Source organism: Lepisosteus platostomus, chromosome 13, assembly GCF_059453375.1.
Source record: "Lepisosteus platostomus isolate fLepPlt1 chromosome 13, fLepPlt1.hap1, whole genome shotgun sequence".
Lineage (NCBI taxonomy): Eukaryota > Metazoa > Chordata > Actinopteri > Semionotiformes > Lepisosteidae > Lepisosteus > Lepisosteus platostomus.
In genome coordinates, this window is record NC_142623.1 from 38484838 (window position 1) to 38537281 (window position 52444).

Genomic DNA, 52444 nt, shown 5'->3' on the forward strand with positions numbered 1-52444 from the left:
TAATGTAATGTCCAAAATGCAGAGGTGTCAAGTCCAAGAGCATACACAAACTATAGCTAACTGGAATAAGCGCATGCAAGTCAGAATGACAGCATTTAGCTGAAAATAGCGTCTATAAGTGTGACCAAGTCCAGTCTGGAAGACTAGTTCTGCAGGTGTTCCCCAATTCACTGATAAAACAGTTGCAAAAAGCACAGGCCATTGATAACGTAATGAGTAGAGCACAATTAGGAATTATTTGCATCTCTTTCGTGTTTTTCCAAACACTCAACTGACTTTTCCCCACCCAAAAGTAAAGTCTGTTAAAAATGTTTAACTCTGATCTGGATCTCAGTTGACACACTGTTATAAGTGAAGAGGTGAGGTTAGCTGAGATCATGGGACATTAATTTCAAATGTGCAGCTGGAGAGAAAGAGGAATACTCGTATACATACGAGTTCCTTCTGAAGTGGATTGTAATTTTTTCCCCCCCCAAAGAAAATCATTTGCGACACCCATAATCACAAAGCGGATGTCACGGTTGTCATGGACTCAAATCTCAGTACACATGGTAAGCAATTGATTTGTTTTATTGTATACAGTTATACTGTGGTTTTAATTAACATTTATGGCACCGATCTGATACATAAAGATCCTGTTCATAAAGAACAGCTGAAGTTAAACGGAAGTGCGTGCAAGAACTACGTAGTAGCATCTTACAGACAGAGGAGTCTAATTGCCAACTACAGGTCTGAGGGAGCACGGCTCCCATATAAAGTACAAATGACAGAAAAATAAACGTAAAACAGGACAAGCTTAAAGTTAAACACAGACCCAAAAAATACATTCCACTAATTTATTTTTTAAATATTTTTGAAAAAATATAATGCTTTTTTTTACAATATTTTTCATTTTATTTCTTTTTTTGTGTTTTGTTTTTTTAAACTTTAACACTATTCACATTCAACACCACATGGCAGTGTCAACTACCAGGTTTTGAAAGAGGCTGGATAGGGAGGGATGGGAGAAGGAAGAGAAATAAAACCAGACCAAAAAAAAAAAAAACTTGCCGTGCTGTAGACATCCCAATGTAGTGTTTCTATAAACTGCTCAAAAAACCCAAAAGGTTTAAAGAGGATGACAAGTGTCCTTTTAATTTTTTGGGGCAGTTTATTAAATAGAAGTCAGAGGCACCATTCAAGGTACTGTAACAGAAAAATTGATCACCATACCCCCTTCCTCTCAGTTTCACTCTGCTGGGGGGGGGGAGGGGGAGACTTAGAGGTCATGCCATTTGAACAATCAATTAATAGAAACAAATCTGGCTATTTATTCCAAAGGGGGAGGGGGAACAGAAAATGAGGTAACAACTCGGGCAAACTAGAAATGTTTAGTTTTCCCAATACAAAAATAGGGTATTGCATTGAAACATGAACAAAAAAAAAAACTCAAGCATGTTATTGCTTCAAAAACTTAAAAGTGCATAAAATATAAAACAAAAACAGTGAGCAGTCAACATCTTAATGTGAAGAACTTTGAAACCATGGATGTATTTAATGGAGGCAATTTACTGCAAGCGTTCTTGAATACTCCAAATATCACTCAAGGCAGGACTGAACGTGTTCGAGGCATCAGCAAATATAAAGCATTAAAAAAAAACTAAAGACAACAGAAATATCAAAATCCCAATTTTCTGTAGAGCAGGAATGTTTTCTCAGTTTAAATGTCCCTTTTAAAGCATCTCAACTTCATAAAAATACTCTGCACTAAAAATAAGTCATTCTATTGCAGCCTTAAAACAAAATAGAAAGATGCTTTCATTATTAACAGAAATTTGAATGCTTCGGAAATAAAAAAAAATTCACACCAAAATCCTTTTAAAGACTAACATATGATTTTCGAATGTTTACATTAAGGCAACAACGACAAAAGAAAACTCCCAAAAACTTGCAGACATACCACCATCTTTGACTGGTGCCTCTTCCTCTGGGCTTGCAAAACCTTCCCCCCCCCTGCCAAAATCAGGACTTTCAGCTAAGAAAAGCTTTTGCTTCATATAACAGTCTCAGCACTTTAATTAAGCATGCAAGACTAACTGAAAACTTTGGCAATGCATTAAGTGTAACACAGTGACAAAGAGAAGCTTCCACAATTAATCTAATACTGGCTTCACAGTGTGGAGGTTGTGCTACATCCACCAAGAGGCCCAGATTCAGTACTTAACGCCAGGTACAAATTCTTTTGCATTTGGGTTTAAATTACTGTTGACCTGTAAAGAGAAAAATAAACATAGGATTAGACTCTTGTGAAAGTTTTCTTCATATAGAATTAATGATTTCTAGTACAGGTTTTAAGAGATGCATCTAAAAGTGAAACCCATAGAAGATGTTAAAATTTTACTTCGCTGCAATTGACATGATCTTCAAGAACCAGTGAGATGTTAACATGTGTACTGACCACAAGGTCTTCCAAAACAGTCCCATCACCAATGACCAATCCATTCAGCTGGTCCTGAAGTTGATTGATAGTCTGGGGCAGGTCTCTGGCTGGAATGAACCACTCATGCTCCTCTTCTTCTTCCAGCATCTCTTGGAAGCAACGCTCAATAAACTCCTCCTCCCAGAGTTCCTCTTCAATCTGGAAAAAAGGCACCGCATGAGAAGCTGAACAGCTCCAGTCCCTGAGGAATTTCTCAGCTTAGAATAAAGAGAGGTTCCACATTCTACTATAACACGAGAAGATACAGATGAGAAAAGGCCCCACTAACTCATATGGTAGTTAGTATTTAATTGATCCAAGGATCCCATCAAGTTATTTTTTTGATGAAGAATCCATGGCTTCAACATGGCTATCATCTAGTTTCAGGCATGTAAATGAGGAACTCCAAGGATATTTTAAGCAAGGGCTTCCTCACACGCGTCGCTCACGCATTGATTGATGCTGCACAGTCCTGGCTGCCAGAAAACAGACTTTGGAAAAACACGTGATTGGGAAACCATCCGCCGAGAACCCCAGAGGTGGGATACCCTTCTCAGGCTGCACTGCACAAATCACTTATCACACCTGTCAGTGCACGTTTGCGGGTTCAGGGTGCAAAGAACACCAACAATGGAGAAATGCAATATGGTCAGATGTGTAGCAACAACCTAAAGAACTCTACAGCCTTGACGGGCTATTTACAACAGTGAAGGGCTCTGGTAGTTATGCAACACTCTTAGGCACATTTTCTTTTAGGGTGACAAACCCTAATGCCCCCATCACATCATGACGACACATTTCTGGGATATTTTGAAACACCCAAGACAGCATTTTCCGCTTCTATTGCAGTTGTGAGTTGAACGATTGCCTACTGTTAGACCATGCCACAGAGCATACAGACAATACCAGCCCCACACAGCAACCCAATGCCCATGATTTTGCCTTGGCATTTCCATCTTTTTGTTCACTTCCTACTGTATAAACCTTGATGTATAATAATGAAAGTACCCAAAATAAAGTCAAGATAACGGGTAATGCAAGAAAAAACATTTTAACCAATTACAACAGAACCATAATTTTCATATCATAATATCCCTAATTACCCATTACTTCCAAACATCTTTTAAGTGCTGTTCACTTAACAGCTTGAAGAAATTTTGTAATCACCGCAAACCTACTTTTTACCAGGTGGTCATAAAATGAAATGCATGCACCTTTTTTCTTTTTAAGGAATCACTTAATTCACTTTATATAGCAATAATCAAACAAAAATGATCCAGGAATCATTGGTCATTCAGCTAGGGGTGCTGAAACAAGCCCGATTCAACTGTACCTGTCTATTAAACTCCTCTTCATTCTCCATCCACATATACTCAGCAAAGGGGTTGTCATCTTCGTGGGACTGTCCATTGATGATTACATCATCATTGACGATGCTTGGCATGTTGCTGCTGCGGCTGGGGTCTTTCATTGTTGCCCTTTAAAACAAGAAACACACATTATTATAATACAAGATCACTGTTCATCCACGGCCTCAATTACTAAAATGTTATGCTTTGTAGGTTTTGGTCATTAAAACCACATCAGCGCAGATTTTAGCCTATATCAAATAATCATTCTATAGTGAGAAGCAAAGACAGTATATATATATAAAAACTGAACTGGGTATCCCATATTAGGAAAGGATAGTTGAAACTAATCCTGGAGTACCCACCAATCTCCTCTGGTTTTCATTCCAACTGATTCATCACTTACATTTTTAATCCATTTGTGCTGCCAGAACAAATCTCCTTCAGAGGCATCATTTCACAGAAATATACTGACCACAATGGTGTTTTAACTGGGTTTAAAACTGTTACTCACCTATAGTCTTCTAAACATCTCTTAATCAATTAATAATATACAGATAAGTGGGAATGGCTGTCAAATGCTCCCAAGAAGTGCTCTTTGTGCCCACTGGTTAAATTCAAACATGTCATGGAAACAAATCAACTTCCCACACACACTTTAACCCCAGGAGGGGGGCAACTATAAGTGAACAGTTTAATATTTTAGACAGTTTTACCAATAGACCCCTTAATGCTTCCCTTATAATATAGCACACAATACTGATAAACTTTAAACCACTAACAGCACATCCTCAAGTGTATAGTGGCAGTCAATTCAACTTGGAATACAACAGATTTACAAAGTACAAAAGGAATACTTAGAGAGTTAAATGTACCAAATGAGACTGAATAATCATTGAAACCGTTGCATTTTATGGGCTACTGCAGCAGTATTTTTCAGTAAATGGCAACGTAGGGGACAACCCCCACCCGATTCATCACAAATAAGCAATGACTAACAGACCAGAGGACATGATTTTCCCCATATTTAAGTGCCCCACTAGCCTGCTGGAATCTATAGCAGATACAGTCCCACAACATAATCAGAAACTAAGGGGAAGTGCATTCAGAACCAAGGACAAGGGGCAATTCTTGAGTTGTGGAAGTTGTGGGGGGAAAAAAAAACTACTCTGAAGTCAACATCTTTTTTCATAAAAAGTGCTGGTAGAGGTCCTCACATCAATTAAGTCTAGCTGGTAACAATTAACCCTCTAGACTGATGTATCATTTCTTCCCTGGAATGGATTTGCACATTCCTAAAATGAACTGCAACGATACATTTATGTAGTATTGAGAGGTGTAGGTAATTTAAATTTTCATCTGCTTCGCAATGCACACACCCTCATTCCACCACTAGTCCAGTCACTTAATTTTTATGATGTATGTGATAATGTCCTAGACAGCTCCAAATGATTCATAACAAGTCTTCAAGAAAAGAAACTTTGGGAGACAAAAAAGAGTCAGTTTTACACCACCTCAAATAGGATAGCAGCAATTTACATTCATTATGAAGCCAGCAAACCATCTTCATTCTAGTTTTTTTTTTTTGCCGAGAGCATAAGGGACATATTTTAGTAATAAAACTTCGAGAAGTATAGATGCTTATAGCAAAATGAAATGTTACGCCATTCACAAATGTCTGAAAAGCTGTTGGTCTACAGACCGTTTCAAACCTCAAAACACTTTTTACAATATTGCACTGTCGTCCACTTCAAACGAATAAACCTTTAGCGCACTGATAGACGTACATCTGATGTATAGTTTAAATTATGTGTACTAAATGTACAAGTTTGACAGCTGTACTGTCAGCCGGTATAAATTAACCAGGTTGAATGAATCTTACGATAACTGTAGTAAGGCCTATACAATCAATGCAATTAAAACAGCACTCGTAGATGTTTGTACGCAGTGCTGAAGACAAATATCCGGTGCAAGTGATTGTAGAAAACTTACAACTAGACAATAATGATAGCAATTAGGAACACTTATTTCAATCAAGAAGAAATGGGGAACATTGCTTTATCAGGAAAAAAAACGCGTAAAACCTGCTTGGTCTTAAGTTTTAAGGTACGAGAGTCTTCTAAACTCAAACCATCGCGCACAGGTGCCTGACTTTGGAGAAAGAACATCGTATCATGTTAACAGAACATTTACGTGGGATATATGAATGACAGGAAACCCTTTGCAATACGAAACAACGCAAATTAACATTTCAAATCGACGTTATTCGTTTGGAATCTTTCTATAATACTTCAGGAATTAAGAAAGCATTTTTATACTACAAATGTTTTTCTTAAATAATCAGGAGGGCGGAGACTTGACTCCCGGATGTTTACCACAGACCAACACAAAACCTGTCTCTCGAAAAGTCAAAAGCGTGGTCAAAAGCACCAAAACGGACCGAGTATACAAGCCAGTACAGGATAACAGGACAACTGCAAACGCAGAAGCCACGCAAAAGCCAAATGCGACGATTTAGAAAGTGCTGCATGCCGCGGACAAACACGACAGCCCGAACCTCTTGTCTCTTGTGCAGCACCACCAGTTCTGCCATCTTGACTAAGTTGTCAAGCGCAAACGCACAGTTCCACCGAGTTTTGTTTTTTTATAAATCCGGAGGAAGAACGAGACGCACAAAAAGGGGGAAAACGTTTCCTACCGACAACGCTTAAGTGATGAGGGGAACAATTAAATGCTGCAGTCTGACAAGGTGCAAGACGCCCGGAGCTCCTTGGACAGTCAGCTTGTATTGATTTCAGGTCTAATGGCCGCTCTGCTTCTTTGTTTTGGTAACACTGCTGCACACCGCGCAACGTCAAGAGAGGGTAGACGCCGCCCCCCTTTTATGAGCTCACCAGAAAAAACAGGATCTGCCGGGATGTTGCATTTATTTAATTTAACCTTAAATTAATTGGCAGTGAATCTAGATCTGTTTTATGTATTGAGCAGAAAAGGCTATTTAGTTTATTGGGACTAACGTGGAATATTGTTAACTACAAAACATGTTTAAAGTAAGGATGCTTGCAATTGTCTTTGAAGTAGTTGTGAATTAATTATTACTCAGCGCTCATGGGACGATTGTTAATTTCCCATTAAGAATTCCCCAAACCCTTCTCGGATACCATACTGATTCTTTAACTTACATTAGTGTTACACTAGTATTAGTTTTAAAAATAAATTGTGTCCCTAAAGAAGCAACCCCAAATCGATATAAGTAAGGCTAATGAGAAGCGTTGATGACTGTTGGCATCAACAATACTTTACATTATACATTAGACTTTATACAAACATGTCCGCGCAGATCTGCCCTAATTGTGATGCTGATTGTTGTAACAGCACTATTAGATTTACATGACGCCAAGTATTTGTAACATGAAATAAATATGAAATGTAATGAAATAAAAGGGTGTTGTATCACAGCCTCCAACATTTCTCATCTCAGTGTTTGGATCATTAACCCTAACAAGGTTTTTCTTTTCTAGTGTCTACATTATATGACTTAAAGTAAAGGGATATTTCTTCATATGCCATGAAGCTGCCATGTCAACAAATTTATAATAACATAGTTATTATAACTATGTCTCCTAAAAGTCTCCTAAAAGAAAATATATTCAAGGTAAAGGTTTCATACCCCAAACATACTATAGTAACACCCATCCAGTTCTTTGCTATGATGAAGTGTTTTAAATTATACTATAGATTGCACCTGTATGGCTCCACAGCTGAAACGTAGTGTTTTCTTTCTTCTCTTTTCAGCATGGAATAAACCTATTACTCGTTCCTTTGAAATTATAGTGTTCATTCTACTTCTGTAACTTTTTATCTTTCAATAGTGACGCAACAGTATTCATTCCAGAAAAAAAAAAATCTGGAACACAATACATGAGACCAACAGGAAAACAGTAATGGGTGTGAAGATTCCTGAGGTGTTTTAGGAGAGTATTACTGGAGCTCTGAAAACCCGCACAACTAGTAATCCAGTTGAGTTGTTTCCAAGGGGTATAAATAGGACTTACACAGCTTTAAGATCAAAGATCCGGACATAACATTGTTAGGCTTCATAAAGAAAGCATAAACACAGCTGAAAAGGATTTGTGACAATAGCATTTTGAAACTGAAAGGTGATTGTGAAATATCTGGATTTAGAATGCTAAAGACATTTCATGGAAAGAATAAGCACTAAATTAGCTTGTTGTTGTTAAAAGACACTGCCTCTAGTAGGCGTGGTGAGATTAGTTCCAGCCCCTCCAGCTTGGGTGCTTATCATGCTTCTATGCTTTGTGTTTGTTCCTGTTCAGATTGTGGCTGCTGTTGAGCTGTAGCATGGAATCCAAGTGTCTTGAAGAGGAGCTAACCTGTGTGATATGTCTGGGCCTTTACAAAGAGCCTGCAGTTTTGCCCTGCCAGCACAGCTTCTGTCTCAGGTGTATCCAAGATTACTGGGTCAACAAGGATAATAAGGACGTGTACGACTGCCCTCAGTGCCGCTGTGCCTTTCCCAGTCCACCCAGCCTGGAGAAGAACTTCACCCTCTGCAACATTGTGGAGAAACTGTGGGTGCGCAGGTCTCAGCCTGACGTCTTGGTTCCTGGTGTCCTTTGTGATTTCTGCATGGACGTGTCCTCCCGCGCCTTCAAGACCTGTCTGAAGTGCGAAACGTCCTTCTGTTCCTTCCACCTACAGACACACATCACTAAGCTTGACCCGAAAGAGCACAAGCTTGTGAACCCCATTGGCTCCTTCTTGGAAAGGAAGTGTTCTGAGCATGGGAAGACCCTGGAGTTCTACTGTAGAGAAGACCAGTGCTGTGTCTGTGTGTCCTGCACTGTCCTTGGGAACCACAGGAATCATACTGTAATCTCCCTAGAGGAGGCAGCTAATGTAAGTCATTAATTTGTGATAGCTCATTCTTGATCTATAGAATCCTAGTATTATCTGCTTTGCCTTTGTACTGCATTCCCCTCTCTATGTGACTCCCTCCGTCACAAGGCTGAGTGGTGGTTTGTTTACCTTCTTTGATATACTGTTGATACTCTAAATTGATTTAATGATATTTTGACATGAATGTTCATATGTGCTTTACTCATTTTTTTTTTTTACTTCTGTGGAATAATTTGTGCTGCCATCAGATTATTGATAACCTGAAGCACCGTGTAACATCGTGGCCTGTGGATTTTTTTTCCAGGAAGAACTGGAGGAGGAGATATCAGGGATTCACGAAAACTTGTTTAATGTCAGCAGAGTGAAGCTGTTCCTGAAAAGGGCGGAAGCTGATTTAAAGGTATTTTTCAATGAAAGCAAAGACTTTGTAGATCAAAAATCAGTTTGTAATTCCAAAAGATTTCTTTTCATCTCAAGCAAAATGAAAGAGAAAACAAAGGTCTGTTGGAGAATGGTTTTTAAAGACATTCATTTAATTACACAAATGTTTTTTACTGAGGTTATCTTTGTGCTTGGATTTGAGGGCAACTGTTGTTTGCTCATTAATGAAACCTCATGCCAAAACAGAATATTTCCCGATAGGTATCCTACAAATACTGATAATGGCATCTGGATAACTCTCATTGAATTCTTCCCTATAATTCATCAATCCTGAGCCTTTCACCATGGCAACATAACACAGCACAATCAATCATGTATTGTGTGGTAAATAAGAAAGCTGTCCTGTTTTATTTACAGAAAAATGGTTGCCGGGCAAATGCGGCACCAGTTATTACAAGTTTCTGTTAAAACAAAAATGGGGAGTCGAATTTCCACTTTTAAAATGAGAGGGAGCGCAAAACAAATACTGGTGCAGCCATTGAGAGAAGACAGAGAAGATAAGAATTAGCTTGTAAGCTGATACAGAACATGATGGCTATAAATAGGGATTTCCTTACTCTGACATATAATCACTTCCTGATGAGATACACTGCAACACATTTTCTTTAACAGAGGGCCTATAAAAAATACAGTCAAAGATCCCATTACAAGCATGGTAATAAGGACCTTTGTATTTAAACTGCACTTCAATTTATGACTTGACCCACGATCCATGTGTTGATTTAGACTTTATCTATGGATTGCAAAGAAAAAGAGAAAAAAGAATTGGTAACTTCTTTGTGTAATCCACAGTCAAATTATCGGCAGGCCCCAGGGTTAAAACCTTCAGCCTGATATTAACATTAAACTTCAAACCTAGCCACTTTGTAGCGAGCATGACTGTTAATCCAGGGTTGTTTGACTTCCCAGGTGTCCATTGAGAACTTGAAAAAGCTCACGTCCCACATGTTCACGGAGCTTCAGAAACGAATGAAGGAGGATGAGCTGTACATGCTGAGGCAGATTGATTCGGAGGGGAGTGAGGTGGTGGCCAGGATTGAACAGCACTGCCAGGAGATCGAGGGAACAGCACAGAGCATGAAGCTGCGACTGGATGACATGCAGGACATGATGAACAGGGACCCATTTTCCCTCATCCAGGTGCAAGCAACTCCCTATTTAATGAGATACAGTAGGTCAACTGAGAAGACAGTTTAAATGATTAACTGGAGAGAGCCTGTTTTGTGCAATCTGAGTAATGTATCTTGTGGAAGGCTACTACAGCAGCATCCCATCCAACGCTTGAACCCACTACCATTAACTGCACTTCTGCCCCAAGAAATTCTGTTCTTTTTTTAAGAAAGGAAGTCACAAATTTAGTCTGGGATATTCATCAAAATTAACTATTTCTTTTGTACATATAGTATAACTCTTACACACAAACATGAAGACCCCTGAGCATTCAGGTCTTTCACCAAATATACCAAATAATATAAAACAAAACATTTAAAGATGGCTCCTCCTCAACTCTTATTTCATGTAGTTTTAAATTCTATACAAATATATCATCATTTTTCTAGACATGATCAAAAATGGCAGCAAAATGGCATGCATAGGGCAATCTATATGTATATTCAAATATCACTAAGGATCATTAAAAAATTCAACCTATATCTGTTTCAATTAGTATATTCCTTATTTAATAGTGGCAGTTTATCCTTTTGGTATGGTTGTAGATATCAAAGACAAAAATAATCACGCTCAATGAAGTTTGGGATGACTTCTTCATTTAAACAATTGTTAAAAAAATTAATTGTAAACAATTAAACAAGATACTTTTTTCCCCCATTGTAGGCTACTCATCAATCAATGTCTAGGTAAGCCAAGTCTTATTGTCTTTTAAAAGTGAATGGATACGTAATCTAAAGATATCGTAACTTACTAAGCAAAACAGGATAAATGCAAAACTGTTGTAGTTCTGGGCTGAAATATTTTAAGGTGTTTGGTCACACTTTAAACGCAATTAGAAAGGATTTTCTACAGTATATAATCACAAATGGGTTTTCTCACTTGAGTTCATAACATTAAATAAAGCATGGGGTTGGAGGTAGTGGCTAGCCAGAACATATACTCAGGAAATGGTTATCTGTCACATGAGGTTAGTTATCTACTGTTAGGACTTGGTGAGGACTAGATGAGAGTTTGATATATTTTAATATGTAAAACCACAGAATCCTCGGGGGGTTAACTGTCTTTTTCACATCACTGTATTTATGTATTTCATTCATGAGCATGCGTTAAAAACTAACAACAAAAAAGGGGGCAAACTACAATTCTGATTTCATCTTTGTCTGGTCTTAAACCTGAAACCAAGACTACCAAATGCCAACATGGAAACTTATGGAAAGGGTATAGAGGAAATACTTTCATTTTTTTCTGTGGTAGAGATAAAAAGAAAATGGATATTCTGGAGCCCCAACCCACTGATGTTACTTTGGACGAAGATAAAGTACTAAAAATCCTGAAGGAGAGGTTACACGAGACCCAGATGTACCAAACTGCAACATGGAACATACTGAGTAAAAAAAAACGTATTTTCATGTCTTTATCATTAATATTTCTATGTGTAATATACCTTAAACAGCCAATAATTATTTCCTGACACGTCAGAAGCAAAGAGTTTATATCAGCGGTTCTTAACCTTTACTGCAGCTGCACCCACTTGGTTCACAGAATGTTTTCACACCCTTGATAAAAAATCATTGAACTTAAGATATACCATAACTATAGAATGAAATAGATAGAATTATATATTTATTTAAATTTTGCAGTAAAATTAATTATACTGTACATGGAAAATCACAAACTTTTAAAAACATTTACCTTAAAATACACAGGTAAGGTGAAACAAAGTAGTTGTACTTATTTGCCTAGGCTTAATTTGTTTTAATTGATTTACCATCCCCAAAAATTGGGCATGTCTCACACTCCCATGTGGTAATTCTTTTTACTTCTGTATAGCTCTCATAAGTTCATTTAAAGCGTCACTGGCCACAGCTAGTTCATGGCCAACCTCAGGGGTGACAATTGTACTATCTGACCCTTTTTAAATTTGGCTTCAATTACATCTCTGCTTATGCTACTTCAGACTGCTGCTTCTTCATCAGCTTTGTAGATCCTATATTTTCTCAAGTCATGTAGTACTTAGTACTCCAATCTTATTTCAATTTATTTTAGTCATTTTAGTTTAGTAAAATAAAATGCTTCATCTGCTAGACATTCAGCTTTCTTCACGTTTTTGAGCTGAAATTGTTAGACATTAATAACAATTGAGCAACGTGCTGAATCCATCACTATGCCTTTGACTAATGCCAAATATGCTTTATTAGTGCAGTAGTGTTTTAAGTTCACAATCCTTAAAAAAAAAAGTAAGGTCAGCAATTACCTGTTCTGAAACTCATGTGAGGAAACAGTCATATCCTCATCATTCCTCTGTACTGATAGGATGAATTGACTTATTAATATTTTATCATCAAAAATAGTAGTAATAACCTTTATTAAGAAAACCTGTACAAAATCTACTTTTTATGGACATTTTCTATGATATGCTATAACACCAACATGTTTTTACTATTTTTTTAGTTCGTCAGAGCTTGACCTTTGATGTGAACACCACCCATCCTAACTTAATTGTATCAGAGGATCAGAAGACTGTGAGCTGGTCAGACTCCAGACAGGCTTATCCTCCGCATCAGGAAAGATTCAGCTTCGATCCGCAGGTCCTTTGCACCAATTTCTTTCACTCTGGAACCCACACGTGGGATGTGTGTGTGAGCGGCGACTCATTCAAGATTGGAATTGCTTACCGGAGCCTGGACAGGAAAAAACTTCTGCCTTCCTTTTTAGGGCACAACAGCATGTCCTGGTGCATCAGTTACATCAAGGGAGACATTAAAGCTTGGCACCACAACATCTGCACCAATGTGGCCCAGATCGATAGCCCTCCTTGTATCAGGGTTCATTTGGATTATGAGGCTGGGACACTTGCTTTCTACCACACAGCCAATACCTTGCTACACTTATATACATTCAAAACAACTTTCAGTGAACCAGTATATCCAGCTTTCAAGTGTGGGGAAAACACATCTATTACACTTTGCTAAATTGGAGGCCCTTTTCTATAAGAGTAGTAGAGCAGAAAACAATTCATCAACCGTTTCCCCGACCTAATTTTGGTATTACTGTTAATTTATTTCCATTTTGCCCTATGTGAGTGTAATTATTTCCCAATGAAAATGCTGTAAAATTAAAAATAAATGTTCATTTACAACAGCACAGGAGGAATTTCTCTAGGTAGGTGATTTTTTCCATCACATTGCATCACTATAACACTAAGATCTGGTTTCACATCTGGATCTTTAGAATAACTAGAACTGGATTTGCTTCTGTTAACATTTAATTGTTAAACAGAGTGAACAAGCCAAAGTATAATTTAGGTTGGACACTAGGGTTAAAAAACATCTATTCTATGATCTTTAATAAGCTAGTACTCAGGATCTGTTTGATTTCTTATTAGGTATCCTGGACTTGAGTTTTGAAGTCGTGCACTAAGGATGCGTTGTCAACAGCACAGCATGAGATTAATGTACAAAAGATGAGTTATCTTCCTAACACAAAGGCCACAAATTGGAGGGGACAATTCCTTACAAATAATGAATATATTTCATTATTAATTAGTTTCACATAATAGTTTTTATTCTCAAGGATCCCACTGTACATTACATTTAGTTTTGGATCAAATCCACCACTTCAGGGCAACATCTGCTTAAGTAATGTGCAGCAGTCCCGCTACACAGCAGATCAGACGGAGAAGATAAGTGAAGCTTTTGGTACTAAAAGGAAGGCAATATTATGGAAGTGTAGAATAGAACTTTTCCAGGACACTCCTGCTCTTATAAATAAGCCATGCTATTGGGTCTTTAATGACCAAATCGCTTGAATCTGAAGTGTCTAACATCTAAATAAACTTAAAGGAATCCTGTCAGTTTGTAAAACATATGGATCAGGTTTAGGCTAGAAATTGCAAGTAACCATGAACAATAACTACTTATAAACTATGTTAAAATTAAATTATTGCATTTCAGACAGACACCTGCTGTAGGTGATATTTTATATCTTAATAAAAATTGACATCACTCAACCTCTGGTAACTGTTAAATTAAAGCTTATTTTCCCTTTTGTAGTGTGCAGATAATACAAAGCATTTTTTACAATATGTACACATGGTTTCTGCAAGTGGGCCTTTCAAAACCGTTTTTTTCGCAAAATCCATAGAGTGCCTCTTCAGTGTTGTGCAGCCTGCTTGGCTCTTCGGAAACTCCAGTAACTCTTTACAATCATGGAAAATTAAACTATTTCCCTTTTTAGAACAACTCAACGTTTGATCCATGAGCTAGGCAGGTATCTTTGTGTCCATGAGGCCATTATCAGTTTTGTAAGATCCTCCATATTTGTCAAGTCCAAGGGCTGTTAAAGGTCCACCCATTCGACAAAACTTCAGTGCCTGGAATTTTTAAAAACCCAGAGCACTAATCCAGTACCTGAAGAAGCTTTTGTACATGAAAAATAATGGGAAGATAAATTGGAGGTTTCACAAACAGTCCTCAATTTCACAGGATAAGACTGAAGCTCAAACCTATGGAGGGAATCAAGTACTATTTTAATGTGTTTCTTGGACTTCGGACATAGCTTGCCGTCAAGGAACACAATGTGGAAGAAACAATGGTTTCATTGAATACTGAATTGCAACTTCTCTCCAATTCATCAGAAATGATATAGACATAAATAGGTGTTTCTCTTTAAAATGTTTATTTTCACCCAAGTGACTATTTTGATTTGCTTTTACAAATCAGTTTAACATTGCTAACAGTTTTTCTTAACTGAGCTTTATTGTACTTTAAACTATGCCAAGAATAATAAAGGTAGTCCTCGATTTATGATGTAAGCGACTTACGACCCCTCAAACTTATGATAGCCATCCCCTTAATCGTATTACTGTACAGTACGTGTTTTGTGTCCCGGCGTTTGCTCGTAATGTCCAACATTGATGACGTCATCAGCCTGCGCGACACCATGCTGCCACATGTTATTGATTGGGTGGTTAGCAAGCAAAAAAAAAAAAAAAAAAGTGTTCGGGCCCAGTGTGCATTCAGCTGACTACATTAATGGCAAGTGCAAGGCAGCACTTTTTTCATTATTGATAATTTTTCGTTATTGATTACTTTTAGTGTATTTCATTTTATAATATCTACATTGTATTTTATCATGAGTAAAGAGCAAAACTGGCAAAAAAATATAACAAAAGCGTATTGCACAATGTAGCATTTATGCATGTCACTTCTTTACGCATCCATATGGCTCGTGTAGTATCGCGATACACGCGATCGTCGACTGCGACGAAATCGACTTATGATGGGGTCTTCGGAACCTAACCCCGTCTTAAATCGAGGACTACCTGTGGTTGACTCCAAAACAGTCCTTATACAGTAGAATTTTTCAGACTACAGACCATAAATGTATTGCTTAGATTTAAGACACAATAAATCAGTTTAAAATTGTAGAAAATTGTTTACCTACTGAAGACTTAAGTCTTCTTTTTGCATTATCACCAATTTCATCTTACATGGTCTAATGATACATAGGTAATTTGTATGGCTAAGAAGTAATACCTTGTAGCAGTCCATTTAACTTCTTGACCATATCTGACAGAACAACATTTTTAGCATATATTTAAATCAGAAACAAAACCTCAATCAATTCTTAGTTTCACTGTAGTTTATTTTTTAAAATCACTGCTCAATGGTGTTGAGAAAAATTAATGACCCTTCTGACACAACGTGTGGTTTGTAATACATTAGAAATCAACTACTTATGCACACTGAGAAGCACAGACAAAACTTCACTGTGCAACTGAAGCATTTATTATGATGCTTACAGAAATGGATCAAATCTATGGAAAAAGAAAATAACGAGAGAAAACATTATAAAAATCTAACCTGAAAAAAGAAACATTTAAAGATGCCATACTTTTCCCACTTGTATACTGAGAATCCAAAGAGAAGTTTACAGTTTTTCTTTAAGCAAATTAGGACATTGCATCTTTTCCAATGTATCAATGCACTGGGGAATTGTCAAAAAAATAAATGAAAATAAAACTGGATCCTTTTAAGCACATGCAACATTAAAACTATTACAACCATAAGAAATCAATGTATAAAATAGGAATTTTCCTCAAGAAAGCTAATACTTTGTTCTTGCATGGATCTTTCAAACTTGAGTATGTTATAGGCTGAAAATAGGATCAATTTTTAACACTTAAATCTCATTGGGAATTATTGGCTCTCTCTTTATCCAGGTGTTTCTGAAAAAAAAACACAAAAAACAAATTGGCTCAGGAAGGTAATTATTTATCTTCATCAGAGTGTATTAATCATAATAATAAGGGCCAGAAAGATAAAATATACTTGTTCTTTACATTGGCCAAATGCTTTGACTTAGTGCACATTGAGACCTAAACACCAGAAAACATAGATGGGTTCCTGTTGGCAGCTTAATTGTTCATGTCACATAAAAGTTGCTGAAAATATTGCTTAAAACAAAAAAGGGCTAACAATCCCAGAGTTATTCCATTACAAAATTAATTAAATAAAAAAAAATTAAATTAAGATTTGCAAAACAGCACTTTCAGGCTATTCTTGTTGCAGTATTTCATAGTCTTTGTATAAAGTTAACTTTTCTGACCCATAACTGACTGCAAGTGTATTTTACACTGATTCAATTCATAATGAGTACTTAAACTGGAGGACTTTTCAGTTCTGGCAAGACTGCCTGGAAGGGTTACCAGAATTAGATAACGATTGGTGAATTAAAAAAAGCCAATTAACCTTATTAATAAGACTGGAAACTGGGACCCACAAGGCTTCATAAAGTCATGCAATCAACATACATAATTTATATTTCTACTGTGTTTTTAATTCAAAAGAGCTCAAGGCACTTTACATATGAGGGGACCCACTTAATCTACCACTTGAATGAGGTACCCTGCAGAAAGACACAGCTCTTGTATTTTAGTGATTTGCTGTTTTTCTGAGCAAATCCACTTTAAACAGGGCCAGCATAAATCACAGATCTAATCGCAACCTTGAAAAACATACCTTCAGTTTCTGATAATGAGACGGGCTGCTGCAGTGAACTTTCTTTGCAGTTTCCTCATTGGAGTAGAACAGGAAGCAGACTCTGCAATAGTACCCCATCTTCACATACTCCACACCTGAAAAATGATCAAAAACCAACTGTAAAACAAAACCTACTGTCTTATAAAACCATTTTAATCCAGGAGCTGGATCAAACAAATTGGCCAAGCTACTGGATCAACCAAAAAAAAAAAATCATCTGCAGTCGCTTACCTACAGGATTGTTGGGCTGGTATGGCCCTAGAGGGACAGGTGTCAGCTCTGGCTTACTCTCAGGCCGTGGTTTAGTCTGAGGAGTCTCCTCTTTATCACAGACCTGGGTAGTCTCTCCATTGGAAGATGCAGCTCCACCTGCATCATCACTACTGGGCTCCTGAAAGACATGAATTTATTACAGAATCCCTGTAGAGCTCAGTTGGTCTATCACAGAAAACAAGAAAAATGCTACCATTTATAGATCATAAATATTTAAGTATTGTTACAGTGGTCTGCAAAGCAAATGGAAGTTCACATTTCGAAGTTCTTAAATCTGAAACAATGGATAGAAACTGAACTGTTGCGGCTGAGCTTACAAAGCCAGTCAAGTGAGGATCAAAGGGAATTTTTTACATCCAATACTTAACTGGTTTGTAAGACTGCTTACAATCTTCATCACTTCTAGAGCAGCATAGAAAGAGGACAAGGAGGGAACTGGAGCGAGAGAGAGAGCGATCCTCAGACTCTTACACCAGTGCAGCCTGTTGCTTTGGACGGAATATCCGATCCTATCTGCTCACCTCTTCAGCACTTTTCTGGCATTCTGCAGTGTCTGGAGATTCATTGCTCTTTTCTTCCGAGTCGCTGCTCTTCACATCCGCAGCATCTCCCTGCTCACTCTTAGTGGCAGACTCCTCCTGCAGCTCTTTGCCGTCCGGCTTCTCTGGCGAGCCTCTCTCCTCTCGAGTGCAGAGCTTCTTCACTGGGGGGCCCTCTTCTGTAGCCTTGGCTTTAGACTCCGAGTTGCCGGGCGCATCCTCCTCACTCTTGGTGCTCTCCGTCCGCTCTCTCTTGGGTTTCCTTTCCTCTTCAGCGTCGGAAGGAGAGGGCTTACGTCTGGGGGGAAAAAAAAGGACACCAGTTTTAAGAGCAAACTATGATATGGTGAGTAAGAACACCTGAAACTGCACAGCTGTCACCATCTCTCATTCTTCTAGTGTCGTACATGAGAGTTGAGCTGAATAATGAAAAGCACATGGGTGAAACTAAACTCACAGTATGCATGTCATCCCCACTGTAACAAATGTAAGATTCACAAATGTGCAGAGAAGGAAACTGTATTAACCACCTTTACAATCTAACCCCTAGAATGTGAAAGGCTTCTCTGATAAAGATAACACATGCCCAATACCTCAGGTACCTCTAAGTGTGATTATAACTACAATTAATTTAAAAGCAGTTAAGAGTAGAGAACGGGAAAAACAAATACCTACCCTCGAAGTGTTTTATATTTTTTGCTCACATACACAGTCAGCCATTTGCCTCCAAATTTAGGTGGGTTGTCTTTGTAAGCCTGTGCCATTTTCTCTGCCTGTTCAGGTTCTGCCATTTCAATGAAACACTAAGAAGAAACAAAATGATTTGTAAAATCTCATATTAGTATAACTTTACAAGGATCAATTTAAACTAGGAATTCTGTGAAATTCTTGTGATTGATTCCTATAGACTAAAAATTACCTTACCCTAATTTACAATGCAACTTACACTAAAAAATTAAACCTTTATTAAAAAATGACCCCCTAGTGGTCTTTGAGTAATGTGGTTGATTAACACAAACAACTGCCAATATTTCAAACAACAGTTTAACTACTGTATACTTGAAATTCATGTGTTAAACATAATTGTTGGGATCTCTGTTTTGTGCTCTGGGAACAGTGATTAGCTGGAAACTCTACCCTTACTGAAAGATTGATAAGGTTAAATCTGAAAGCGACTCAGAAGATGTTAAATGACAAGTAGCTCATCTCATTTTACAATTATTTTTAATGCAATGATGGGTTACACAATCCCTAAAAATACGGAACCCTATACACAATGTGAAAAATGTTTCTACTATTTATGCTGGAAATTTGTCTATTGAGAGTACACAAAATGCAGATTGTAATTTTTCAGATTCTTATCATGGTTCCAAAAGTAGAAAGAGAATGAGTCAGATACTAGTAAAACCCCAAAGCTGAAGGTAATTAATACAGTTGTGTAAATGCAGAAACAGGAAGCTAAGACATTTGTTACCAAGTATTTCTTAATGACACCAGATACTTAAATTAAAACCACAGTTTAACTGTTTAACATATTAAATTTTTAAATACCTCTTTACGGTTGCGATTAATAAGATACCGCTTCACAGTTCCAAAAGGCTGAGCAAGTTTTAAAAGTGAGGCATCTGTGAACCTAAACCAGGGGATCTGTCCAATATAGATGACTCTTCCACTTGTTTTCTCCTGAAACTGAGATAAGACGACAATAGGGTTTTAGTTATTTAAGTTGGCATTTTGTAGAACAATGAATATGTACAACAGGGGAAAAAATCTTCATGTTAAATAATACATTGTCATCTGTTTAGATTAAAGCCCTCTAGGAAAAATGCCACTGAAAAGCACCAACACAAATTACATAGTTCTTCTGTGGCTATAATGTCTAAAAAGAGCTGTTCTCTACCTCAAGTGCTATTTAAATTGGCGTTCTGTGCTACAAAAACAAAGTACTTCTATTGTTTAAAATGTTATTTTGCATCACGCTGAACATACCTGTATGGTCTTATAGGTGTGTGAGAGGTGTATATTCACAGGTTTTCCACACACCATTGCCGTGACATTTGTATTGTAGAATTCGACCATTGCTTTTGCCTCCTCAGGTGTTGCCATTTCCAAAAACGCCTGTTTCATACAGAAAAAAAAACAGCTGATCAAGGCAGAAAGGTTCAAAATGTTTTCAGCACTACAAAAGCAAAGTCTTGTGATGCAAGCCTCAGAAACCTTCTCTAAAAAAAGTGGTAAATTTACGATGGAAGGTAAAATCAAAATGACTGTGATCATGTCCTTTATCTTTCTTAACCCTACCTCATGCCTGGTGTCCAGTACCAGATGTTGTACAACTTTCCCAAAAGGCTTGGCAAGTTTCAGGATATCGGTTAGGAAGTTGTAACCTCTTTTAAATCCTCTAACATTAACAACTTTCCCTTCCTGCCAAGAGGGAGATCGAGACAGTTTCATTATTAAACTTTTATTCATGATTAAATCAATGAACATTCACTTTCATTGCATGCACTAGCTTCTACCAAAAGTTGGATTTTCTATGGAACATGTACATTTCTTGATAGCATTACAGAAAGAATGTGGAACTTGTGCATTTATCATTTAAACCCATACAATTTGGAATCATTGGAATTCTTTATCTGACAGCAATGACACTGAATGACAAAGGCCAGACATGCTCTTCCAACCTGCACAACCATTGACCAACTGACCTTTCACAACACCACCGCAGACCTGGTAACATACAAAGATTAATCCAGTTGAGGCAGCCCACTGCCAATTGTGTGCCACCACTTAGGGAATGCTGCTGCTAGCCAGTTACATTACCTTGAGTATTTGAAGACGTTTTAAATCCACTCTAGTTAGCTCCACAGAGATAATTAAAAGTGTATTTACAAACCACTATGTTTTTTTTATTCTTTTGTATTGCATTGTGACCTGCTGTCTGAGAAAAAAAAAGATACACACCTGGGATTCTCTCTTTGAATCTCCTACAAAGGAAAAAAAAAAGTTATTGAACACTTAAGTATGCAACAAGGAGACTTGTCTACGAATGGGTAAAATAAAATACAAAAGTCCAGCATAAATAAGTGTAAAGGCAGTTCATTTCAGTGAAAGCCAACTCAAAATTTCAAAAGATAAAACTTAGCAAGAGATATGCAGAAAATCTATTCACCAATTTCCATTTCCTAGAATAGCATTCTAGTGCCAAAATGGTTCACTGGATGAAGGTTCCTTTAAATCAATTTGAGGTTTATTAAAGAAGGGATCACTTGGTATTTGGAAATAGGCACATGGCAATACATTAATAAAGTAATGGTGAAATGGCCGAAACTAAACTTACTTGAGGTGTCCATTTCGGTTTCTGACACAAGCTGTGAAAGATCTGCCGAATCTTCATCTGCAAACTCATCCAAAGTAACAAAATCCTCCATGTTCTCTGGGAAATCCTGCTCCAGAAACCCTTCCTGGAATCATAATATGTACTATTTCAACAAACAAATGGAGTCTTTTGAAGACTCTTCTCTTGAAGTGATTCTTTTTCCACAATCAAAAATGAAACATGGTCAAGAACCGTTTATGTCACACATTGCCTTACCTCTTCATTGTCTCTCTCTTCTGTTGGTACCTCTGCACTCTCCCCCATCTCTTCTGGAACTACCTCTGCTGGAACCTCCAAACCTTCAGTGGGTTTCTCCGGTAGCACGTTCACCTCAGCAGGCTCCTGGGGCTCCTCGTTTTCAGCCGGCTCCGTTGTTTCAGAAACGTCCAGGGGCGCGGCCTCTGGCTCTTCTGGTTTGATTTCAAATTCTGCCGTAGGCTCCTTGTTTGGTTCTTCTTGGACCAAAGTGTCCGATTCCTGCTCCTCCTCTTGGCTTTCAGACATCTCCAAGGCCTGAGCTAGTTCCTCTGAGTCTTCCTCCATTCCCTCTTCTACCTCAATCCCCTCTGCACCCCCTTCCCTTGCCATCACCCCAGACCCTTCGTCTCCAGAATTTTCCTCGGGTTTGGCTTCATGCTCCTCTTTCTTTTTTCCAGCAGAAGCAGCTTTATCTCTGGAGGTCTTCTCCTTGGTTGTGGATTGTGGCTTTTTACACAGGTCTTTGCTCCCTGTGCTGCTGCTGCTGCTTCTCTCCAGCTTCCCTGAAGTACTCTTGGAAGGATTCACTCTGAAACACAAAAGTGAAATCTGCAATGCTCTGGACAGACTTATGCCAAGGACAGAGTGTGACCTAAAAGATCAGATAATCAGGTTATAGACGGGACAGGGTACATTTGTTAACTGGCTAGAAATGTTTTCACTCCTTTGTTTGCAGGAAGGAAGACGGTGATAGATCAAGTGTGCATCACTCTCCTTGAAGCAAACAGCCTAAACAAAACTAACCTTCATTCTCAAACTGATTCTTTTTTTGACCCAGGGTATTGATTATTATTTTTGTTGTGGTGTAATCTTGAAAAGTGATTCTGAAAGTTACAATGATTACATGAAAAATTGTCACAAAAGTGAATACTACATATACAAATGGCTAAAAATGTACATTTCTACTATACAACAACTGTCAGCACAAGCAAGCTTTGCGTCTAAGTTAGGTATCACCATGGGTCAATATACAGTGAAAAGCTGGTCTGATCTGGAAAGAGTCAGAAGTTATTGAGACACTATTTACATATGCCACAATTTAATGTGGCATACCAACTTCATACTCTTCACAGATGAGTCCAATTTCCTATTTCAAACTGTTTCTCAGATTGTAAATATTTGCAGTGTAAGAGTTTTAGTGTTAGTTAATGGCATTGCAGAACATCTGAAGTACCACTGGCAGAACTTCCTGAAGGAGTGTACCAAGATACAGAAGTGTCATATAAGCAATGCATGAACTATATGGTACATAAAATAACAAACGTGCAGATTTTTCTTTGCAAACAAAATACAGATGCAATGGCCTTACGTGAGGGTCTTGTACTTTGTACAGATGTTCAGTCTGATAGTTCGGCCTCTGATGTGAAGAGGGTGTAAAGTATAGTATTTCACCATCATCTTTGCGTCTTCAGGGTCTTTCATTTGCACAAATGCCTAAAGGAGGAAAAAAGAAATCGAACTGTTATTTTCTTTAGAAAACTCAAAAGCAAAGTGAACATAAAAAAAACTGTTGCATACCTGCTCATTCAAAAACAGGTACTTCTCCACAACTCCGAAGCGGTTGGCTGCAGCCAACAATTCAGTCTTCTTCTCTTTCACTTTTGGCAAGTTACAGAAATACACCACTTGACTCTCTCTGCTTTCTCCACTTCTGCGTTTCTGTTGGGAGATCAGAAAACGTTGAGTCTTTCAATTAACATTGCCCATGAAACAAGTAGGGGTAAATGACTGACGTACTAAATATCTTTAAGAATCAACTTTTTTAAATTAATCTTAGTAGTGTGAAAACAATTGACTTTTAACAAAAAGTAAAAAATGGTAAACAAACAATTTAATTATGACTAGAAAACCCATCGTTAAATCTTGAGCTCAGCTCAAAACAAAGCTTAGATAAACTTACATTAATAGTGTAGATCTCTGGAGACAAATATAAAGTGATTTTTTTCCCATGGATCACAGCTGGTTTCTGTTGGTAAAAATTCACCACAGCTGCTGCCTCTTCATGCGTTAACATTTCCAAGAACGCCTAAATCATAAAAACAGAGGATATTTTCATTTTTTCCAATTTTCCCCAATTCATATACAAAACATCTTTTTAAATGTTAAATCATAAAGCCATATGGCCTGTTATGTTAAACTTATTACCAAAAAATGACTGTAAATTCAAAATTGTGTTTACCTTATTCTGCAGTACTAGATGTTGACATAACGTTCCAAATGGCTGGATCAGTGACTTCAAACCACTCAGGGTAACTACCCCTCTGTCAAACTTTGCAACCACCACTTTGGTTCTTATCTGGTAGAAAGACAGCTTTCATTACTTCGAGATCACTACAACAGCCTGTGACAAGAGCATACAATTCCGCTTCTGATGAGCTGGAATGTCAGCAAATTTTAATTTCATTTTATGAGGTCCCAGTCAACTGAATTGGACAAATATACCAACTTCCCCCTAAGGTTTTCAGGTGCTGGTGCTTGGAATACTTTTGAAAGACATTAGAAAGGATACAGCACACTGAATAACTCTGAATCACAGCTGTTTTAGTGTTACTCCTTTGCAATAGACTTAAGCTCATATTTAAAACAAATATAAAACTTTATTAGGGTTAAGCCTGTCCTGCCCAATTTTCAAATTTCTCTAGACTTTCAGAACTATCAGAATCTGAACCACTGAATATTAGTTTTATGATCAAAATATTTACTTAAAATACATGCATAAATCCAATGCTCTTGTTAATGCATTGCTAAATATAAATGGGTTAGTAAATATTTTATCTGAATGCTTTAGTAAATATCTCAGTTACAGAACAGGATTACCTTTGGCTTTGAAGGAAAGGCTGCATCACCTTGGCCTGAAAGTAGATTGCCTTACAAAGGAAATAAAAATGAGAAAGACATGAAGCAATAGCTGATTTATACCCATATTACCAAAAAAGAACAATATTTATATATTTCAGAAGGAATTACTCACTGTAAAGGCCTTTCAGAACAAATGTACCTTTTCCCATGGCAAACATGCACAAGATCATTAAGCCTGTGCATTGTCTGTGGCATAAATGGCAATTACTGCTCTAATATTACACCCTATTAAACTGCATCACAAGTCCTGCACACATCTTGAAGTCTGCAATAACGACATACGAAATATCAACACTGCAGTATTTGTGATGTTACCTGGAGTCCAGGTGGAGGTCAGCCCGCCTCTCTGAAGCCCAGGAACAAGGGGTGCGGGACCCAGAATCCCTTCTGCTCGATTGGTTGTTTCCAGCAGGAGGGCATCTGGCCTGTAGGAAAGAATGAATGTCACAATCTTACACGCTGTCAGATTAAGCATTGGTTTTACCTTAATCTGGGGGGTTAACGTTATGATCTTCTTAGATCTTATCAATTTAAAAGCTAAAATGTAGCCTCTGCAAAAATCACCTGCTTCCATGAGGTTTCTACTAAGAAGACATTAAGAGAGAGGGTAAGAGGGTTACTGATAATGATAGCTAGTCACAAAACAAATTCGGTCTACAACAAGTAATTAAAGCTGAGGCGCTTTCAATTCACAGATGCATTCTACCGTCTAATCACTGTTGATAAACAAGGCCATCCATTTGGTATGATTTACTCTGGTGGATCTGCTGGCTGTCCAGAAATGTGCTGACAGCTTCTGGACTCCACATTCAGCACACATAGGCACTTTAGCCCACCATTGTGAATATAAAGAGGTATAGTTGCAGCATTTTTTCAAGAACCAGCACAAATCAGATAGTCGCCTGCTGACTCAGGAGCTACTGTTTCGGTTTACTTTCACTTTAAATACGTATTCTGCTTACTACAACTTGAGCAAATCAGTCACTTAAACCATTTGTCCACTCCTAAATAAGGCAGCAGCAATTTACAACCTACTACATTCCCCTTTTGCAATGTCCATTTAGGACAGTGCAGTCTATTTGCTACTATTCTACATTTCTTCCTAATAAGGTTCCCCTGTTTTGCATATACAATGCCTTACATATTAAGTTGTGATTACGGAGTACAACTTATTTACAGCGCATGGTGAATTTTAACAGATTAAAAAACACTACTGTCCCAGCCATAGTGACGAATCTTTCATAGAACTTGGTACTCACACTCTGTTTGCCAGACTTTGAGGATCCCAGTCTGGATACCTGTGAGATATTAAAAGATTAGTAGTGTCATTCTGAATGATAAATTTACAATAAAAAAGCACCCCACACAGTTTAGCCAAAACAAGAACATTTCAGTGTTACATCTTTGGAATTCCTCTCAACAAAAACATCAATGCAGTGACGACCCATCCAACAAATTCACTTACACTTGAAGGAGGAGTCGACGACACTCTGCATGTCGTAGCCCGTTAATGTGCTGAGTCCACTCCTGCATAAAAAATAAGCACTTATGAGAACAAAATAAAGCCTTTCCATAAAACGCCTCCATCTGAAAAATGACCCTACTCTGCACATGGAGAAGGGAAGACTAGCCAAAGACATAGAAGTTAAACACATGGCCATTTTCCCTTTCCTTTCACAGCCAAGTTAAAAATCAGTTACTGTTAGTCAATCCAGCCGACTGCTGTAGGGAGCAGTAGGCCCTCGTAGAAAGGATGGGGTCCCTGTATGTTTTCCTCTGAAATAAAGTCAGAGCCACCCAGTTCTTCTCCAGAGAGTGAATCCCATAGCACCTACAGGAGAGGTAGCATCAACTGGAGGAGGGATGCAGCTCTCCCAAGTTCACGAGCTCCTGGCAAACCAGAGCAGGGTTTGTGGTGTAAGAAAGACCCAGACCGGCACAAGCCCACCCAAACCTGGAGGAACTGAGCCAATTCTGTGCATTGCTATGGGACCAGCAAATAGTGCAAACTTGGTCCAGCAAGATCTGGGCTCAAAGTCTGGTCTCTGAACAGCAACTTTACAAGGAGAACCACCAACAGGCTCCACATTGAACTAACTGTGAAATTAAGAAAGTTAAAGGACTTTTATGATTCCCTATTGTTTCAAAAATAAATGTAAGATGCCAGAGTCATTGATCAAAATGTTAAACAAGAACTTTGTGATATGCACTACATTTGCAAGGAAGAATTGATTTTTTTAGCTTCTGGGTTTTAACCATCTATATGAAAGAACAATGCACACCAAAGCTACTTTCATACCCAAATTCACATTTAAAGAAGAGCCCTTGTTGTTCTTCACAATATCCTTGTGTATCGAAATGCATTTTTGCAGGTCAGATGCAACAATTTGTTTCCCCACTGATACGACCAAGGCAGCTTGATTTCCATTGATACAACAGGAAAGAAAGGCACAATTAAGTACTTAATTCCAGATTTCCAGATGCAGTTCCAGGATTTTCATGGTTAAAAAAAACCCTTTCACAAATTAAGGTTCCAATTTCAGGTTTAACTGCAAAGATCTGCAACTATTACCATCTGGTAAAGGTACACAAACAAGAGAAATAGTGTTTTGGTAAGATAAGGTGTGCATTTTACATGTAAAAAGAATACTCACCATGCTAGAATGCACATCAAAATCACAAAGTGAGCACACATGAGGGAACAACCGGGGCATGACTCCATGGAAATCCTGAACTTTGCCAGGAGAGGGGGACCCTGTCCTCCTCTGCATAAACAGGCTTTCGGATCCCAGAGACGTGCCCATTTGCTGATTGTCGGAACCATAGCGATTCTGGGAAAGCTCAGAATAACGGCGATCTCTGCTGCCTCCCTCGGAATAGCCTATTCTCTCAAAGCTTCTGGACTGCCCCTCCTGCGTGTGGCCGTAACTAAAGTCAACTGCTTGACTGCGGCCAGAAGATTCTCCGACAGAACTGGCAGGCCTAGCATGCCTGACGTCATTCCAGTCATCCCTGGAAGCCCGGTAGGGGGGATCCGGTAAGAGGGGTGGAAGATCTCTAGGGTCATTCATACGGCGACTCCCTTCACCTTTTCTGGCCTTAAGCTGCATTATAAGACGCGGCAACGTTTCCACACTGATGTTATCTTCAGGAATCTGTGCCAGTATATCCAGGTCTTTGGGTGAAAGACCAAGACTAGCAAAGAGCTTCATAGCATTGTCAACATTTCCAGTGCGTAGCGAAGGGTAAGAATCCTGGCCTCGGCCCTCAGCCCTTAAAGGAGATGTCATGCTATTAGAGGGCCTTGACGATGGAGGGTAGAAGTCATGGGAACGCTGGTCACTCATGCTGAAATTCAGAGACTCTGCAGCAGCAAGGAGACCTCGTCCTGCAGTAAAGCCCTTATGAACACTGTTAGATGGGGTCTTCTGGGACATTGCCAGACAAAGCTGTATTTTAGCTCAGTAGCACAGAGAAAACAAAGCCACAGACTAACAAGTCTCCAGGAAAAAAAAGTCTGTAAGTGGAAGTCAAAGGCATAAAAGGACAAGTGAACTGAGCGACCGGAGTACTCCTCTTCTCTGATGGTATCAAAATGCTCTGCAGAAACACAATCAGAAAGGATTAGGACCCTAGTATCTGTTATGCTGAAACGTGCTTTGAACACCAATATATTTTAAAAAATGCTCCTCAAAAGAGGGCAATAACCTCAGGTAATGCAGTTTAACACCATGACACTGCAAATCTGCAAAGAATGTATAGGTCAAACAACTTGTCAATGGTCAAACATGGGGAAAATAGGCATTAGCAGACATTTTGAAAGATTTCAGCTTTTTAATAAAAGCCATAGCTGCCAAGAGCACATGAAAGGTAATAACGAATGTGAGAAGTGGTTGCGGGTAGCTATTGTTTGCAGGTGTCAGGGCTCACAGACGGGTGTAGATCTTGTAAAACGAGGAATCAGCATTAAGCCCAGAATGAGACTAAGTGACATTCAGATTAAAACTGTGTTTAGCCAAGATAAGGGCACCAATTTTTTTGGTAGCAATCATTAGAAAGATGAACATATCACAGAACACTATATATTTATATAATCTAATGGCATAGACGAGCAGTCCTCATAGATTCTGCAAGCCAAGGATATGACTATAAAAGCAAAGAGGGTTTCACCAAAGAAATCTTACAGGCAATAAAAAAGCAGACATATCCGACTAGGGTTTATAAATTCTGAGTGTAATATTTAAAGTGCCCAAAAGGTGTAGCTAAATACAGCTTTCCCAGAGCCCAAATGGAATGAATCACACAGAATGCCACCATAAAGGACAAAGAAAGTGCTGGACAGTCAGCTAACAAGTGAAGTGTTCAACATAAAGAACGACACCCCTCCCCCCAACCAAATTCACTAAAGCTGAAAGCATACCCCTGAAAAGCAAGGCGAAAGACTAATTGATCTGCCATTTCGCTCCAGAAAACCTAATTCCCTGATGGGCGGCCATTAAAGACCCCCCTCTTTCCATAGCTGTTCTTTAAGCAAAAACAATAGCAAAACGAACAGAAAACGTTCATTTAGGAAAGCTTTTAGACCCTTTTCTTTCCAAATTCACAATGTTTGTGCTACAAGTTTTCACAAATGTGGAAACGGCACAGCTATTCAAAACGAACGCACACTACGCTCCAGAACTTTATCTTACCTATCCCGTTTGTTTTTTGCATGAAATAAATGAAGATGCAATAAAAGCCTCACGAAGATGCGGAAAAAAGCCTCAACCCTATACTACTTCAAAACTAAATACGCCACCACGCCTTCATTTTAACGGGAGAACATCCCTGCAGTCTATCTTTACACGCAATGAACTTGTAATCGCAGGTCTCAACAAAGAACTAGTAAAAGCCTAGGTCCAGTGTCAAACAAACATGTTATAAGCAGTGCAATTATAGAATGCTAGAATTTAAATAACCGTAAATGGTTTACATCAATTAAATATTACATCTTTAAATTCATGTTTTATTTAAAAGTAATTTAAACTAAGTCATTTCATACTCTCAAACAGACGTCTTGCAGTATTGCAAGTCTAGCACTCCACCTAATAATTTGGACGCAGTAGTCCTTAGTTTTAATACACCCTCCTAAAAAATAAGCAATACCTCAATTCTTAGAAACATTAACTTCAGCTTTTTCGTAACAAAACAAAATCTGTTTTAGGATTTCAGACGCATAATGCGACTTGCTGCGCGCAAATTTCGTACGACTCATAACTAACCCCAAGTTATATAGTTACAGAAGTAAAAGCTGAAAATTAACCTTTTACTGATGATCTGCGTATGTGGATCATTAGCAGACATCACACAATCGAAAGGTCTAGATCTCACACCACGCGTTTGCGATATTTAATTGGCAATGTTTCTCATCTTGACAGGATTCTCTCAGTTAGCAATATGCACAACACTCTTACGTTGCAAACACATAATAAAACCTTCACAAACCTCACATATTGGAATGCGAAAAGCCGACCAAACCAAAAGGCCCCAAAGCAGGCCAAGGCGCTTTTTTACAGTCTATGTACCGTATAGCATAATATCCTCGAACAAGAAAACACAGTAATATTGTTACTATAATGACGCGTGCAGTTTTACTTACAAGTGATATATCTATACCCAAAACACAAAAAAAACGTAACTATAAAGTTTTTTAGTGGATGTTTCGTTTACAACTCACGTCTCCCTCCTCCACCTTCGCCGCAGAAAGAAGAGATTCCGCGGTTTAACTTCCGGAATTAAAAGGCCCCTTTGCGGCCGCAAGGCGGAGAAATCAACAGTCGAGCACAAGATCGAGAGAATGCCGTGACGCTTCACGTCCTTTCAAAATGTATTTTCTTGTGGCGAAGCCCCTTTCGCCCCCTCTATTGCTGAAACAAATGCAACACCAGCTCATTTCTTTTCGAATCTCGGCAATCTGAAAATGAAACCGGCGAAAATAATGGACACCGAGTGAATACACAACAGACGAAAAGAGCGGGACAGCCCGCACCGCTAAAGCGATACTGTTGTATTAAAAGAGGAGGGCTGGATGTTTTGAAGTTTTTTTTTTCGCATCTTGATTTTAAACCTACATTGCGTGGTCCTATACCACGTCGATGTAACGGAAGGATGAAATGTGCTAATATTCTGTAATAAATACAATCTGAGCAATATAATTTTACCAAGTGAAATCTGCGTGTTTCACAGTTCGCTGTATAGCCTGTAATTGTCCTACAACTGTAGTCGGGGTTTTTCCCCCGTCACTCCTTTATTCCCATTTTGCATAATTTTCACGTTATGTCATTTTTGTTACATTCTTGATTTGATTTACTGTTAATTTGAGGCACAGTAATTCATTTTTCACCACTGCGATTATTAGCATCTAGAGGGAGAAATGGCTCAAAATGTGTACCATCGCTAGCAGGTAGGCTAAGGCTATGTCATGACATTGCAGTTCCTTTACTACACACAACACTGCAGATTTTTTAAAATAACCTTTCCCTGCTTTATAGAGAATAAAAACCATGCAGATTCTCTTTCAGCAGAGCCTGGACTATCCTACCATCAGATATTAAGTCAGGAATGGTTTATATAACATTTTCCTTAGCAGCTACAGGTTGTTTCATTTTAGACTCCATGTTCAGTAGAGCAAATAAAAACTAATATTTACGAAATCATTACCAAAACTTGTGCTGCCTAGGTGTACTGTACTGGTGCTAATGTTTTAAAAAAACAATTAAAATGACTTTATGAGGTAGAGATTCATTGGTCTTGTCATCTTCCAAAGATGTTTCAAGAAGTTTAACTTTCATATTTGTCCGTTATAAAATTCAGAAGGCCTTGCCGAGGTGTTAAATGAAACCCACCCTCTTTAACAATCAGCAGAACCTAAATGTTATCTGGGAACCAGAGATCACATGCATAACACAAACACCAAATTTGCAGCATATTTCTTATAATGTAACATGACTCACAGACGTTTTTCATTTAAGATTTTAATGCAAAAAGTCCTGCAAAAGGACAAGCCTGAAAATTAAAATGAAATAAAGACTTGAAAAAAAACTGTACAAAAATGAAAAAAAAAAAAGAAATTCACAAAATGAATATCAGGTAAATCTTAAAACATCTACTCACAGATGTAGTCTGTGTAAGATATGGTTCCTGAAAACCAAAAAACTCTGCAAAGGCTTAAAGATTTAGAAGGTTCTTCTTAATTTGTCAGGATTCTGTTTTCTATATGCTTTGGCAATTTAGGTTCTGTGAATAACCCAAGAAATTTAGCCAAAAGTATTTTAAAAGCCAATAACTTGTGATTACAGCAATCCGTCTTACATTGATGTTTGCAAACTAATGAAACTAATTCAGACAACTGTGCAACATTTATTGGGTAACCAGTTACAATAATTTCCTGGAATGTGCAAAGAAATGTGGACTGGAGCAAGCACACTATAACTGAACAAAAGATTTACATCATCCTTAGTTACATACAGCTGATTTGTGTGTAGTTCAGTTGTTGGGATGGTCAGGCGAACCTAAACAAAATCTTTACAGCATTCTGGAACATAAAAAAAAACACTTCCAGTTGTGGAAAAGGTTAAAGACTGATCCCAGCATCCTGACAGCAAAACATTATTCAGCAGTCTTTCTTCAGTATGCATCCTCATTCTTTCCTATTCTGGTGCCTTGTCTTTGCCTTCATCCAGCTTCTCCTGAAAAAGAAAACATTGCAGAAAATCCAGTGCAAGTGAGAAAAAGCAATAATCCACAGCTGTAAAGCCTGTAGCACATTTGCTTTGAAGGGATACCGCTTTCTTTATTAACCGCATATCCCAACCAAAGCATCTGTCCAGCTTCGGGGCTATCTTTATTAAACAGGATGCAAATTCAATTTTGAAAAAAAGCTGGCAACACTTTTTATTGAGCCTTGCGGCATGAAGTGAAGGTGACCCCACTTATAAATATAAAAATGCACTGATACGACAAGAGTGAAGAAGGAAGACAAGAGAAGGGGATGTTCAGTGTGATGAACTAAAGCAAGTGTGCCACTGGCTGGAAAACATTATTTCAGAAGACTCAGCCTGGAGCAAAATGGGAGAACTCTACACCTTTCATCATACAGTAAAAAAAGTAAGACATCAGTCTTCTCCAAATATAATAACTGATGACAATACTATTACAAAACAGTTAGTATTTTCTGTTATCCACCTTCATTGTAATTAGGATACAGCCTTAGATGCTCTTGTAATGGTATAGAAATAAGATTTTTAAGATAGTTTGAAGGGTCCCTAGTAATACTATTTTATTAACTTCTAGCAAATTTCCTTTAAATAACCGATAGCGGCTTAACTTAGTGGGTTATGTTTAGTCTATACATTTTGAAGGGAGGCCTCTCAGTGCTTAAAATAAATGCTAAGTAACCTATGTGTAACTATAACTTTCAAATTGAAAGGAAGGTTATATGTAGTTTATTGCCTTTTATTAAGATATGAAAATAATACTACATTTCCATTAATATACTGAAAAGCATTAACATTGTTCTAATAAATGTGTGCTGCTTATGTGTTAAAAGAAATGTATTCCTGCTGTTTACATCAAGCAGGAGAAGTCCACTAAAAACCTTTACCTTAAGTTTCTGATAATGAGACAGGCTGGTGCAGTGAACGGTCTTTGCTGTTTTCTCACTTGTGTAGAAAAGACTGCACAGCTGGCAAAAGTAACCAACTTTTGGGACAATATAATCGAGTCCTGCAAAAAAGCATGAAAATATGAGATAGCAGCATTAATATTTTGCAATACTAGCTATGAGCTATATAAATTTTATCAAGCCAACATTGTTAGAGGTTCTTGGGAAATATACAAGAAATGTGTTTGTAAATGTAGTCTTTCCTCTTTAACTACTTTTCACAAAACAACTGTTTTTGTCGAACATGTTTGCTGAAAATGTCTAGGTCTTCGGTATGTCGATTATTGCATTTCAAATTTATGTGTAGTCAGAAAAAAAGTTGAGAGACAAACCCACAATTAATACTTTACAGAAAAAAAAAACAATGAACATCTTTTACTCATTCGAGAATTTCTTTGAAATGCAGTCCCCCGCTCTTGTATTTATTATTTAGAAATTGCTGTATGCCACCTTCCTCCGCAGGCTCTTACCCACAGGGTTGTTGGGTTGGTATGGCCCCAGAGGGACAGGTGTCTTCCTCTCAGGCTCATCTTTATCACAGGCCTGGGAACTCTCTCCATTTGAAGAGGCAGCGCCAGAACCATTCTGCTCACTCAGCTCCCCCACTTCACTGCTTTCAGCAGCCTGCTCAGGAGCAACACTGAAGGGTTCACTGTCTGACACACTGCTTTCACCCTGATGAAAACACATGTAAAATACTTCAATATTTTTACGATATCTGAATAGGTTTCACAGGTTTAGCACAATCTGCCCACAGACTTTGACAAACATGTCATGCTGGACTTGTTGTGAATATAATGTCTCTGTTAGACGCGGTTGATTAATAAGGTAAAAGACCTTCTTGCATATACGCAGAATCGCTCCACATCATTGTGTATAAATAGCATAAAAACAATTCTTGATGTGGGAAAGAGATCCTGTCTGCTCACCCCTTCTCCAGGAGTCTTCTGGGAAGTGTCTGGGGCTTCGCTGTTCTTCTCTTCAGAGTCTGCAGCCTCTCCCTGCTCATTCTTCTTCACTGCAGACTCCTGCTGCTCTTTGCAGCCTGTCCTCTCTGCAGAGCCCTTGTCCTCCCGGGTGCAGAGCCTTTTCATCGTGGGTCCCTCTTCCTTGGTTTTGGCTTTAGACTGGGAGCTGCTGGGAGCGTCCTCCTCACTCCGGCTGCTCTCTGTTCGCTCTCTTTTAGCGGGTTTCTTGTCGTGCTCGGGAGGGGGCATCTTCCTGCACAAAGACAACCCGAAATAACGAGAATGTGTTTGAGCACAGAAGGGAATGTAACGTCTGGAAAAAAAATGCCATCGATAACGCCATGCGTTTTAAAACAGAAGAAGAAGTTTTGCGAAAGGTTAATTTTTTTCAATCCACACGACCAATGGCGTGTTCCCGATGAATCATGTGAATGATAAATCAATCAACACAGCTGAGCTAAGATGCACCATGCCTTCTGGTCATAATGGAGTTTACAATACCATTCACCCTGACATATGTGTTAAACTTGGTAAAAATATTTATAGACTTAAGAACTTACCATTACGATAAGTTTAAACTGAAGCATCAATCAAGTGCACTCTTTTTTTAGAATATCTCCAGATCAGATAAACTTGACTTAATATAGCAAATATTCCCTAAATATAAAGTATTTATAACTATAAAGTATTTATTAAGCAAGTATAAAGCATAGCCACCCCTCCCCATGATTACAATCCATTCACTGTGATCAGTAAGAAGAAAAACAGTCTGATAGAAGGCACAATCACATACCAAGGTATCAGTGCGTCACTCTTCCTGCACAAATAAACATGTAAAAATCTGCCGTAGAATTTTGGTGGGTACCGAGAGTATGTCTTCACCATTTTCTGTGCAGCTTCAGTGGTGTCCATTTGAATGTAAGACTGAAAAACAAACATTTGTTTAGACCCGATACTAAAGACCTCCTCTTTTCGGAAAACAAAAAAGTATATCAAGGATTCTACTCCTCGATAAGAGTCTCCAATGCTGCATCCTAGTTGTCCACTATGCTGGCTAACAGTACAGAAAAGCAAGGATCTTAAATTTTTATGTGCTAAAAAATTGAAATTCTCTAAAAAAACATAAACCTTTTCCCATCTGGAGTTGCATTTCCATTGTTGCTAGATTTAAATATAAACCTGTGTAAATAGACACTGCCTTTCTGTTATGGAATAAATATTTTATTACAGAACAATTGGCACTGTACTGTTAGAATATTTGGGAATGCATAAAGTGAATACATATAAAATTAGCAATTAAATTGTTTTTACAGCCTGTTCAACGGTATAATTCAGACAATTTTATTCAAACCAAACTTAAACAAACGTAAAGCTCAATGTATGAGTATACTGCTCTAAAACAAATGCAGGACTTCAGATATCATCACTATAGCTGGGGACTTTTAAAAATGAAATGTTATTTACGTAGAAACAGTTTTAAGCAGATCCAAACATACTGTGGTACTGTATGTCCATGTGAAACAGAAGATTCAAATATCATGTACAGTCCTTAAATTCTTCTTGCACTTTTTTCTGGAGAAAGCAGGTACTAAATACAGAGCTCAAGGCCACAAGAGCTAGTTTGGTATAAATGCATATTGACCCAGAATTAATTGTAGAACATCTCAAGATTGTGTCGCATTTTTAAGACAAACATATTTAACAATTTGAAAATAAAAAAATCCTCCATCAAAAAGCCATTTCTGTGCTTTCGTACAGCAACAGTATTTCTAAGAGTCTTCCTGATGAGCCACAGAGACACAACTACTGTATATATCTAATTGGGAGAGTTCTGACCAACACCCCAGTTCTTCTAGTAGAGTTAACTTAGAAAGATGCATGCCATACCCTTTTGTAAGTCCAGTTCAAACAGTAGGCAGTGACTTTCCCAAAAGGTTGAGCAATCCTTAGGAGAGAGTAGTCAGAAAACTTTACAAAAGGAAGCATTGTGATGAAAACTGATCTTCCACTTGGGCCCTTTGGAAAAACAGGTAAATGACAAAAGTTTAGGAAGACAGACTGTAATACATTAAATGTGATTAGAACATGTATACCAGCACTACATTATGTATGCTTTGGATTTACCATGACCCGGAGTCCAACAGTGTTTGTATAAACATGCTATATCTAGGGCAACATAGTTTCTGATATCATCTCATAGAATACACTTTCTATGATGGAATTCAAACTCAATATTTCTCTCAACAGACTTTATTATAAAGCCCTCAGGACAATTCCGGATCACCCAGACAGCATCTTGTACCTCCAGCAACCTTATTATAAAGCATATCACCCAAACCCTAATATAAGACAAGTTCAGTCATGAACAAAGAAAACTCTGCCAAGTCATATAACAGATGATTAAAATATCTAGGTCAGCAGTTCCCAAGTTTTACAAACATTGTTTTTCAATTTTCAGCATTTTACCTAAGATATTTAACAGTCTGTATTCAGTAAACAGTCAGAATGTATGCAACTTGCATTATGTAAAATTAGTAAGTCATTACCTCAACAAATAATTTGCAAAGCACAGTAGGACCTTTGCACGCACATATGTATATTGAGTAATTTAATGAAATGGCTGGTGCAGTTTTCATTACTTTGAAAACAAAATGTCAGGTTGGAGTGATGAGTTTTAACCTTAAACCTGATTCTGCATCACATTTGTCCCCCACAGCTACTGCCGGGTCTCCAGATACCACCCCCTACATCTTGGATGAAATACTCCTTTTTGTTTCTAACTTAACAGTGTGATATTTTAGCTCTTTTTCTATTAGTTTTGCATGCATGATGGGGTAAATATATGCTAAAAAGATCCAAGCATTGGCAGCACCTATACTTCATTTTATTTTTTTTCATGAACATACCTCTAACTCCTCCTTTTCAAGCCATAGACTTATCGTGACAGGTTTGCCACACACTAGTGCTGTCTTGGTTGTACTGTAAAATTCTACCATTTTGCTTGCTGCTTCTTTTGTTGGTAATTCAAGTAGTGCCTAATATAACAAGGAAATTAATGTATATTAGAGACAATGTTAGACACTTACAAATCTGTTCCAAAAAGAGCTAAAAAATAATCTGCTGCTTCAATCACAACATATTCTCTGCATGATATAACATTTAAGGCAGTATGTCAAGTTTTGTAAGAAAAATGACATGTTACGTATGTCACAGGGTACACCAACCATAATTAGTATTGCGATTACTTAAGTGTTCCTTTTTATACACAACACCACTTTTATAGTATCTATGATTCACTCAAAAAATTTATAAACCTCTATTTTTCTAACAGCACTACCATCAATGTACCCAAGATTACATTAGCACTGAAATGTTTCCCATACCAGAAATAAGGGGCTAACAGAGACTTGTTGAATCTTTAATGTAAAGAAGCTCATACATTTTATCAACACATCAATTTAAGTGGACAGGAACATACAACTATTTACATTTAATACATATCTACAAACCACATGATCAATCATCATTTTTCAGATTGGTGTATAACGAACAACAAACTAAATGACGTATATTAATGTCAAAAGGTAACATCAGTGTAGCCCCATAGCTGTAGTGAACATTTATTGAAGTTACTGACTTTATGTGATAATAGGAGATGTCCCACTAGCTCAAATTATTTTCAAGGGCACTTACTTCATTTTTGTAGTACTGTATTAGGTGCTTGGTTACTTTCCCAAATGGTTTGGCAAGATAAAAAATGTCCTCCTTAGAGCCATATCCTCTTCTGAAGTCTTTAATGACAACAACTCTTCCAGCCTGTTAAAAAGCACACAATATTTTCACCTTAATTGCTGCTACCAATTACCTTTTCGGTGGCCAACATTCTTTGTCCTCGGCAACAGAAAAGAGAGAAAACAAAATTGTATACTAACCCTTAAAGATTCCTGCAGGTGTCCTAAAAGGAAAATGAAGACATTTCAGGACTTTCTGTATTTCTAATAACACTTTTATACTCATAAACTGAGTATGTATGGACCATAAACTGTCATTTCTCATGCAAAAGTTAGGATATTAAATGCACAGCCAAAAGACATAAAAAGAAAAAATAATAGTTTAACATTGGAATAGAAAAATCTTGTCATTTATTACACTTTAGATACACGAACGCTCCCGCATATATAATGAAACAAAGGTGACAAAGCCAGTACACTTTTCTGATGGTGGTACAAAACATTCAATATATTTCAACAATCATCTGGGAACCATTTATCGGGGGCAGATTCATTGCATTGCTTACGCTGTCATCAATTTAGTGATTTACTTGTTAAGTGCATTTCTTGTATGAGTATGCATGTATGTGTTTACACCAAACAGACTCACTGATTTATAGTTTAGAAACAACTTTTCTCTTCTGCTTTTTCTAGGTACACTAAAACTTGAATTTCTTAGAGCTTTTGATGAATTTGTATAGCATCACTCTTAAAAAATCCTAAAACATTTAACATCATCATCAGAAAAAGCCTTACTAGAAGACGATACTTCAGATTCTTTTTCCGATTTATTTTCTGAATTTTCAGCATCTTCATCTAGCTCATCCAGTGTAACAAAGTCATCCAAATTCTCTGGAAAATCCATTTCTAGCATCTCTTCCTTTAAAGAACAACACATTGGAAAAAATAGAATACAAATTATAGAGCTGTGAATTTCTTCCTGTGCATGTTTCCTTAGAAATATATTTTCAGTGATGAAACTTTTACAATTTTCAATTACATTATTTAGCTATTTCTTAAAATGTCAAAATCTGAAATATTCTGCTAGATGTGACAGATGCACATCTGCATGTACAACCCTTTAAAAAGGTTTTAAAACAGACAACACTCAAAGATTTTATTAACAGATAAAACAAATGCAAGATGTTTAAATTATACATTAAGAAGATAGATCAGTACTCAATTTATTGGTACAAGAAGTATTAGCAATGATTAACAAAAACTAAAAAGTAGTCAGATTCAATTTTAACTCTACATTACTGATCTAGACATTCCTAAAATAAAAATATAACATTTTGCTATTATTAATAATAAATGACACTGTTTACAATACATTAAATCAATGTGAATTTTAAGGTTCTTGGAATTTACAGAGTGTCAGATAATAATACCAAAGTGTTTTCTTTCGTCTTCTTTTTTTCAGCATGGAATAAACCTATTACTTGTTCAGTTGGGAATAGCATTGAATGCATCCAGTTTCTCCACAGCATCTGCACAATTCACTAGATGCTTTGCGTTACTTTTATCAGAATTGTATTCTTCAGCATTTAACAGTTTTCTAGCAATCCAGTTCTTTAGCAGTAGTGATATAGATAATATATAAACGGAGGGATCTTCAATTTCAGTATTAATTACATGACAATCCTTTAAACATTTTATTATTCCATTTTCCAGTTAAAAGCACAAAAAATGAAATAGCTTTTCAAGGAGGAATTTAAGGAGGTATGTAAACTAAGCTCTAAAAATGATGAACTCCCCCATAGAACATATGATGCTATGTGTTATCACCACAGTAGAATTCCTTACCTCTTCACACTCATTTGACTCCACAGTTTCCTTTTCTTCTGTTGATGTGGCTTCTTCCTTTACTAACTCTTCCTTTGGGATCTCTGAGTTTTCTGCAGATTCCACTGGCAGCTCTTTCATCAGATCCTGCGAATGAGAATTCTCTCCAGGTTTTGCCTCTGTATTCCCACACAATTCCTTTGAACTCTCCTGGGATTTCTCCTCCAGGTTCTGTTCCATTAAAACCTCTGCACTGTCAGGCGATTTTCTTTCTGGGACATCTGCCTCCGTCTCCACACCCTCCACCGATGTCTCCATTGGTTCCTCTCCTGGGGTCCATGATGCCACATCATCTTGTGCCACATCTTCCTTGGCATCATCCTCATCCTCCTCTACCATCATTCCCTTATCATCTTCATCAACTTCCACATCCAACTCACCCAACACATCATCTTCATGCTTGTGCTCGTCGTCAGATTTTTCCTCCTCCCCTGTAAGGTCTTCCTTTTTCTCTGTGGAATCCCCGCGTGTAGGAGTCCTTTCCTTGTTTCTGGAATGAGAGCTCCTGGAAGATTCTTCACTCCTATGCTTACTGCTGTGCCTTCTGCTCACTTCACCCCTTCTAGAGGGTGCCGAATCGGGGCTCATCCTAAAATTGTCACACAATCATCAGCTCTACAAGACAGCTCTCAGTATGTGATTCTACTAAAGCTGGAATACTACACAGAAACATAGTTCATACAGATATAATCAGCCCCGAAACAAATAGTGATGGGCATAGTCTAACATATCAACTTCAAATTGTAAATAAAATCTGAACACTCTCCTGACTGTATGAATGATATATTACGATTTAAATTATTTAACGTACATATTACTGAGAGGAATTAAAATGGAACCAAGATAATTTTTTTTAGGTTTTTAGTGCTTCTCAGTATATATACTTTTTCCCCCTAATAGTTGTGGATAATGCATTAGCAAGGTATGATAAAAAAATTGGAATAAACATGCTGTAGATGAACATTTTTCATTGTACATCTGTGAAGGTATATTCCTTACCTAAGCCTTTTGTGTGTTGTCCACAATTTTACCTTCACACTCTTGCCATTGATCCTGAGCATATTGGAACTGTAGTATTTCACCATTATCTCAGCATCTTCAAAATCAGCCATTTCTATAAGAGCCTACAAAACATAACAAAAAAATGGAAACAATAAACAAAAATCAATTATCCTTATGTTAACCGGCCTCACATGCCATTTGTTTCTCACTACTTACCTCATTTGTTGAAAATTTAGAGCACTGCACTTCCCCAAACAGCTTAGCTACATCAATGAGTTCAGATTCTATGTCTTTTCCTACTGGAAGGTGAGAAACACACACCACAGCATAACCTTGATTCTTTGAATGTTTTTCAGGCACATCCAGTCTAGGGGTCTAAATGAATCATAAGGAAAAAAAGCTTGATGTTAAGCAAAGCATATTATGGACACCTATAAACGGGAGAACAATAAGACTCTGTAAATGCTCATTTGACTTTAAAATCTGGATTTACTCGGTGTACATGTCTACTAACAGTTACGAGACATTTAAAACAATCACAAATGTAGAGGAAGAGAGTGAGGAAAAAACTGTATGGCTGAAATTTTAAAGTTGGAAAAAAGTAAATAGAAATGTTCTTCGTGGTTAAAATAAAATAAAAACAATATTCAGCATTTGTTCAAAAGGGAGTATTTTAAATTTTTACATTTATCTTCCAATTTGACCAGATAGAAAAATTAATGGCATACTTGGTGGTAGCATTATATGAGAATTGTTAAACATATTAATCTAGATTCTATTTTATAAGATAGCCTGTAACAATATAATAATACTTACCTTAATACTCTCAACAACAGGGGACAAATAGATGAGTAGCTTTATATCTTTTACAAAGAATGGCTTCTTCTGATAGTGGTTAACCACAGTTACTGCTTCTTTGTGTGTAGACATTTCCAAAAAACCCTAAATAACAGAATAATTGAAAAATGTTGCTGACTTCAGACGTGTAAAATTCTCAATCAATGTTGTTGTGCATGGAGTCACAATGTTTCTCAGCATTTACAATGTAACAACTTAAAATTTAAAAAGAAGTGGATAGAAAATGGATGGATAGATGATTTTGCAATCAGGAGCGTTTTCTGCATGTGTATCTTTCCTTAAACCTTAGTACACACAAGTTTTAGATGTCTTTGTGTCTAGTTAAAGAAAAAATAAGCTGTGCTCTAAACGCTACTGTAGTTTTGGATGATACTTCCTTGATTACTTAGCTTGGGAGGTTTTCAACGCTACATTTGCAGTTTCAACCTCAGCATCCTGTGATTTATGGTTTAAGTGAGCTCTTAACTATATACATGAACTAAAGATTTTCTGAGATAAATCAGAATAATAATATTCCCAAGAGTAAAACAGGCATCTAAAAACTCTGCTAGACTGTAGTTAAGGACTGTGCCATAATTCCAAGACTACTACTACACAGAAAACTAAAACTTAATAGTTAAAGAAATATCATATCAGCTACAGTATCTAACTTTATCATATAAATATCACAAATATCACCTAAGCAGAAGTTAAAAGTTTGACTTTCTTCAACTTTACATGTGAACATGAAAATGTTCAATATGGACACGTTTCCTTTAAACTCCTTTTCTATGGAATTCTTCAAGAACTAAATCATTAACTTTAGAATATGAATGGTGAACTGTTAGTACAGATGAAAGGATCTTTTAACAATATGCAAAGGTATCAACACTTTTACAATGTTTGCTAATTAAGCAGTATAAATATGAATCAACCAGAAGATAAAAGTAAAGATTATGCTAAAATTCAATAAAGGAATACATGGAGGTTATGTGCCACAGATGTTCATCTTAAATTAACAAAGAAGTAATTACAAAATACAATAGGGATCTAAAAACAAACTCCACATGCTGTAAACCCTTTGTGCTAGAATACAACCTAATATTATAAGAGTCCTACCTTACAAGGGAACACCAAGTGTTTAACAACAGTCCCAAATGGCTCAGCCAGTTTTAGCAAATCCTTGACATCCAAAGTCCCTTTTGGAAATTTAGTGACCACCACTCTTGTTCCTGCCTGGTGTCAAGAATAAAAACATTCACTGCTTTGACTTATCCTTACCCACAACACAAATAATTTCAGAACAAACTTTGCACAGCTCAATTAATGCATTAAGGAAAGATAATCAAATGCCCTCATGATGTTTTCTAGCAATTGTAGTTGAACATTGTCAAATACACTCAGTGAAGTTTAACAATAAGTAATTAGTAATAAGTACGAAGATGTATAATAAGTACCTATAAATAGAATAACATACAGTACTTACCCCTCCAGTTCATTTACTGAATTTGCCATTTAAAGAATTATCCAGTATGAATACACAAAACATAAACTGTAGCAAGTTTAATACTGCATCATTTCAAGTAGTTTAAATTTCAAGTTCCACTGAAAGTCTATACTGCATGCACTCATATGGTCCTAAATCCATACAGTCATACAATGTCAACAGCAAAGAAAGAATACATACTTATGAAATACTACAGAAAAGCAATACAGCAGTTAGGTTTCTTTAGAATGGAGGTCAAATACAACAAAGACTGACTCTTCAGTAATGACTTTGAAGCAAAGGAAAAAGATTACCTTTGGTTTCAGAAGGGGTCGTCTTTCTGGTGGAAGTGTAGCCCTTTCACCTTAAAACCAGAAGAATTCAAATACAAGTGTTGGTTTCTTACACCACCGTACATGGTCCGTACATGGCAACAATAGCAATAATCCTTAATATAGGCAGATCATTTAAACTGATAACAGCAAGAGAAACTCTCTCTTCTCCACAAATTTAGCTCATTACATTTTGAGGAAATGTTTAGGAAGTTAGATAAGTTCGCCTATTTCCAATTTGTATGGGAAAAAAGACAAGTGGGTTTCTTAGAGGCCTTAGCATTTAGCCAGCCTAGATTCTTGTGTTTAATTAAAGCTGACAGCTCAGGGCTAACTTTAAAGCTTTTAAACGGTGCATGATTGTAGACAACATTTCTAAAACTGTTTTTAAAGGAGCTCCCAAGGATTTTTGACAAATGAGAGAAACTCTGATCCAGCTTATTAAAGCCAGGTTATGAAGAAAATCCTGTACATTAAAATTCTTAAAACTTCCTAAGTGTTTCTTAAAATGACAATTGCTTCCAGGAAGAATAAAGTAAGGTTCCAAATGAGGAACCTTGCTTGACTAGTATCTTAGACATAATTGAAATTGACAAAAAAAAAATAGCTCCAGTGATCACATACTGCTCCAGTCCTAGAATGGCCAGCTCAGCTACAGTATAGCTGGAAAAGTCAGCAGGAATGAAGCACTAATGGCAAAACTAAACTGACCTTTGAGTAAGCAATAATCAATTTGTTGGAAACTTCAGTGGGCATGCATATAGGACAGAAATACTATGGGGGGGAAAAAGCTATAGAGCAATTTTGGACTATCGCCAGGCATCACAACAGTTTGTGTTCATCCATCTGTAATTTCCAACACTTCGTACTTGCCTACTCAATAGCATCACCCAAATGAAAAACGGTGCTTGTTTTTATTACCCGCAGAACGATCTGAACTATATGGTCTCCTCTGTGAGCTGCTTGACCGGGATCCTGCTCTTCCGGAAGACAAAAGGTCATCTGGTGGATACGAGTCAGGCCTTGCAGGAAGAAAATACCGTCAGGTCTCTGTTCTCTGTTTTTAAACATGTTGTTGCTGTATTTAACTGATAACAATAATTAGTACAATAACTAGATCCTTCACATTAAAAGTGAATTTACCAAATAACATGGATTACATATCACTACTATTAAGACAAATTCAACAATTAATGCACATTCTTAACCACTACGATTGCCAAAAAATTAAGTACATTTCAAGCGGTATAACAGGTGACTGGAGCACAGGACTACATTTAGCAGACAGTATAAAGAAATCAAACTCAGCCTTATGTTGTATTTGCAGGCTGTGATTTCTCTAACCTCTTTGCAGTTTACAAATCACACTACTCACATTCTGTTCGATATGAATTGTGGATCCCATCCTGGATACCTACAAAGTAATAATAAAAAAATAAAGAATATATATCACTATAAGAATTTATGTAGGTGTAAGTTAAGTGAATTTCTAAATTAATTTCATTAACACTTTAAAGTTTCAATATTCTTGGACATCTTACAAAGCAATACAAAATGAATACAAAAGAAAAACTGTAATCTAGCAGAAACAATGGCTGTTATCTTATATTGTATTAAAGTACATCTCGGCTCAGTGCAAGTACAACTTACATGCGAAGGAGGTCACGTCGATTCTCTGCATGTCGAACCCCATTAATGTGCTGACTCCAGGCCTAAAAAAAAGAATCTGTTTTTTTTCATGATACTACAGCATAGCTAGTCCTACAAGGGCCTTTCAAAATCCAAGTGAAAATCAGAATTCTAAAATTCTGCTACAGCCTCCATTGCTGCTGTTCATAGTTTGAAATGACAACAGAAAGTCTTAATGTTTTGTACATTTGATAGTATAGTTATGCATTTTGAAGACCTGATTCTAACGGATCTCTTTTTTAAAACCTATTGTGCTTTACTTTTCCTAACACCCTTCAACAAAATATAAGGATGTTATAAAATACCCAAAACCAATAAGTGAAAGAGGTGACTGTAATATTTCACTATTAACTAATACTGAGAAATTTTCCTATTTTGCTTGGATGGCCTATTAACGAGAGAGACAATGGTGTGTAAGAAGATGACATCTATATTTTGATGATTTTAAACAGAATTTATTTCTAAAGAACTGGTGAGTGAGATGTTGTAAATATACAAAACAGGTCACCACAATACAATTTAGTTAAGTGGTGCCGACTGTTTCATTTTGAATTCCGAGTGCAATTTTACCATCACAGATCAACACTTTGGTGGTAAATAGATTCGATTTTATAGGAGTTTGGGACATTTTATGGATGTCCAAAGACGTAACTTCAGCCACGTTTTAGTTTTTGCAAACTTGCAATTCAACCGTTTCGAAAAAGCAGCAGTAAAATGTTGAAAAACAAAACAAAGTTGCAAACAAATTAAAAAAATAAACATGAAACACTGAAGCTCGTGGATTACAAAGGGAAGAGAGAGACGAAACCAACCAAAGTGGAGAAACAAAAACTTACCCTGCTTGAATTCACATCAAAATCACAAAGAGAGCAAACGTGTGGAAAAGAGCGGGGCATTAATCCATGAAAATCATCGACCTCGAATGATGACGGAGACCGTGGTCGGCTCTCTACATAAGGTCTCTCGTGGGACGGTTTCGAATAACGGAGATCTCGATCTTCTCTCGCTCTATCAGCGCGATCTTCTCTCCCAGATTTTCCATAATTGTAATCAACCACATAACTGTGGACCGGAGATTTACTGCTAGATCTGGTGGGCCTACTACTGGGCCTGACGTCCTGCCACTTGTCCTCTGAAGGTTTGTACTGCTGCTCTCTTGGAGGGGAGGCACTATGCTGGCTGCGATGGTCTGATGAATGACCTCTTGCACTTTTCTTTGCTTTAAGCTGCATGATAAGATGAGGCAATGTTTCCACAGTAATCTTATTTTCCGGAATCTGTGCCAATGCATCCAAGTCTTCAGGTGACAGACCAAGAGTAGCAAACAAATTAAGAGCATTCGTATTTTCTCCAGAGCTCTGGGAAGGGTGAGACTCCTGGGATTTGCTTGCAACCTCCAAAGATACAGTGCTGTGAGACAGCTCTGGTGGCTCACTGTAGGTATTCTGGGCATGCTCTTCACTTACATCCATATTTAAAGTTTCTGGAGAAGCACTGACATCACATCCAGCTGTAAATGCTTCTTTATCACTACCCAAAGGGAGATTTTCAGCCATTGGGTGAACCGGGGACAAAAAAATATAAATGTGAACACTATATATTAAGGACAGAATAAAGATACAGACCAATAATCAGTCTCAGAGTCCAAAATTGTAGTGAGAAAAAAAACAGGAGAATAACCTTAAAAGATGAAGGATTCCTCTTCTGAGATGATAGCAATATTCTGTGTAGATGAAACAATATATAAAGAAAACTGATTAAATAAAACTCATTAAAATCTGAGCCTTTTGTTAGTCATGTCAGACTGTTGGGAGGTTTGTACTTGGCACGTTTACAGAAAACAGGAATTTCTTCCTACGCAGGTAATACAGAAAATGTCAAATAGGCATGGCCCTCTAAAATACCGGCTTGTGAGCCTCAATAATATACTTTCAGTAATATAAAAATAAATTCTAAATACTAATAAAGTATTATGTCAACTTGTCACATGCTCACTAATCTCATACTGAATGCAGTCTCATCCTTTCATGATCTCATGCTGTTATTAGTAACCCATTTCTTTACATAAAATTTGAAACCTGCCAATGATCTTTGATCGCATTAACAATTAATTTTCTCCTTCTAAAAAACTTGCAATACAAATTAATTTCAATACCACTATAACATTGTTAAAGCAATGCATATTCCTTCTGTATTCTGACTTACAACAACATTAAGCACAACTAAATCAGCATTTGTTTATCAAAAATAATTATAAATAAGCATGTTTTTCATTAAATACAGTGGCGTGAAAAAGTAAGTACACACCATGAAAAGGTTTGTCTTTGTTACATTTGTGGACAAAAGGATACTTCATCATCATTTTTACAATACTGATAGATAAAGGTGATCTTATTTATTTTTTTTAAATAATAAGATCAAAAGAGCTCTCCGAGGTCCTCAGAAGAAAGATTGTTGATGCCTATGAGTCGGGGAAGGGGTTTTAAAACCATTTCCAAGCAATTTGTAGTCAATCACTCCACTGTCTGAAAGATCATCTACAAATGGAGAAAATTTCAAACCACTGGAAATCTATCCAGGCCAGGTCGTCCCACCAAATTCAGCCCAAGAGCTGACCGAAAGATGCTGCAGGAAGTCTCCAACAACCCCAGAATAACATCAAGGGAGTTACAGGCAAGTCTTGCCTCAGTCAATGTCAAAGTGCATGAGTCAACCATCTGATAGAGACTGCACAACTTTGCCCTACATGCAAGGTCAGGAAGGAAGAAGCCTCTGATTTCAAAAAAGAATATAGGTGCACGACTGAAGTTTGCCAGACAACACCTAGGTGAAGATCAGGACTATTAGAACAATGTGGTCTGGACAGATGAGACAAAGGTTTGCTGTTTGGCCACAATGCCAGACATCATGTTTGGCGAAGACCAAAAACTGCCTTTGACCAAAAGAACCTCATAGCAACTGTAAAGCATGGTGGTGGAAATATTGTTTGGGGCTGCTTTTCTACCTCAGGGCCCGGCCATCATAGAGTCAACCATTGCACCAGAGAGTACTTGAGGAGAATGTGAGGCCATCTGTCAAAAAGCTGAAACTGAACCTTAAGTGGACCTTGCAACAAGACACTGACCCAAAACACTCAAGCAAATCCACAAAAGAATGGCTCAAAAAGAAGAAATGGAGGGTTCTGGAATGGCCAAGTCAAAGCCCAGAGCTTAACCCCATAGAAATGCTGTGGGGGGACTTGAAGCGGGCTGTACATACAAGAAGGCCCTCAAAACATCACACAGTTGAAGGAGTTCTGTAAGGAGGAGTGGGCAAAACATTTTCCAAGTCGATGTGGGAGACTGATAGACAATTACAAGAAATACCTACAAGAAGTGATTTCTGACAAAGGGGGCAACACCAGCTATTGAAGCCAGGGCCTGTACTTATTTTTTCCACAGCAGACAATTGCACTTCTGCCTTTTTTTGTTGAATAAATGATTGCAAATAATAATTTTCATTGTTATTTGTTAAACTAGATCACCTTTATCTATCAGTATTGTTGAAATGAAGATCAAATATCCATACATGCAAATATGTTGAAAAACACACAACTTTTCATGGGGTGTACTTACTTTTTCACAGCACTGTATATTGTATAAATAAAGTACTGTTTGATAGAAGACCACATTGTTACTGATCTGGCTGTAAACTAATTTTGGCTTTAAAACAGTAGTTCTGATCCTAGAATAACCCTGTCTGTCATGGTCTTACAACTGTAGTCTTGATTAAATAGACTAATTAATAGACTTATTTCTTCATTTGAACTTCTTTATTGATTAGATCTTTTTACACCTTTTCTGTCTTTGGCTACCCAAAAACCTGTTCTATGTGTTTTTACAAACACATTTAGAAATCAGCATCCATTCCTTACTCAACCTGCCTGTCAAATGCTTCATTTTGTGTCTAAGCACCTCTTAACAGGTTGACTGGACATAATGTCCATTGACAATCTCAAACACTCCAACCAAATCAAATTGGTTAACAGACATTCCACAAAACTGAACAAGGACAGGTATAGAATTAAGAAAAAAAGATCAAATTTCTGATGACCAACCCATGCTAACTGGCAGTCTTAATAATTAATTGGCCACCAGGAAGAGGCGATATCTTCCAGGACCAGGAATGACAACCACTGATCTAGGTAACCATGAATACCTTAATGTTTCCCTCGTGCAAATCGATTTCTTAACGCAGAAAATGTGATTATTTTTATTACAAACCATTCATAAGAAGGCCTCACTGCCACGCTCAAAAACCCAAGGTTACAACAGATGTCAGACTATCCCATCTTGCAGGTACTCCTTTGTTTCCATCGACTACAAACATACACGAATAACATCTGGCAACACTTATTCTACTATTTCATACCCAATGAAACCAAATGTGGTATACAGTATTTACAGAATTCTTGAATTCGCAAATTGTTGCGTGCCTTCACAAAACAAAAAACTAAAAAACAGTCGGATCAAATACGCCTTTTCTTTTACAGGTCCGTTATACCAAGTCACGAACCCCGGGGATTCAACCGCGTTTGTGTTGCTGCTCTAAGGTTTTCTAAGAATTACTTTAAAAACGGCTAAACCACAGATCGTTCGCTGCACCGCTACTTAAAAGAACACGACTGCAATTTCTAAAGTGACAAGTATTTTTTCCCCATTTAACATTTTAAGAAAGTAATAACTACATTGGACAGTGGACGATCCCTCGTCTACTGTTGACCCTGGTAGGCAGAAGAACGATTTGATATTATTTATTTCAAAAGGATTGACTCGACGCAGGGAAGGTATGTTTGAGACTAAGGCCTACAGTCACCATTCGCCTTTTACAGTTTTGTAAACTGCAATGCTCCAGAATATTTAAAGTAATCAATGCTGCTACTCGTTTATGACTTTCGGGATTCTTAGGTCACACTGATCATGGCGTGGTCAAAAGGGAAATGATGTTATGTGAAACACTATGCATAACCAGAAAGGGAAATAGTTAATGCATGTTCTCACAATTCGCTAATATTATGCTTAAAGAGATAAGAATCTTTTAAAAAAAAACAACTTACCTTGAACGATTTAGTTTTATTATTGTTTTCACAGAAACACCACAACACCGTCTTCTCACACAAGCCCAGCCACTTCCGGTAGTAGTTTTTTTTTCTTGGAGAATGTCTGAGCTCTGATTGGAGGATTTCTAACTCTTGCCATTTTTCACCCATCACCCGGATGTTAATTGATGGTTCGTAATACGCTTTTTTTTATGAGTGCTGGCGATTTTGAGAATACTCATTAATTCCTACACAGAAAGCATATTGTACACAAGCGTTTAGTTTAAATTTATATATAATATAGTTTAAATTCAAGGAGCATACATGCTTCTGTGAGTGTTCGTAAAAATAGGAATGCTTCCCTCCCCTAAATATTTGTTAGATGTATGTAGGCACTAATATATAAAAAAAATTGTATATTTATCTTTTCCTACAAATCCCATGAACTGGCATTGTATTTATCATTTAACAACTAAAATAAACCAGTTTAAAAAAGCTCTTTGATATCAAGGGGTCTATTTTATTCTTCTTAAAACCTTAGTGTCCCAAGCAAGAGGTACTGCCATTGTTTGTGTTGTAATTATGACCTTAAATGATTTGCAGGACTTCAGCCCAACTCTGACACAGAACAGACAGCATATCAGGGAGGTACTAGTATGCTGTGCCAGAGTTCACATGTGCTCTCCCCATCCTGGCACTGTGACCACCAGTAAAAATACTGATGCCTTTACCCAGATGGCCTCAGCAATAGATAAGCTGAAGACTCTTTAGGAGAACTTTGTGGAGGAGCTCCTTAATCAATACCGGACAGAAACCTAGTACTGCAGCAGGGTTTGGGAGTTCAAATGAATTTTGCAGTCTAAAGCATAACATTTAGTGCTTGCAATCATTTATTGCTGAGATAACTCACAAGGTTTACTGTACTACAATACTATCAAAAAACTATGCTTGGCCTCAGTGCTCACCATTCAGTTCACTTCCAGTTAAAACCTGTTGTATCAGTAGTCTTCGTTAATGAAACACTATATATGTATATAGCGGGTACCCAATCTTTTCCCAGCATTCATCTCTTTGCAGCTCCCTTTTTCCTTAATTTCATCCTTGCAACAGCTATGTAACTTGTTCCACCTAGTAACAGTAATGTCTTAAGGTGGTATTGCTGGAAAACTAATGAATGAGCACAACAACATAATAATAATAGTTCCTAACATTTATATAGCACTTTTCTGGACACTCCACTCAAAGCGCTTTACAGCTAAAGGGAGCTCCCCTCCACCACCAATGTGCAGCATCCACCTGGATGATGCACAGGTACGCTCACCACACATCAGCTTTCAGTGGGGGAGGAGAACAGAGTGATGAAGCCAGTCCATAATGAGGATTATTAGGAGGGCACGACTGGTAAAGACCAATGGAAAATTTGACCAGGGGTATCGCCCCTACTTTTTTCAAGAAACACTGTGGGGATTTTTAATGACCAAAGAGAGTCAGGAACTCAGTTTTACGTCTCAATAGAAGAATGGCACCTTTTTACAGTATAGTGTCCCAGTCACTAGTCACTATACTGAGGCATTAGAACCCATACAGCTTATAAAGTTTTTCCCGGGATCTCCGTGAAGTTGGCCCCCACACACACAGCACAAACGATTAAACCCACCGTCTTCGTTAGTTCTACGTTTGTGTCGTTGAAAGTAGCGTTTGTGCTGCTTTCGTTCCCGAGATATAGCGCCTTGTGTTCCCGGAGATCACGTGACCATGCAGGGTGACTTTGACCTCCAGTGACCCCGTCTGCCGAGTTCAAGCGTCTGTTACCGGTGCGAGAGTAACAGTTCTGCAATCGTGTTCCTCTGTTTGCCCGGGTGGGGGGCGGCGGTGGATTTTGCATTTAATATCAGTGTCTTCTGTGCGTTTGTGTGAGCATGTCTGATGTCCTAATCAGAAGTGTTGCGGGTGGAGTCTCAAAAAGAGAACAATAGCAAACAATTGCTTGCTCTTACCAAGAGGCTTTAACGAGCACGTCTTGATACTTCCTAGCGGTGTGCTTTTTA

General features: G+C 37.6%; 4 protein-coding genes across 9 annotated transcripts; 1 reads left to right on the forward strand and 3 right to left on the reverse strand.

Moving 5' to 3' along the window:
- Positions 1 to 552: 552 nt before the first annotated feature.
- LOC148650573 (polyadenylate-binding protein-interacting protein 2) lies at positions 553 to 6663 on the reverse strand. The gene is made up of 4 exons (XM_088604547.1): positions 6506 to 6663; positions 3792 to 3936; positions 2438 to 2617; positions 553 to 2249 (listed from the first exon to the last, which is right to left on the reverse strand). The coding sequence occupies exons 2-4, from the start codon at positions 3927 to 3929 to the stop codon at positions 2193 to 2195; spliced, it is 375 nt and encodes a 124-aa protein (XP_088460673.1). The 5' UTR covers positions 3930 to 3936; positions 6506 to 6663; the 3' UTR covers positions 553 to 2192.
- A 1481-nt stretch (positions 6664 to 8144) lies between these two features.
- On the forward strand, positions 8145 to 13484 carry LOC148650574 (E3 ubiquitin/ISG15 ligase TRIM25-like). Of its 2 annotated transcripts, none has more exons than XM_088604551.1 (6): positions 8145 to 8727; positions 9032 to 9127; positions 10078 to 10308; positions 11002 to 11024; positions 11593 to 11738; positions 12790 to 13484. In XM_088604551.1, the coding sequence occupies exons 1-6, from the start codon at positions 8170 to 8172 to the stop codon at positions 13308 to 13310; spliced, it is 1575 nt and encodes a 524-aa protein (XP_088460677.1). In that variant the 5' UTR covers positions 8145 to 8169; the 3' UTR covers positions 13311 to 13484. The 2 variants fall into 2 exon arrangements, with proteins under 2 accessions (XP_088460677.1, XP_088460678.1); XM_088604552.1 differs by having other exon boundaries at positions 11593 to 11726.
- Positions 13485 to 14998: 1514 nt separating this feature from the next.
- On the reverse strand, positions 14999 to 30698 carry matr3l1.2 (matrin 3-like 1.2). Of its 3 annotated transcripts, none has more exons than XM_088604549.1 (21): positions 30406 to 30698; positions 27344 to 28289; positions 26155 to 26216; positions 25949 to 25987; positions 25005 to 25114; positions 24648 to 24697; positions 24010 to 24126; positions 23731 to 23856; positions 23349 to 23489; positions 23140 to 23264; positions 21789 to 22359; positions 21534 to 21657; positions 21158 to 21180; positions 20495 to 20617; positions 20183 to 20311; positions 19745 to 19882; positions 18869 to 18996; positions 18176 to 18491; positions 17613 to 17772; positions 17361 to 17476; positions 14999 to 16567 (listed from the first exon to the last, which is right to left on the reverse strand). In XM_088604549.1, the coding sequence occupies exons 2-21, from the start codon at positions 28124 to 28126 to the stop codon at positions 16529 to 16531; spliced, it is 3420 nt and encodes a 1139-aa protein (XP_088460675.1). In that variant the 5' UTR covers positions 28127 to 28289; positions 30406 to 30698; the 3' UTR covers positions 14999 to 16528. The 3 variants fall into 3 exon arrangements, with proteins under 3 accessions (XP_088460675.1, XP_088460674.1, XP_088460676.1); XM_088604548.1 differs by having other exon boundaries at positions 30328 to 30698; XM_088604550.1 differs by lacking the exon at positions 30406 to 30698 and adding an exon at positions 30174 to 30313.
- Positions 30699 to 31686: 988 nt separating this feature from the next.
- LOC148650576 (uncharacterized) lies at positions 31687 to 50507 on the reverse strand. 3 transcript variants are annotated; one of them, XM_088604555.1, is made up of 22 exons: positions 50415 to 50500; positions 47000 to 47042; positions 46156 to 46849; positions 45281 to 45342; positions 45006 to 45044; positions 44552 to 44652; positions 43613 to 43662; positions 42932 to 43048; positions 41792 to 41917; positions 41192 to 41350; positions 40973 to 41097; positions 39935 to 40562; positions 38885 to 39008; positions 38291 to 38313; positions 38052 to 38174; positions 37265 to 37393; positions 36246 to 36374; positions 35152 to 35282; positions 34320 to 34611; positions 33861 to 34065; positions 33331 to 33452; positions 31687 to 32416 (listed from the first exon to the last, which is right to left on the reverse strand). In XM_088604555.1, the coding sequence occupies exons 3-22, from the start codon at positions 46789 to 46791 to the stop codon at positions 32378 to 32380; spliced, it is 3360 nt and encodes a 1119-aa protein (XP_088460681.1). In that variant the 5' UTR covers positions 46792 to 46849; positions 47000 to 47042; positions 50415 to 50500; the 3' UTR covers positions 31687 to 32377. The 3 variants fall into 3 exon arrangements, with proteins under 3 accessions (XP_088460681.1, XP_088460680.1, XP_088460682.1); XM_088604554.1 differs by having other exon boundaries at positions 46156 to 47042; positions 50415 to 50507; XM_088604556.1 differs by lacking the exon at positions 47000 to 47042 and having other exon boundaries at positions 50415 to 50485.
- Between the last annotated feature and the right edge of the window lie 1937 nt (positions 50508 to 52444).

What these genes read in the sequence shown, in the direction of transcription:
- matr3l1.2 (XM_088604549.1), bottom strand. Translation starts at nt 28,126, where the DNA reads ATGTCCCAGAAGACCCCATCTAACAGTGTTCATAAGGGCTTTACTGCA. An exon ending in ATTCAAAGAGAGAATCCCAG is followed by an intron (nt 20,618 to 21,157) that starts GTGTGTATCTTT and finishes CCCTCTTGGCAG; the next exon opens with GAAGGGAAAGTTGTTAATGT. An exon ending in TTAATCGCAACCGTAAAGAG is followed by an intron (nt 18,997 to 19,744) that starts GTATTTAAAAAT and finishes GTTTCTTCTTAG; the next exon opens with TGTTTCATTGAAATGGCAGA.
- LOC148650576 (XM_088604554.1), bottom strand. Translation starts at nt 46,875, where the DNA reads ATGGCTGAAAATCTCCCTTTGGGTAGTGATAAAGAAGCATTTACAGCT. An exon ending in TAGTTCAGATCGTTCTGCGG is followed by an intron (nt 43,663 to 44,551) that starts GTAATAAAAACA and finishes TCTGGTTTTAAG; the next exon opens with GTGAAAGGGCTACACTTCCA. An exon ending in CTAAATTTTCAACAAATGAG is followed by an intron (nt 41,098 to 41,191) that starts GTAAGTAGTGAG and finishes TATGTTTTGTAG; the next exon opens with GCTCTTATAGAAATGGCTGA.
- LOC148650573 (XM_088604547.1), bottom strand. Translation starts at nt 3,929, where the DNA reads ATGAAAGACCCCAGCCGCAGCAGCAACATGCCAAGCATCGTCAATGAT. An exon ending in AAGAGGAGTTTAATAGACAG is followed by an intron (nt 2,618 to 3,791) that starts GTACAGTTGAAT and finishes CCTTTTTTCCAG; the next exon opens with ATTGAAGAGGAACTCTGGGA. An exon ending in CTGTTTTGGAAGACCTTGTG is followed by an intron (nt 2,250 to 2,437) that starts GTCAGTACACAT and finishes TTCTCTTTACAG; the next exon opens with GTCAACAGTAATTTAAACCC.
- LOC148650574 (XM_088604551.1), top strand. Translation starts at nt 8,170, where the DNA reads ATGGAATCCAAGTGTCTTGAAGAGGAGCTAACCTGTGTGATATGTCTG. An exon ending in GGGCGGAAGCTGATTTAAAG is followed by an intron (nt 9,128 to 10,077) that starts GTATTTTTCAAT and finishes TTGACTTCCCAG; the next exon opens with GTGTCCATTGAGAACTTGAA. An exon ending in CATACTGAGTAAAAAAAAAC is followed by an intron (nt 11,739 to 12,789) that starts GTATTTTCATGT and finishes CTATTTTTTTAG; the next exon opens with TTCGTCAGAGCTTGACCTTT.